The sequence below is a fragment of the Oncorhynchus masou genome, chromosome 28 (genome assembly GCF_036934945.1).
Source record: "Oncorhynchus masou masou isolate Uvic2021 chromosome 28, UVic_Omas_1.1, whole genome shotgun sequence".
Classification (NCBI taxonomy): domain Eukaryota; kingdom Metazoa; phylum Chordata; class Actinopteri; order Salmoniformes; family Salmonidae; genus Oncorhynchus; species Oncorhynchus masou.
This window is the reverse complement of record NC_088239.1, coordinates 78,905,336-78,976,249: the sequence shown is the minus strand read 5'-3', so window position 1 is coordinate 78,976,249 and position 70,914 is coordinate 78,905,336. Positions and strand designations below refer to the sequence as shown.

Sequence of the window (70,914 nt, the reverse complement as noted above, 5' to 3'; positions counted from 1 at the left end):
ATCAGATAAGACCTAAACTAATTCACTGCTACATCGTTTAGACCCATGCATTTCAGTTTCATCAGGAGAATATCATGGTCTGCAGTGTTAAAAGCTTTCTGCAAGTCTAACGAACATATCTGTATCGTTCCCCCTTCTCACTTTCCTGCTTAATGTGGTCAAAAAGGTAGACAAGGCAAGTAATCTGTTGAATGGACTGTTCTAAAGCCAGATTGGAGTTCATAAAGAAGTTTGTGCTCAAGAAGGTATCCCTCAAGTTGATTAAAAACGAATCTCTCAACAACTTTGTATAAGGTGCTTGTTACGACTTCTACCGAAGTCGTTGCCTCTCCTTGTTCGGGCGGTGCTCGGCGTTCGACGTCACCGGTCTTCTAGCCATCATTGATCCTTTTTTCATTTTCCAATGGTTTTGTCTTGTCTTCCCACACACCTGTTTTCTATCTTATTCAATACCTGTTGTGTATTTAACCCTCTGTTTCCCCTCATGTCTTTGTCAGAGATTGTTTTATTGTCAGTATAGTGTGATTGTTGTATAGGTGCACGTCGGGTCCTCGTACCCATGTTTGGTTTGTTTGTACATTTATTGTTATGGAGCATACTCTTGGAATTTTATTAAAAGACTCCATTTTACACTCAGTTTGACTCTCCTGCGCCTGACTTCCCTGCCACCTATTACACCTATGCATGACAGTGCTGAGGATCAACACAGGCCTGTAGTTTCCTACATTTGTTTTACTGCTCTTCTTGTGGAGCGGAAACACCCGGGCTGTTTTGAGATCCTTGGGAAACGTACCACTACTAATAGAAAGGTTTACAATATGCGTTATCATTTTAGAGGTGACACAAGGCACTATCCTTTATGAATCTTGCAGGAAGTTATCCAGCCCAGTTGCTTTGTTTGTGCTCATTAAGCATAGTAGTTAACTTTGTCCTCTGTTACAATGCACAGCTCAAACTAATCATTTGTGATACCTTTGCTATGGTAAAAGTTGTTAATGAAAGACTGGCCATAGTGTCCAGAGCATGTGGGTAACTTCTTAACCAAGGATGAGGTTATAGTGGTAAAAAAATGTGGTAAAATAATTAGCAACTTTTGCCTGGTCATAACATAATACATTAATTTCCAGGCCAATACTACAGGACTTTACCCTACGGGGAGTTTGAGCCAATGTCCTTTAACATTGTCCACAGTTTACGAGGCTGATGGTAAATTGTCCTTAATAGCATCTATATAATGTTGGGATTTGGCCTTATCCATTTTGTATCTTGCCTGGTTTCTACAGTTAATATAACCGTCATAATCTTGTTGTAGATGTGTCCTTCTGAAACTGGCCATGTAGCGATCCCTATTCCTTATGAGGTCTAAGATCTCGGAAGTGATCCATTTCTCCCTGAACGCTGTTTGATTCTAATTTGTTTAATCAGAGCCAGAGAGTCGAGTACAAAAACAGACATTTAAAAAGATATCAAGCTTGATCAAAATCACAGTTTAGTACATGAGACTAATCTAAACTTCCAAGGACCTCTACAAAACGTTATTTTGAGTATTGTTTCATAGACCGTACTTTCATGTATTTATTACATGGCTCTAGTAGCATTATGGATTTCTTACGGGTACAGTAGGTTACCATATGATCACTAAAAACCAATATTTAAGACTCCTGACTGACGTTCTCTTGATCTGATACTGTCAATACACACCCGGGTTGGCTCAACAATCAGTTGTTCTTATAATGATTTTCTTCTGGGGAAAGAGAGGCGGACCAAAATGCAGCGTGGTTAGTTTTGTGCATCTTTAATAAAGATGAAAGTACAACAATCTACAAACCAAGAACCGTGAAAACCCAAAACAGTCCTAGCTGGTGCCACAAACACAAAGACAGGAACAATCACCCACAAAACCCAACACAAAACAGGTTCCCAATCAGAGACAATGACTAACGCCTGCCTCTGATTGAGAACCATATCAGGCCAAACATAGAACTAGACAAACCAGACACACAACATAGAATGCCCACCCAGCTCACGTCCTGACCAACACTAAAACAAGGAAAACACACACGAACGATGGTCAGAACGTGACAGTTCTAGTCCAAATAACTGATTATAGTTATACAGGGCATTTACTAATGTATGTTTCTTGGGTGATAACTGCACATTTGCCAAGCAGAATACATCCTCTATCAGCAAATACATTGTGATCACGGCCAACTAGGCAAGTCAGTTAAGAACAAATTCTTACTTGCAATGACAGCCTAGGAACAGTGGGTTAACTGCCTGTTCAGGGGCAGAATGACAGATTTGTACCTTGTCAGCTCGGGGGTTTGAACTTGCAACCTTCCGGTTACTTGTCCAACACTCTAACCACTAGGCTACCCTGCCACCCCATGATATCAATTTGCGACGCATTCTATTCTCCTAATTGAATAACATTTGCATAATGAAAGGAGAACATGTTGAGGAGAATTCCTCGAGGTATTTTTGTTTTCACACGTCAGCCTGGAAACCAGGCGGAGCCAGGCAATCTTCCCACAGTCCTCCTTGCTGGTTCCCATGGTGACCGGCAGCACAATAACTATGAATGGAATGAAAATATGTCTCTCATGAGAGCATGGACCTCTGTTTTTTACTGAGAACAAACTCATGGGTCCTAGATTTGTCTCACACGCCTTTATACTGTGAACTTTGTTCTTCGTACAGCACATTCCCTATACTGCCTAAAGAGTATTGGCTGAGAGAAGCTTTTCAACTTGAAAAAAATAAACATTGAAAATGTATTTTCCCTTTCTTTTCACTTCTCCCGGACTCGGATATCGCTCCTTCCGATATTTCTTAAGTTCTTTCGATTTTGAGGATTTGTTCCATATTGTTTTTATATTGTTAGGTATTACTGCACCGTTGGAGCTGGAAACATAAACATTTCGCTGCAGCTGCGATAACATCTGTAAAATATGTGTGTAAGCGACTGATAACATTTTATTTTATTTGATCCCATTTTCATTCTGTCAATACCAAATGCTCTTTAAATCCAGTGAGTATCTAGTATACACAACATTATCAAAGGACACTTCCTGGTGCTTAGCGTCTGACAACTGAATAGAGGCCTTAAAATAGCCTCTCGAAGGGGGCCGTGTGGTTCAGGTGCATACTAATGCATCCTGGGTAGCTGTGTGGCTGACTTGGGAGTGTGTCGCTCAGTCTGTCAGTGGCTCCACAATGAAAACATCCTCAGTCACCACCGGCAGGCTGCATTTTGACTCTCTGTCTTGCACATGCTCAGTGAGACTCCAGTCGTGAATCTTTTCATTCATGTTGTACATCTCTCTTCCTCCATCGCCTGGCTAGGCAAGCTGCTGCTGTAGCCTCCACCTTACCTCCACTCTGCTCTGTGCTGTCTCTGACAATGGATGATTGATTTCTCCATCCCTCCCGTTTATCCCTCGCTCCTCAGTGGGGAAAAGAAACAAGAAACAGGGGGAACACAAGACTGTCTTGGGGGAATTATTCTCTCTCCTCTCTTCTTTCCTGGGATGGATGGATGAGGATTTCTATTGGTCATGTAACCCTCTTCAAGGCAGTAGAAGACGTGAGAGAAGAGGGGGAAGAGGAGGAGGAGAAGTAGATGAGCGATGTCTTGGGCTACAGTGTGAGGGAGGTTTTCAACAGAGGCATATGTGCCTCTCTAGTCTCGTGTCTCAGTGTTGATTTTGGACAGAGGATGATGTTTTAGTTTGACCATGGAGTTCAGCGCGTCATCCGTGTTTGACCAGCAGAAAGGTAAGCAAGCAGGCAACCAGTGTTGGATGTTACATATCACAATAAGGAAGAGAAACTGGAACAGGGGAGAGAGAGAGCGAGAGAGAGGGAGAGGGAGATGGGGAGTGATGTCGCTGCCGCTGTTGCCATGGAAATGCTGTGTTCTCTCTACTTGGTTTTGGCATCATGATGAGTAGATGCTGGGTTTATGGCTGTTGTGTGGGATGACTAGCTAACAAGATCTAGCGTGTAGGGATCTAGTGTGAAGGGACATTATCCATAAAGCGTGGTCTTAAATGAAAAGGTTTTATACCTCTAAGTGGAGAACCCTTTTTTAACACTCTAAGTGGATTCTACATTGAATATACCACGGTTTAGAGGAAATCTTGCAGCGAGAGGTACTGCAATCCCATTCACAATAACTAGGTACTGCATTCCCATTCACAATAACTAGGTACTGCAATCCCATTCACAATAACTAGGTGCTGCAATCCCATTCACAATAACTAGGTGCTGCAATCCCATTCACAATAACTAGGTACTGCATTCCCATTCACAATAACTAAGTACTGCAATCCCATTCACAATAACTAGGTACTGCAAACCCATTCACAATAACTAGGTGCTGCAATCCCATTCACAATAACTAGGTACTGCAATCCCATTCACAATAACTAGGTGCTGCAATCCCATTCACAATAACAAGGTGCTGCAATCCCATTCACAATAACTAGGTGCTGCAATCCCATTCACAATAACAAGGTGCTGCAATCCCATTCACAATAACAATGTGCTGCATTCCCATTCACAATAACTAGGTACTGCAATCCCATTCACAATAACTAGGTGCTGCAATCCCATTCACAATAACTAGGTGCTGCAATCCCATTCACAATAACAAGGTGCTGCAATCCCATTCACAATAACTAGGTGCTGCAATCCCATTCACAATAACTAGGTACTGCAATCCCATTCACAATAACTAGGTGCTGCAATCCCATTCACAATAACAAGGTGCTGCAATCCCATTCACAATAACTAGGTGCTGCAATCCCATTCACAATAACAAGGTGCTGCAATCCCATTCACAATAACAATGTGCTGCATTCCCATTCACAATAACTAGGTACTGCAATCCCATTCACAATAACTAGGTGCTGCAATCCCATTCACAATAACTAGGTGCTGCAATCCCATTCACAATAACAAGGTGCTGCAATCCCATTCACAATAACTAGGTGCTGCAATCCCATTCACAATAACAAGGTGCTGCAATCCCATTCACAATAACTAGGTGCTGCAATCCCATTCACAATAACAAGGTGCTGCAATCCCATTCACAATAACTAGGTGCTGCAATCCCATTCACAATAACAAGGTGCTGCAATCCCATTCACAATAACTAGGTGCTGCAATCCCATTCACAATAACAAGGTGCTGCAATCCCATTCACAATAACAAGGTGCTGCAATCCCATTCACAATAACAAGGTACTGCAATCCCATTCACAATAACTAGGTATTGCAATCCCATTCACAATAACTAGGTACTGCAATCCCATTCACAATAACTAGGTACTGCAATCCCATTCACAATAACTAGGTACTGCAATCCCATTCACAATAACTAGGTACTGCAATCCCATTCACAATAACTAGGTACTGCAATCCCATTCACAATAACTAGGTACTGCATTCCCATTCACAATAACTAGGTGCTGCAATCCCATTCACAATAACTAGGTACTGCAATCCCATTCACAATAACTAGGTGCTGCAATCCCATTCACAATAACTAGGTACTGCAATCCCATTCACAATAACTAGGTACTGCAATCACATTCACAATAACTAGGTACTGCAATCACATTCACAATAACTAGGTACTGCAATCCCATTCACAATAACTAGGTACTGCAATCCCATTCACAATAACTAGGTACTGCAATCATATTCACAATAACTAGGTACTGCAATCCCATTCACAATAACTAAGTACTGCAATCACATTCACAATAACTAGGTACTGCAATCCCATTCACAATAACTAGGTACTGCAATCCCATTCACAATAACTAGGTACTGCAATCCCATTCACAATAACTAGGTGCTGCAATCCCATTCACAATAACTAGGTACTGCAATCCCATTCACAATAACTAGGTACTGCAATCCCATTCACAATAACTAGGTGCTGCAATCCCATTCACAATAACTAGGTGCTGCAATCCCATTCACAATAACTAGGTGCTGCAATCCCATTCACAATAACTAGGTACTGCAATCCCATTCACAATAACTAGGTACTGCAATCCCATTCACAATAACTAGGTACTGCAATCCCATTCACAATAACTAGGGGCTGCAATCCCATTCACAATAACTAGGTACTGCAATCCCATTCATAATAACTAGGTACTGCAATCCCATTCACAATAACTAGGTACTGCAATCCCATTCACAATAACTAGGTACTGCAATCCCATTCCAAATAACTAGGTACTGCAATCCCATTCACAATAACTAGGTACTGCAATCCCATTCACAATAACTAGGTACTGCAATCCCATTCACAATAACTAGGTACTGCATTCCCATTCACAATAACTAGGTGCTGCAATCCCATTCACAATAACTAGGTACTGCAATCCCATTCACAATAACTAGGTACTGCAATCCCATTCACAATAACTAGGTACTGCAATCCCATTCACAATAACTAGGTACTGCATTCCCATTCACAATAACTAGGTGCTGCAATCCCATTCACAATAACTAGGTACTGCAATCCCATTCACAATAACTAGGTGCTGCAATCCCATTCACAATAACTAGGTACTGCAATCCCATTCACAATAACTAGGTGCTGCAATCCCATTCACAATAACTAGGTACTGCAATCCCATTCACAATAACTAGGTGCTGCAACCCCATTCACAATAACTAGGTACTGCAATCCCATTCACAATAACTAGGTACTGCAATCCCATTCACAATAACTAGGTGCTGCAATCCCATTCACAATAACTAGGTACTGCAATCCCATTCACAATAACTAGGTACTGCAATCCCATTCACAATAACTAGGTACTGCAATCCCATTCATAATAACTAGGTACTGCAATCCCATTCACAATAACTAGGTGCTGCAATCCCATTCACAATAACTAGGTACTGCAATCCCATTCCAAATAACTAGGTACTGCAATCCCATTCACAATAACTAGGTACTGCAATCCCATTCACAATAACTAGGTACTGCATTCCCATTCACAATAACTAGGTGCTGCAATCCCATTCACAATAACTAGGTACTGCAATCCCATTCACAATAACTAGGTACTGCAATCCCATTCACAATAACTAGGTACTGCAATCCCATTCACAATAACTAGGTGCTGCAATCCCATTCACAATAACTAGGTACTGCAATCCCATTCACAATAACTAGGTGCTGCAATCCCATTCACAATAACTAGGTACTGCAATCCCATTCACAATAACTAGGTGCTGCAATCCCATTCACAATAACTAGGTACTGCAATCCCATTCACAATAACTAGGTGCTGCAATCCCATTCACAATAACTAGGTACTGCAATCCCATTCACAATAACTAGGTACTGCAATCCCATTCACAATAACTAGGTGCTGCAATCCCATTCACAATAACTAGGTACTGCAATCCCATTCACAATAACTAGGTACTGCAATCCCATTCACAATAACTAGGTACTGCAATCCCATTCACAATAACTAGGTGCTGCAATCCCATTCACAATACCTAGGTACTGCAATCCCATTCACAATAACTAGGTGCTGCAATCCCATTCACAATAACTAGGTACTGCAATCCCATTCACAATAACTAGGTACTGCAATCCCATTCACAATAACTAGGTACTGCAATCCCATTCACAATAACTAGGTGCTGCAATCCCATTCACAATAACTAGGTACTGCAATCCCATTCACAATAACTAGGTGCTGCAATCCCATTCACAATAACTAGGTACTGCAATCCCATTCACAATAACTAGGTGCTGCAATCCCATTCACAATAACTAGGTACTGCAATCCCATTCACAATAACTAGGTGCTGCAATCCCATTCACAATAACTAGGTACTGCAATCCCATTCACAATAACTAGGTGCTGCAATCCCATTCACAATAACTAGGTACTGCAATCCCATTCACACTAACTAGGTACTGCAATCCCATTCACAATAACTAGGTGCTGCAATCCCATTCACAATAACTAGGTACTGCAATCCCATTCACAATAACTAGGTACTGCAATCCCATTCACAATAACTAGGTACTGCAATCCCATTCACAATAACTAGGTGCTGCAATCCCATTCACAATAACTAGGTACTGCAATCCCATTCACAATAACTAGGTGCTGCAATCCCATTCACAATTATAAAAAATAAAATAAAAATCACCTTTATTTAACCAGGTAGGCAAGTTGAGAACAAGTTCTCATTTACAATTGCGACATGGCCAAAATAAAGCAAAGCAGTTCGACACATACAACATTTACATTTACATTACAACGACACAGAGCTACACATGGAGTAAAACAAACATACAGTAGAAACAAGTCTTTATACAATGTGAGCAAATGAGGTGAGATAAGGGAGGTAAAGGCAAAAAAAAGGCCATGGTGGCAAAGTAAATACAATATAGCAAGTAAAATACTGGAATGGTAGATTTGAAGTGGAAGAATGTGCAAAGTAGAAATAAAAATAATGTGGTGCAAAGGAGCAAAATAAATAAATAAAATAAATAAATACAGTAGGGAAAGAGGTAGTTGTTTGGGCTAAATTATAGGTGGGCTATGTACAGGTGCAGTAATCTGTGAGCTGCTCTGACAGCTGGTGCGTAAAGCTAGTGTGGGAGATAAGTGTTTCCAGTTTCAGAGATTTTTGTAGTTCGTTCCAGTCATTGGCAGCAGAGAACTGGAAGGAGAGGTGGCCAAAGAAAGAATTGGTTTTGGGGGTGACCAGAGAGATATACCTGCTGGAGTGCGGGCTACAGGTGGGAGATGCTATGGTGACCAGCGAGCTGAGATAAGGGGGGACTTTACCTAGCAGGGTCTTATAGATGACATGGAGCCAGTGGGTTTGGGGACGAGTATGAAGCGAGGGCCAGACAACGAGAGCGTACAGGTCGCAATGGTGGGTAGTATATGGGGCTTTGGTGACAAAATGGATTGCACTGTGATAGACTGCATCCAATTTGTTGAGTAGGGTATTGGAAGCTATTTTGTAAATGACATCGCCGAAGTCGAGGATTGGTAGGATGACCAGTTTTACAAGGGTATGTTTGGCAGCATGAGTGAAAGATGCTTTGTTGCGAAATAGGAAGCCAATTCTAGATTTAACTTTGGATTGGAGATGTTTGATGTGGGTCTGGAAGGAGAGTTTACAGTCTAACCAGACACCTAGGTATTTGTAGTTGTCCACGTATTCTAAGTCAGAGCCGACCAGAGTAGTGATGTTGGACAGGCGGACAGGTGCAGGCAGCGATCGGTTGAAGAGCATGCATTTAGTTTTACTTGTATTTAAGAGCAATTGGAGGCCACGGAAGGAGAGTTGTATGGCATTGAAGCTTGCCTGGAGTGTTGTTAACACAGTGTCCAAAGAACGGCCAGAAGTATACAGAATGGTGTCGTCTGCGTAGAGGTGGATCAGAGACTCACCAGCAGCAAGAGCGACATCATTGATGTTTTCAGAGAAGAGAGTCGGTCATAGATAACTAACTAACAATAACTAGGACTGCATTCCCATTCACAATAACTGTCCAGAGTCCTAGGAAGATTATCCAGCAAGAGCTCAATTTTATCTTCCTCGTTAGATATAGTAGATCTAGGGGAACCCTCATTTGTAGGCCATTCTACTCCTTATATTTCTCTGAATCATATTTCTATGATTGGAATTCCAATTTGAAATGGACTAATGTCAATATGACACCCTGGGGCCAAGGAAAGAGTAGCACACATTGGCTGTGGAATCAGGAATGGTGTGGTTGTGTTGAAGAGGTTGTGGTTGTGGTTGTGTTGTGGAGGTTGTGGTGTGGTTGTGTTGCGGACGTTGTGGTTATGGTATGGTTGTGTTGTGGAGGTTGTGGTGTGGTTGTGTTGCGGATGTTGTGGTTGTGTTGTAGAGGTTGTGGTTGTGGCGTGGTTGTGTTGAGGTTGTGGAGCTTGTGGTTGTGGTGTAGTTGTGTTGCGGACGTCGTGGTTATGGTATGGTTGTGTTGCGGAGGTTGTGGTTGTGGTGTGGTTGTGTTGCGGACGTTGTGGGTGTGGTTGCGTTGCGGAGGTTGTGGTGTTGTTGTGTTGCGGACGTTGTGGTTGTGGTGTGGTTGCGTTGTTCCACTGGATGTCAGAAGGTGAATTCACCAATTTGTAAGTCGCTCTGGATAAGAGCGTCTGCTAAATGACTTAAATGTAAATGTAAATGTTGTGGTTGTGTTGCGGATGTTGTGGTTGTGGTTATGTTGTGGAGCACATTAGATTGGTGGCACCTTATTTGGCGTTATAGAGGTTGTGGTTGTGGTGTGGTGTGGTTGTGTTGCGGAGGTTGTGGTTGTGTTGCGGATGTTGTGGTTATGGTGTGGTTGTGTTGCGGAGGTTGTGGTTGTGTTGTGGAGCACATTAGGTTGGTGGCACCTTATTTGGGGAGGACGGGCTCATAGTAATGGCTGGAATGGAATAAATGGAATGGTATCGAACTCATCAAACACATGGTTTCCTGTGTTTCTCATTTTGTCTGTCATAGTTGAAGTGTACCTATGATGAAAATTACAGGCCTCTCTCATCTTTTTAAGTGGGAGAACTTGCACAATTGGTGGCTGACTAAATACTTTTTTTGCCCCACTGTATATGTATTGTATAACCACATTGATATATGTAACCACATTGATATATATATAACCACATTGATATATGTACTGTATAACCACATTGATATATTTACTGTATAACCAAATTGATATATGTACTGTATAACCACATTGATATATTTACTGTATAACCACATTAATATATGTACTGTATAACCACATTGATATATTTACTGTATAGCCAAATTGATATATGTACTGTATAACCACATTGATATATTTACTGTATAACCACATTAATATATGTACTGTATAACCACATTGATATATTTACTGTATAACCAAATTGATATATGTATAACCACATTGTATTTGTATCCTTGGCTCCTATAGATTCTGCTGAAGAAGTGGATCTGAACGTTGTTTACCAAGCAGCCGCCAATGGGGATGTCAACACATTAACAGCAACCATACGGGAGGATCCCTCCATTTTGGAGTACTGTGATGGTGAAGGTATGAACTGCTAGGGTTGGAAAACTCAGGTAACCAAAATCCCTGCTTTTCCAGAAATCACAGTTGGAAGATTCCTGGAATCAAGGTGGAATAAGCAGGATATCTGTGAATCCTCCAACCTCCATGTGGAAAAAGTTGTATGAAGTGCTTATGAAGCCTGTATGTAGTGCTTATGAAGCCTGTATGTAGTGCTTATGAAGCCTGTATGTAGTGCTTATGAAGCATGTATGTAATGCTTATGAAGCCTGTATGTAATGCTTATGAAGCCTGTATGTACTGTAGTACTTATGAAGCCTGTATGTAGTGCTTATGAAGCCTGTATGTAGTGCTTATGAAGCATGTATGTAATGCTTATGAAGCCTGTATGTAATGCTTATGAAGCCTGTATGTACTGTTGTACTTATGAAGCCTGTATGTAGTGCTTATGAAGCCTGTATGTAGTGCTTATGAAGCATGTATGTAATGCTTATGAAGCCTGTATGTAATGCTTATGAAGCCTGTATGTACTGTCGTACTTATGAAGCCTGTATGTAGTGCTTATGACGCTTGTATGTAGTGCTTATGAAGCCTTTATATACGTTACTGTATATTAGTTGTATTAGTTCACTTGGCTTAAGTATGTCAAAGTGTACTAGTGACAAGCTCCCAACGTCCCCTGATCATCTGTCATGCAGTAGTATGCTGACAGCTGATCTTATTAACTAAAGAAGAAGACAATGCTTCAAATGAAACAGATATCTCTCAGTCATCAGAATCAGAACTGTCTTCTTGATGTACAGTACAGCATGGCTACAGAGCCTTGTTCTGAGATCATGGTTTCAGGACAGGAGGCAAGGAGAGGAAGTTACACCTATATGTTTAATGTGCCATCCATCCCATGTTCTCTGGCTGTAGGCTCCACCCCTTTGATGCATGCGGTGTCGGGGAGGCAGGTGGACACGGTGAAACTCCTGCTGAAGATGGGTACCTCCATCAATACCCAGGATGCCTGTGGAAGGACTTCGCTCTCCCTCGCGACATATCTGGTACCGAACAATATACAACACACAACACAACACAACACACAACACCTGCTCGTACACTCGTTTTGTTTTGATCCCTATTTTTTGTTAAGTTTCTACAATTGTAAAGTTACATGTTTAATTATTATTATTATTATTATTATTATATAGATATAGCAAGTGTTTTATTTAATTCTGTGTCCAAAACTGATTATACTGACATTCCAATCTCATCTCCGGCCTCAAATACATATGGCTGTTCAGCACCTGACATATCCGTAGATAACTTTACATTGGGGCCCCATTTGAATGCTTTGAAAATGCCTCTTATTTCCTTCTTTCCTCCATCTGTCACGCCCTGACCTTAGTTCCTTTTTTATGTCTCTATTTTGGTTTGGTCGGGGCGTGAGTTGGGGTGGGCATTCTATGTTGTTTGTCTATGTTTTCTTTTCTATGTTTGGCCCGGTATGGTTCCCAATCAGAGGCAGCTGTCTATCGTTATCTCTGATTGAGAACTATACTTAGGTTGCCTTTTCCCACCTGGTGTTTGTGGGTAGTTGCTTTCTGTTTTTGTGTCAGCACCAGACAGAACTGTTTCGGTTGTTCTCTTTGTTGTTTTGCATTTTAGTGTTCAGTTTCGAATAAACAATATGAACACGTACCACGCTGCACCTTGGTCTTCACCTTCTTCCACCAACGGCCATTACACCATCAACAATCTAACATGACACAGTTGACTAGTGAAAGCAATCACATCAGCAGTCACATCAGTGATTCATTACTTAAAAGGGAAGGATGTATTTTCAAGGTATTGGAAGCGGACCCCATGTTTGCCATCCTAATAGTCAGGAGTATGATTCATTTCCTATGAGGTTAGAGTCTAAACTGTACTGAACAGCGACCATCCAAGTAGTTGACTGGAAGCTTTTACAGAGTGCATTGCAAAATTGTCAGAAACAATTGTTTTCTTTTTTAAAACTAAATCCTTTGTGCATTGTCTTTGAGTGGCACTTTCAAAAAGCCACCTATGTTTCTGTCATAAAAAAACAGTAGTGCCTTGATAACCTCCATTTTTGTTTGTTTTATGAAGGGGTGGCTCGAAGGCTGCGTGTGTTTGCTGCGAAATGGAGCCAAGCAGAACATCCCCGATAAAAATGGTCGCCTGCCTCTTCACGCAGCGACCGCTGAGATCGACCTCAAGTGAGAGCGTTCGCAAATAATTCATTTAATACATGTTTAATGTGTAGCTATTATACTGACTATAGAGTACAGATGTAGGATCTCAATTTAATCAAATTTGTTAAAGCAGGAAAATGATCCTGCAGCAACAGAAAATGGGAATGATTATGTGGATTATAATTATGGACATTTTTTGTATGGGGTAGGTACATAGGGCAAATCAAGTCAGAAATGTTAAAGTGGAAATTACAAACTTAGGAATCCTTTTAAAAACTCAAATACACTACAAGTTTGTATTTCCTACTTTGCAGGAAAATTCTCAGCAACAAAAGATCTCAGATCAAATTAAGATCCTACATCTGTAGGCATTGAAAACAATGGTATTAGAAGAAACCGTTGGAGAAATGAGTCATAGGCGTAATCACGGCATAAAAGATGCTGAACAACAAGTGCGTTAGCAAGCATCCAGTTCAGAAATCCCGCCTCTGTAAAATTACCCACAGATGGTATCAATAAGCACTCAGTCTCCATGTTACACTGAACATGTTGTATACATAAAGGAAGGCTAATGGCTCAGTGACTGCTGCAAGTTAAGTAGCTTATTTACTGGAACAGGAAAGCCTGGTTTACCAGGGTGTGTGTATGTATGTGCAGTCCCCATAGCGACCACAGACCTTTTCTTGATATGCTAAGGCAGCAGCAGCTGCTCCAGCGGTCTCTCTCTCCCTCCCTCGCTCTCTCGCTCTCTTTCGCTCACTCCCTCCCCCCACTCTCGCATTTCCCTCCCTCCCTCGCTCTCTTTCTCTCACTCCCTCCCCCCACTCTCGCTTTTCCCTCCCTCCCTCTCTCTCTCTCTCTCTCCCTCCCTTATCTCGCTCACTCTCTCTGAATGTGGGAAGACAGGGTCTGTCGATTTGGATCCAGCAGCCCAGTGCTGCATCTGGTCGACAACAACAACAGAGGCCCTTTCTCTCGTCCTGCTTCCTTTCTCTCCCAAGCCATCTGGCAAAGCTATTAGCTGCCGGACTTGATAACAGCAGAGGCGTAGCTTAGTAACTTACCCTCAACTCCACAGCCGAGACTGAACAACAAAATATAAGTCTGTAGCATTTGAACACACCTATTAGTACCATGTTTGCAATCCCTCCATGTGAGCCAGTTAGTGCAGAATAACAGCATGTTTCAGGGGATCAGTTAGTGCAGAATAACAGCATGTTTCAGGGGATCAGTTAGTGCAGAATAACAGCATGTTTCAGGGGATCAGTTAGTGCAGAATAACAGCATGTTTCAGGGGATCAGTTTGAAGGCGAGGCGCAGAATCAATATTCTTGATCAATATTCTTGAATAGTTATTTGGGTTGGTTGCTATGGTGATGTGTAGATCTGTGATTCTGTGCAGTCCGACTGCAATGTAGTCAATATCAAACCTGCACCATTACTCTTGATACACGTTGTGCAGGTTTTGGCAACACAAACTTTGATTTGATTTGCAGACTCATGGCAGTCCTGCTGCAGCAATCGACTGCGTGTGAAATCAACCACCAAGACAACGAGGTATGAAAACTGAACAGTGATACCATAGTAACCTGGGAATACACAATACCGGCATGGGACAGGATGGCGAATAATGTAAAAAGAGCCTCTCCCTGATGTAATGGCAGTCTACTAGCTCTGAGAGGGAAAGCATGATGAATGACCTAAATATGGAGAATGAATTACCATCTACGCATTTATGTACCACAAGTAGGGCCTTGAGTTTTTCTGACCACCTGACAAGGTAAAGGCCCAGGCCCTAGTTTTACGTTGATGTGTTCATGTAAAACCAATAAGGAGTGATAAACTAAGATGATGCTACATTCAGTGTTCTGGAAAGCTATGTCTAGTTTGCATTGCGACAAATTCTCATTGGTTCTCTGTAGGGCATGACTGCTCTTCATTGGGCATCTTTCCACAACCGTCCTGAGCATGTGCAGGCTCTCCTGCAGAAAGGGGCGGATCCCACACTGGTGGACAAGGACTTCAAGACAGCCCTCCATTGGGCAGTGCAGGTAGGAGACATCCCTCCATTGGGCACTGCAGGTAGAAAACAGCCTTCCATTGGGCAATGCAGGTAGAAAACAGCCTTCCATTGGGCAGTGCAGGTAGAAAACAGCCTTCCATTGGGCAGTGCAGGTAGAAAACAGCCTTCCATTGGGCAGTGCGGGTAGAAAACAGCCTTCCATTGGGCAGTGCAGGTAGGAGACAGCCCTCCATTGGGCAGTGCAGGTAGAAAACAGCCTTCCATTGGGCAGTGCAGGTAGAAAACAGCCTTCCATTGGGCAGTGCAGGTAGAAAACAGCCTTCCATTGGGCAGTGCAGGTAGGAGACAGCCCTCCATTGGGCAGTGCGGGTAGGAGACAGCCCTCCATTGGGCAGTGCAGGTAGGAGACAGCCCTCCATTGGGCAGTGCAGGTAGGAGACAGCCCTCCATTGGGCAGTGCAGGTAGGAGACAGCCCTCCATTGGGCAGTGCAAGTAGGAGACAGCCCTCCATTGGGCAGTGCAGGTAGGAGACAGCCCTCCATTGGGCAGTGCAGAAAGAGGAAAACTTACTGCCACTGTGGGATTTGAACAAGGCCTTTAAGGGGCCAGATTCCCGGACACAGATTAAGCCTTATTTCAATGGAGATTATCATTTGAGCATGCCTTACTAGCTGTTAATTGCTCTAGAAAAGGGTGTCTGCTCAATGTAGCAAGACATGCTAACCTCTCACCATTACAATAACAGGGGAGGTTAGCATTTTATATCATACCCCCAAGACATGCTAACCTCTCACCATTACAATAACAGGAGAGGTTAGCATTTTTTTTACGGGGGGGGGTATGATATTTATGGCTCTGTAACTTTTTTCTCACTCATCATTATTCAAGATTCATTCAGTACCTTCCATAATCATGGTAGCATCCACAATAATGTAGAAGTGTTAAGTGACATTCTATTCTTAATTACAGAATAATCTGAAACACAACCAAAACAAACAGCAAATGCAAGCTTGATTTAATTATTGTGTGTTAGGACTATGGAACCAAATACTACATTTGTGACTATTTTAATACACATACAAGTGAATTTGTCCCAATACTTGGTCCCCTAAAACAAAAAGTGCTGTAATTTCTAAACGGTTCACTCGATATGGATGAAAATACCCTCAAATTAAAGCTGACAGTGTGCACTTTAACCCCGTAGTCATGGTATCATTTCAAAATGACACAAAAAAGGTGTCACTGTCCTAATACTTTTGCTGGTCACTGTATTTATTTATTTGTTGACCCGTTTTAGTTTCATTACTGTCTGTTAATTATTTCTGGCTTCATTCGAGGTTTGCAATAATCTGCTATATATGAAACCACATTGGCTGAAAGCTTTTACACTACATATTGTACTTCTAAAGCTTCTACACGAGTAGATTTGAAAGCTTGCGGGTACATGTGCATTACATACATTGAAGATAAATCCCCTCCGAGACTCACACATCTGAGCAACCATGCAGTGATCATGCATTAGTTCTGTTTTATGTCATTTGTTTCCCATTGAGGTTACCAGTGTCGCCACCTGGCCAATATTGTGACATGTGAATCCCAAAATAGTCTGAAATGAAGAAGTCTGTCTGGTGGGACAGAACACTGCAACATATTCTATTATGTGGTCAGAGTTGTCTTAGTCAGCTTTGTCAATTTGCCACATAATTAGGTTGTTAATGTCACAGCAATCATTCATAGCAGTGATGGTCAGAGGCTGTATGTATCAAGTGTCTCAAAGTTGAAGTGCTGATCTAGGATGAGTTTTGCCTTTTTGATCACAATGAATAAGATTAAATGGACTGCGGGGACCTATTCCTCAGTCAGCACACATCTACTGTAACTTACCCTGCACTGTTGCATTAACAAAACCAATACATATCTTCATTACACACATAAGTCATTTGATTTTTTGTTCTGAGTGCAAATCAGGCCTTTGTATGAAACAGAGGTGGTTCAGTGAACCATGCTTGTGTTGATGAGTAACCTTGCCTGAGACCTGAAGACTTGCCTTTGCTCCCTGCAGCTAACACAGTCGTACTCAATGGATTTAAAACCCTGCTGTTCTAATCATTATTCTCTCTCTGTCTCTCTGTCTCTCTCTGTCTGTCTGTCTGTCTGTCTGTCTGTCTGTCTCTCTCTCTCTCTCTCTGGCAGAGTGGCAGCAGATTCATGTGTTCTCTTATCCTGGAGCACAGCCTTGGCTCCTCGGTCATCAACTACGACGACGAAAACGGAAAGACCTGCGTGCACATCGCTGCTGCCGCTGGATACAGTGACATCCTCTATGAGTTGGCGCACTTTGCCGAGACTAACCTGCAGGCCCTGGATGTGGACGAACGGTAACAAAAATGGCAGTACATTGTTTTCTTTGAAATTGCATGTCACCAGTCTATGTTTCCAGTCTCTGTTTGTCAAACAAAAAACATTGATTGTAAAGTTAAACAAATCATAAATCTCCATACACAATGACTACTTTTAACAATTTCCACTGAACAAATGCATTTACTTGAAGAACAGTGCAGATGCAGTGCAGATGCAAAATTTGGTTTGTGCTGTTTGTGCCATCATTCTGTTACCGTGGAATTTCCCATTACTGGTTGGTAAATTCATTGACTTATCATGAATAACTTCACTATTCATGATAGGCTGATCCAGTGGATAGAATAAGATCTGTTCATCCTCCAGGACCCCTCTTCATTGGGCGGCAGCAGCGGGGAAGGAGGACTGTGTCCAGGCCTTACTGCAACTAGGGGTGGAGACAGGGCCCAGGGACATCAACGAGAACACACCGCTCACATATGCAATGTACTGTGGCCACACTGCCTGCATCAAGCTCCTCTCAGCTGACAACAGGTTGAATAACGCTGCATTCCGTGTGTGTGTGTGTGTGTGTGTGTGTGTGTGTGTGTGTGTGTGTGTGTGTGTGTGTGTGTGTGTGTGTGTGTGTGTGTGTGTGTGTGTGTGTGTGTGTGTGTGTGTGTGTGTGTGTTTGTATGTAGTTTCCATTAATTACAAGTGGAAAGCCATGCAATAATTATGTGTGCAGTCGGACATGCCAATTATTTGCAGATTAGTAAAGCCAAAAATCTCTTGGAAAAGAAAATGCCTGCCATCCATTTTAAACCAGAGTTGTGAATAAGACTTCATGGTCTCATTGATTGGTTGCCTACAGATCCAATTCAGCCAGAAAGCTGCCTTCCCAGGGCAGTGATCCATCCCAGCTGCCTTCCCAGGGCAGTGATCCATCCCAGCTGCCTTCCCAGGGGAGTGACCCATCCCAGCTGCCTTCCCAGGGGAGTGATCCATCCCAGCTGCCTTCCCAGGGCAGTGATCCATCCCAGCTGCCTTCCCAGGGGTGTGACCCAGCCCAGCTGCCTTCCCAGGGGAGTGATCCATCACAGCTGCCTTCCCAGGGCAGTGATCCATCCCAGCTGCCTTCCCAGGGCAGTGATCCATCCCAGCTGCCTTCCCAGGGCAGTGATCCATCCCAGCTGCCTTCTCAGGGGAGTGACCCATCCCAGCTGTCTTCCCAGGGGAGTGATCCATCACAGAAGAAGGAGGGCAAGTTCCGCATGCTCAACCAGATTTTCTCTTGCAAGAGGAAGGAGCACTACACCACCCGCCAGAGAGAGCTGGGCCGTGACGGACACCTGAGGGAGGAGACCTCAGAGGTGGATGACATCATCACCATGTTCGATTGTCTGGCTGACTCCTCTTCAGCCAAGGAGCTTGAAAACGAACGCTCCAAAGTCAGGAAACGGCCTTCGATCGAAGCAGCGCAGAAACTCAATCCACTCGACATCCGGATGGCGAAGGACTACAAGGGACTGCCTCCTATACGGACGCAAAGCCTTCCGCCCATCAATCTGGGCACGTCTTTGTTGGCCATCTCCCAGAGTGCTGTGGAGCAGAGTCAAGCCACGAGGCCGATTGTCAACCACTTTGCACACCGCTCTCAGAAAAGCAAGAGTGAGCATGACTTATTTGACAACAGGCCGAAGGGACAAGCGTTGGTCAGTCATTCCTGGAAGACCGAGGCCAATCAGTCCATTTTGGCCCACAAATCCTGGATATCACCCCCACCAGAAAAGCTGTTGGACAAACTGTACCATGAGACTTATGGACCTACTGATGTCATCTGCCGACACCAAGCCACATATATACAGAAGAACGAACAAGGTAATATTACTTGAGTTTTTCACAAGGTGGGATGAGTTAAGTATTTCACAAGGTAAGATGGGTCGAGTTTTTCACAAAAAGGAGAGGCTAACAGTCTCTGGTTTAGCAGAGGGGATGTGTGACTAACTGAAGCATAAAAACTTGTGGTGCATTCTCATGAGTTATCAAGTGAGTCATCTCACTGTCCTTTCACCAGAGCTAAGCAGCAGTTAGCAAAAAAGCCACATCCTGCTAAGATAATATACTGTAGATAGCTACACTTGACTTCACTGTCTCTAACCGTTTTTCTTGCCTAAAATAGCAAGGAAGTGACGCATGAGAAAACGTTTGAACTTCTATGCAGTTGAGTTTTGATGATTCTTCTCAACAAGGGAACGTAACTTCTGCTAATAATGCTAATAACATTATGTACTTCTCTTCACCACAGCTCCAAATACACACCTGCTAACTCTGGACAGGTTAAACATGAGGGAGACTGCACTAACACGGAACTGCTTGGCCCCCATTCGTGACCACTGTACCCACCGGTGTAAGTCCTTGAAAACTTCAGAACTTCTGAATGCCTGCATGAATTTGATTCCTTTTCTGTGCTAAAACTACAAAGCTTGATGTTATATTCTGTAAGGGAAACATCCGTGGGGATGTATTGTCATGTCTTAGTATCACTGTCAGCATCGCAATCTATACAACATGTTCCACTACAATTTCAGTATAGCCAGCCTAGTGCTACTAGAAGTTACACATAGCTTTTGTGACGCTCTGGGTCAAGTCTTGAGGTAGTATTTAATTTTATTTTACCTTTATTTAACTAGGCAAGTCAGTTAAGAACAAATTCTTATTTTCAATGACGGCCTAGGAACAGTGGGTTAACTGCCCGTTCAGGGGCAGAACGACAGCTTTGTACCTTGTCAGCTCAGGGGTTTGAACTTGCAACCTTCCGGTTACTAGTCCACCGCTCTAACCACTAGGCTACCCTGCCGCCCTGTTTCCTCCAGAGTGGCAGAGTAACATTCAGTGCACAGGTAGGTATGTCCAAATGTTGAGAGGTGGAGGCGTCCTCTTAATATAGATAGCAAATTGACGGGCCTCCCGGGTGGCGCAGTGGTTAAGGGCGCTGTCCTGCAGCGTCAGCTGTGCCACCAGAGATTCTGGGTTCGCGCCCAGGCTCTGTCGTAACCGGCCGCGACTGGGAGGTCCGTGGGGCGACGCACAATTGGCCTAGCGTCGTCCGGGTTAGGGAGGGTTTGGCCGGTAGGGATATCCTTGTCTCATTGCGCAGCAGCGAGTCCTGTGGCGGGCCGGGTGCAGTACGCGCTAACCAAAAAAAAAAAAAGAAGCAAATTGAGGATGCAAAGATTATTCTAGGCCTTCTTGTAGAGATGATTGCCAACACATCACCAAACACTTTACAAGCTTTTCCCTCTGCAGTCTCCTTGCCACCAGACCAAGTCTCTAAAGGGGTGAGGAAGTCCAAGTCCCTGCCTCTCAACACCCTTTGTCGGGGACAAGGGGGTCTCCCACCGCCAGTGACCTCCAAGTCCCAGAGGCCAGGGATCCCCCAAAGCCCGTCCTTGTGCTCCTTCCTGCCCATGCTGAATGGAGACCCTCTGAGGAGCGTGCAGGTGCTCCCTGCCATCCCATCCCAGAGGAAATACAGCCCCACTGTGGGCCAAACCAAAATGGACACCCTCAGTAAACTGGACAACAGAACCTGATGCAACCGCATAGCTCATTGGAGGCTTGGGGAGATATGTGGTGGAGTGGACCTGGACTTGGCAGGGTTAGCTAACAGTAGGCTATTTTCTGTGGAATGTTGTCAGGTCTGAATGAAATTTGTCCCTAAGTGTAAAAAAATAAATAATAATTGTCCCTGAGTGTAAAAACTGACTAAACTCATCAAGAGGAACTCTACTGTATGCCACAGTAAATTGCTCAAGACTTTGCAAACATTTGTTAATAAACAGCATCCTATTTTTACACGTTTATACTGTACTTAGTGGTGGAAATTTCACAATTCAAGGCATGCACTGTGTACTGTTTGATTTTCTTGCACTTTGAAATTGAGACTTTATGTTGAGGTTGTCATGTGACTGTTTCACTAAATTAATAAAATATATGACATTTTTGTTATTTTTGGCTTGCGTTAGGATATTTTTCAGTTGTGTGAAGGAGACGAGGCACATTTGCCAATGCATGATCAACTTATTGATCCATTCCTGATCATCATACAGGAAATGTCCACGATCCTCCACTATTACTGGTCTGACTGCACCTCTTTTAATATGTTTTTAATTTATTCCCCTTTCATGTATGTTTTCTCTGTCCTGGCGCTAGGGCCGAGATCTATGTTGACCATTATCTCTACTGTAACCACTCAGGAGGTCTGAGTATGTGGGAGTGGAAGGGGATGGGGCAGGACTTGCATTTTTTTATCAAAAGAAAATCAAGCATGTTCACGGTGGTAGTGTAGTGACATACACTTACTACTGAGATCTGAAGACTCCCCCCAAGCTTATAGCCATAGGCTTCAGCTCAGTGGACTGCTACAATGTTGTTGTGGCAGGAGACCTGAGCACACAGTAGGTGGTCCCTGGTCACATTCATGGAGCTTTTAAGACAACTGGGTACTCGGAGGTCAAATCATGACATCAGTGATCTTCAGGTCGGATAGTCAACGGGGGGGGGGGGGGGACATTACAAAAAAAAGTTCATTAAAACCTGTAGTATTATTAATGAATATGATTTGTATGTGTAGGATTCCTGCCAATGTAAAACATTTGTATGTATGCTGTTTTGTATGTGACTATTCCTCTTTTGTTTGTTGACGTTTGTTGTTTGATAAGGGGAAAAAAGGAAAAAGGTTTGAAACCACTTAATGTATTAAATGTTCCATAGTATAGCTTCCTCTGTTCTCTGTTAGGATAGTAATTAAACAAAGCAACATAGAGTGCTTGTTGTGGAGCTTGTAGTGTCAGGTAGCCTATATACAGCTGCAGACAAACAAGTCAAGCTAGGCTCTGTGGGTGTTCATGTCCTGGGGTATAACTAAACAATAAGGCCTGGTATATAGCCATATATCATATATCACAAACCCCAGAGGTGCTTTACAGCTATTATAACCTGGTTACCAACCCAATTAGAGCAGTAAAAATAAACGTTTTGTCATACCCATGGTATACTGTCTGATATACCATGGCTTTCAGCCAATCAGCATTCAGGGCTCGAACCATCCAACCAATAATCCCAGATTGAACAATGAGCCACATATTTCACCTGATGTACTCCGATTTCAGAGCACTCTCGGCTGAATGTGCCATCGCGCTGAATAACTGATGAATTTACGAACGCCTGACACCCGTTGAATATGGCCGGTGTCAGTAACCTTGGCAAAAAAGCGTCATTAAATTGTTGCCAGCAGCACAGTTACAGTCACCAACGCGCTGGATAACATGAAAACAGCCTGCCCAGCTCTGCTAGGGTGAGTAAAATGGTAAGAGTGAATTGTTCTCTTACTTGTGTCTGGAAGTAGCTAGCAAGCGAGCTAACTTTAGCCAGTTATCTTGGTTTCTTGACTGCAGTCGTGAGGTCCGAACGCTCGGATCAACCCCTCATCCAGAGCGTCCAGTGTGCGCTCTGAACCAGTCGCTCTGAACGGTCCGAGAGCGAATCGCTCTGAACGGTCCGAGAGCGAATCGCTCTGAACGGTCCGAGAGCGAATCGCTCTGAACGGTCCGAGAGCGAATCGCTCTGAACGGTCCGAGAGCGAATCGCTCTGAACGGTCCGAGAGCGAATCGCTCTGAATTGATTAACTGACCATCTAACAATGCTCTGAATTTAGGAACTCTTATTTCTTGAACTGCATTGTTGGTTCAGGGCTTGTAAATAAGCATTTCAAGGTAAGGTCTAATCCTCCTATTGTATTAGACGCTTGTGACAAATAACATTTGATTAGATTTGATGAGAGGAAGCCCAGTATGAGAAAATGGCGCAAATATGGATTTTGGCCAACATTATGATACTTTTCGCATTGATGGAACATTTAATTTCAATATAGTTTCCAAAACTAAAATCTATTACGAACAGAGTGGACTACATTTGATAAATTTGACCCTGTACCAAAATACATTTAAAAAAAAGTGTTGGTTTGGAGTGCAAGGGCGAATTTAGTTATTGGACACGCGCACTCTACAGTATAGGCGTTTCCTAACTGAAATATGCAAATATATGCCAGAACGGCGCCAAATGGATATCGTTAGCTCGTGCTGTCTCTGCCACCCTCCTTGCTTTTTCTGCCCACTATGACTCACTATTTTTTCCCATTGGGTTGGTTTATACAAATCTTTGGTGTAATCATTAGCCAAACGGTTGCATATGTTGCAACTAAAGCTAGAGTTTCTATTGGACAAATTCAAGTAGATTCAGCCCCGTTTAAGAAACGTTTTGAAACAGAATTGGCGTAATGAATACGCCCCTGGCATATCGCGGCGCATTCAGTGTAAGTGGGTGGAGACTAACTGGAAAACAGTAACGTAATGTATGCGTTTTGATTGGTAAGTATTTATGAGACAGACAATTTTTCTGGCAAATCACAAGGGAAACGATTCCGCGCAGTTAGTTTGCACAGATCTCTAGACAAGTCTTTGTCAAACTGGACACATTCCTAGCTCAATGGTTATGTTTATATGTCTGTATTATTTACGCTGCTCCCCCGAAGTATTATAACTCGTGATGATTATGCAATGTACTGCTGGAAGTGGCGACAGTAAAGTAAGGTAGCCCCAGAGGAGGTATCTTATGGTTTTAGCTAAAATATGTTACATCCACATACCTTTATTTAGCGAAGTAAGATAGTATAGCGTTACAAAAACAGGAGGAACCAAACAAGAAAAGTACATAAAAGGTGAGTATTTTTGTTGTTGTCATATCTTGTCTGGGTCCTCTAGTTGGCTACGCTAACTAACGTCGTTCTGACCCTATAGGATAAACCTTTTCAATACGTCTTTGTAACGCCAAAACAACCCAATTATTTATATTTAGGTTGTAGGTATATGCTAACGCTACTTAGCTAACGTTTATGTTGCTCGATACTGTTTGCTCCCGAGTGTCGCAACGATCTAAGGCACTGCATCTCAGTCACGACAGTACCTGGTTCCAGTCACTACAGTACCTGGTTCGAATCCAGGCTGTATCACATCCGGCCGTGATATGGAGGCCCATAGGGCGGCGCACAATTGGCCCTGCGCCGTCCGGGTTTGGCCTGAGTAGGCCGTCGTTGTAAATAATAATTTGATCTTTTTAACTGACTTGCCTAGTTAAGTAAAGTTTAAAAAAAACCTAGCTACATTTGATGAAGGTGTCAAATAGAACCACGTCTAAAGCTGAGAGGTTTCTGGACATTGAGCAGCAAACACAATCAGCATTCTGGTATTTTCATAGCTAACTAGTTATCTAAAATAATCACGTTGATAACTCTTTCATATGATGAAGTTACTGTTACAAGTAACGTTAGCAGGCAGAGCAAGATAATATTGTATTTCTTTTGAAGCTGTCATATGGTTGTCTGCCAAGAGTAAGTTAGCTAGCTACTGTTTGTTCCTAATAATATTGCTCGCTACAGTACCTATCCATACTTTTGTGGTTTTAGCTATGTCTAGCTGGCTTCATTAGTTTCATTCGCTATAGACCCTAGTCAGAGGGAAGGTGTCATAAAACTGAACTGTGACTTATTGGTAAAGTACTCAATATAAAATAAGGTGCCTAACCCATGTACCAGTGATGGGATAAAATGTAAGTTAGTCTTAGTGAGTCTGTGAATTTGTGAATCTTCCCTCAGGCATCATGGACCAGTCATCATACCGTTTGCTGCAGATTCTGTCCTTGGCATGTCTGGCCTGTAGACTCACTTCTAGTAAGTGTACCACTACATTTAAAATTATATTTTTTGCAATTAAGCACTTCTCAGAAGGCGCTCTTATCCAGAGCGACTCAGTCTGATATGTTTGAATAAACCTCTACTGCACATAAACCCTTTAAAGTTGCTGTGTAGCATTGACTTGATGTGTGCTCTGGTCTTTTTCAAGGTTCTTTCAAAAACTACGGAACAATAATCCCACAATCTCCAACAGTGGAAATTGGGAAGGAATTCACCGCTACCTGTGTAGTCTATGAAGCTGCTGAAGCCACAGCGGATGACATCTACTGGACGAGTGGTGGCGTCATAGTGCCCAAAGAGCAGTACACCAAGATCAATGACTCGGCTGTTAACGTAACCATTTCTATCACCGGGGAAACTGGAACATGGTTACTTTGTAAAAAGAATGAGTCTCCCTCATCCTTAAACGAAAGTAAAACAATCCACGGGATTGAATTGACCAAAGGGTGTAAGTATGCCAAGGATTTCACTTAAATAAGGGGTTATTTCATGTATAAATTTAACATAATGTCCATGTAATGTAATTATTTGCCTGTAATTTAGGTTTGAATTTAGGTCTTCATTTGGTAAATATCTCTATTTCAATCTAATTTCTGAGTAATTCATTTGGATACAAATGCTATAATTTAGTACAGAAATAAAATCCAAATTCCCCCAAAGGAATATTTAATGTGCGATTTTCTTTCATATTCACACTGAAGGACCCTAAAGCTTGCTCTCAGTGTCAGGGTTGGGGTCAATTCCATTTCAATTGACTTCCTGAATCAAAATGAATTGATCCCAACTTGCTCAGTGCAGTAGGTCAGTGTTAGTTTTGTTTGTCTCGCATGAAATAACAGCAGCTGTTTGGTTTCTTGGTCAGATCCTCCTGAGAAGCCTGAGAATTTGTCCTGCATGGCTGTCCAGTCCGACCGACAGATTTCCTCCAATGTGACGTGCACATGGCAGCCTGGGGAAATGGACGAGAAGATAAGCACAACATTCACCTTGTTTGGAAGTGTAATGTGAGTGTCCCTATACATGTGTGTTATGTTGTTTTACCAGGTTGGTCTCATTGAGATAAACAAATCTATTTTACAACAAAGTACTACAGTTTTTGAAGACATACATTCACACATTGAGCAGACATGAAGCATTGAGGTGTGGTGCATCTAGGGTCAACACATTGACAGCCCCCCCTCCTTCATTGTCCACCATAGAGTTTACTGTGGACTCATTCAGAGACTAGCTCTTGTAATTTCATGTCCTTTTGCAGCTCGTTCCAAGTGGATGGGGCAGAGAACTGGAGTGCTTTTTCTTTGCTTTTTTTCGGCTGGTCAGTACGGGCCTTAGGCACAGTCAACAAGGTACGGTCATGTGAGAGTAGCCAATATTTGTCTGCAGGACAATGTAGGTACTCAGGTAAAATGAGAGCTGTCTCCGTGTGGTCTTGTGAATGAAAACGTACCAATGACTTAGTCTACAAAGAGCTAAAGAAAGCCAGCCAAGTCATAGAGGCTACAGTGATGGGTGAGAAAGTTAAATGGGTTTAGATACACGATTGACATCAACATTTAATTGTCAATAGCTTTCAATAATCAGTGAATGGAAAACCTGGCTCCAGTTCTGAGAACCCCATTTAAAGTGTGTGTCTTGTGTAAATTGCTGATTTTCTAATTGTGTAAAAATGTACAGCATTATTGTGATTGTCTTATTATTTTTTTTGTCTGGTTCCAAAAATGGTGTGTCAAGATTTGTTTGTGTTCTTCTGCAGTGCCGAAAACCAGAACTACAGCACAAAAGCTCAGAGAAGCAGTGGATGCATCTACTTTGGCAACTTTCCAAACTATATGGAACTGGATATATGGGTAGACGTGGAAAACAATTTGGGGAAGGTTCGATCGGACGTTCTGTTCATAATGGATCCTAATGAAATAGGTAAGTGGAGGCAAACAAACATTCCAAATGCCCTTTTAAGTTACAATGATTATCTTCTTCCAGAGTTTAATGGTGTGTGTGACCTTTTTTTGCAGTGAAAACGAATCCCCCATCAGACGTCAATATTATTTCAGAGAATAACTTTTCCAGGACCCTCTTAGTGAGCTGGAAGCACCCTATCCATGAAACTGTTGTCAAACTGAAATACAACCTCAGGTTCTGCACTGTGGGCTCTGGAGACTGGACTGAGGTAAATAGCAACAATCTCAGTGCAAGCTAAAGGGATGATTCACTGCAAATTCAGTTTAGTCAACTTCTGAAGTTTAAAAAACGTTGAACAATGTCGAGATAAGTCTACATCCATCTGTTGTGTAGTCTTATCCAAAATGAATGGAAAGGATACGTTGCCATTAACAAAACGCCCATGAGTGGTTAGTTCAGGGGTACTCCGGGCAGAGCAAAAAAGTTTGCTGCAATTCTACACATTTTGCCATTGGGTGAAGACGAATGCTTGCAGTTTTTAATATATCATCTGATGGTCAATGGGGACACCCGGTTAGTAATTCAACCATGCTTACTACAAGTTTAGATAGCTGGCTGCTAGACTAACTTACCAATCTAAAACAATTTAGCTGACATGGGCCAATTGAGTGACTATTAGTGACTGACATAACAAGAGAGAAACCCTACAATTCTAACTCTCAACAGTAATTTGAGACCCAGACTCAGTCTCCCCACTCAAATTTTATTTTGGGAAATTGATCAGCGGGCTAATAAATATATTTTCAGTAACAAAAATGTATTATTTTCAGTTGTTTGAAGCTGGTGTTCAAAACCGAAAGTAAAAAGATGGAAAAGCGGAACGCGAGGACAGGAAGAATAAAAATACCGCACATCGAACGGTCCTACTGCTTATCAGAGTTGCTTTCATGAAAATCTATAGCTCACATTTCTATGTGAATTTGGTCAGGTCGCCCACAAAGATCCATACTGGGCCTTTATTAAGTCATCTATCCTATTCTCATTCTTAGGTGTTCTCAACAGGGAATCAAACATGTTACTCTCATCTGAGTTTTGTCGGAGCTGTTTCCATACCAGTTCTGCTAGGCACAAGTTTGTTGCCCCCTCATGTCCGTCAGTTGTCATATCCATTTAATTTACTCTTTTAGGTACCCCCAAATGACACTGAAAGTAGCAAGGAGTCTTTCCGTCTCCAATACCTTAAGCCAGACATGGAGCACGTAGTGCAGGTCCGCTGTATGCATCACACGGGCTACGGCTACTGGAGTGACTGGAGCATGAACTCTACCGCCAGGACCCCAGAGGACAGTGCGTAGCCATGACAACAAGCATATGTCATACTATCATCTTTCATTTAACATTGTGGGCAACCATGTAAAGCTGTACAACTGAAGTGGTGACTGTGTGTGTGATTTTTAAGTGCAATAATATTGAGTGTGACCAAGGGAGGTAGTCTATATGGGACTGGCCACGTTTTATCATTCTGTTTGAAATTGGTTCTCTTCTTTACCCAGAGCCTACAAGTAAACCAGACCTATGGAGAGTGGTCATTCCCAGTCAAGGCAAACGTGAGCGGCGAGTGGAAGTGATATGTAAGGTAATAGAGGCCATGCTGACCCTACTATGCTGATTTTATCACTTGCTATATGGCTTGAATAATTGTTGGTGCAGGGCTCTACAGTGCAACCATTTTACTAGTATATGCACCTAAATGTTTTGCTGTACGACCTGAAATTTTAATTTTCGGAGTGCCAGTGCGCCTAGAAAAATGAAAGATTATAGCTTTAATACATCAAATATTTTGAATTATGCTCCTACATTTCTTTGTGTGCGCTGACATTTTTCATCTTGGGCGTACACGTGCTCCTTGTAACAAAGGTCAGCATAGAACCCTGTGGTGATTTGTTCGTTGCCTTCTTCCCATCATAGGATCCAGTGGAGTCCAATGGAAGGATACGAGGCTACAACATCAAGATCCAAGATGGAGCCTGGGAGGTTGTGCCGGTCAATGGCTCTGAGCTGAACTCCAGGTCGCAGGAGAGGAAAATTATCCCCCTTTACCAGATTCCACTGTCTGACAAGAGAAGAGGTTCCATTGAATTGAAGGCCTGGAATTCTGTTGGCGAGTCTCCTCGAGCTTCTTTGGGCATTCCTAAATTGGCCCACGGTGTGTGACCTTGTCCGCTATATGTTTTCTCTCATTCTTCCTTTGTAAAATGTTACCAATAATAATGAATGATATTGGGTAATATATTATATTAACGTTTTATGTTAAATACAATTCTCAAAGCAACAACTGAATGTTTGTCCAAAGAGACAATCGTGACATCATGTGTTCTGCATGTTAACTGACTGGCTTTGAGATGCTCCTATCATGATGTCATGTTGTATCTGTGTGTGCCTTGTATTTCAGAGCCCCCTCCAGTGGCATCGCTCAGTTGTTTTAACCAGGACAGGAGGCTGTGGGTGGAGTGGCAGCCGCCCAATGTGGAGGCCACAGGGGTGACTGAGTATGTCCTGGAGTGGGTTTCGGTCAGTGACGGCGCGATTGACTGGCAGAGAGAACCTAGACACAACAGGAAGGCACCCATTAAAGGTAAGACTGAGACATGCTGATGGGTAGTAACTTCTAAATGTGAAATATCCTTATTCATGTTACCATACTAGAACTGAGGTTATGGAAATCTACTGAGTGCAGGAAGAACATGTTATTGAAGGGCCACAGTTTTGGTTCCAGTTCAACAGATGAGGTAGGAAGCTGTGAATTGGGGAGGAGTGAGGAATTTGGGCCGAGGTCAGGTAAGAGGAAGTGAGAAAGAACATGCATTCCAAAAGTCTTGTCTAGCAACAGATGTATTGGCTGTCCAGATGTGTAAGGAGGAGACTCTGCATAGGAGGAAGGTATAAATACTAGTTCTGCTGTAAACATGTCTTTGTTGTTGCAGCTGTTTGACCCAGTGGGTGAATAAACTTGGTTGGAGCTTTTCCTAGTCCCTTAGTTTCTACTTTTTTTTTTTTTTTTGTTAGAACCTAACAATGCCATTTTTTTAACTGACAATTGTCTTGTAGTTTGGCTACTCTGTGGATGTCTTTCTACAGGTTTTTTATGATTATGTTGACTAGGGATGAGTTAGATTAAAATAACACGTTAAATCAAACCCATCAACTAATTGATTATGAAAACTTGTTGATCAATCAAAACTGGGATGAAATAAATCCAAGCTTTATTGTACTGTTCCCAATCAAGGTACCCTTCAGAGATTTAAGCTCTACAATATATCAGTGTATCCAATGTACTCTGGGTGGACTGGGAAACTATTAACCACTGCATGCTTTCTGGAACAAGGAGGTAAGAAATCCAAACTAGTACTGGTCACTACAGTATACACAGTGTAGTATCTATAGGAGTGGTTTCACAGATTACGAGTAATCCTGGTTTTACAGACATTAAAACTAGTCCTGGACTAAAAAGCATGCTCAATGGAGAATCTCCACTGAAATAGCTCTTCAGTCCAGGACTTGGCTTTATCTGTGTCTCTGAAACCGCCACATAAATTTCAATCATTGATACACCAGTGTTATGATATTTGCTACAGTAGCTGGTGGCAAACATGTAAATGTTGAATAATGTTAACTGCTGTTTTCCCCACCGGTTCTGGTTGCTGCAGCTCCACTGGAGGGTCCCTCTGTGAAAGTGAGGAGAACAGGGAAGAGCAACGCTGAGGTGGAATGGATGGAGATACCGCTGGACAAACGGCGAGGCTTCATCACAAACTACACAATATTCTACATCACGGGAGGCAAGGAACACTGTAAGGAAGCCCACCTTTATTACTATAGTACACTGAACAAAAATATAAATGCAACATTTCAACGATTTTACCGAGTTACATTTACATTACATTTAAGTCATTTAGCAGACGCTCTTATCCAGAGCAGTTACAGTTCATATAAGAAATTAATCAAATGAAATGCATGTATTAGGCTCTAATACAGAGATGCATCTGTTGGTCATAGATACCTTTTAAAAAGAAAAGGTTCAGTAGATCAGAAAACCAGTCCGTATCTTGTTTGACCACCATTTGCCTCATCCAGCACGACACATCTCCTTCGCATGGAGCTGATCCGGCTGTTGATTGTGGCCTGTGTGAATATTGTTTCACTGCTCTTCAATGGCTATGTGAAATTGCTGGATATTGGAGGGAACTGTAACATGCTGCCGTACACACATTTTCAGCTTCCAGGAATTGTTTACAGAACCTTGCAACATGGGGTCGTGAATTATCATGCTGAAACATGAGGTGATGTCGGTAGATGAATGGCACGACAATGGGCCTTAGGATCTCATCCCAGTATCTCTGCATTCAAATTGCCATTGATAAAATGCAATTGTGTTCGTTGTCCGCAGCTTATGCCTGCCCCTACCATAACCCTAGGCGCCACCATGGGGCACTCTGTTCACAACGTTGACATCAGCAAACCGCTCACCCACACGACGCCATCAAATCAATTTTTTTATTGGTCACATGCAGATGTTAATGCGAGTGTAGCGAAATGCTTGTACTTCTAGTTCCGACCATGCAGTAATATCTAACAATTTCACAACATCTACCTTATACACAAGTGTAAAGGAATGAATAAGAATATGTACATATAAATATGGATGAGCGATGGCCGATGCAGTAGATGGTACAGTATTTACATGATGAGTAATGTAGGGTATGTAAACATTATATAAAGTGGCATTGTTTTAAGTGACTAGTGATACATTTATTACATCAAATTTTTAATTGTTAAAGTGGCTAGAAATTTGAGTCAGTATGTTGGCAGCAGCCACTCTATGTTAGTGATGGCTGTTTAACAGTCTGATGGCCTTTAGGTAAAAGCTGTTTTTCAGTCTCTCGGTTCCTGCTTTGATGCACCTGTACTGACCTCACCTTCTGGATGATAACGGGGTGAACAGGCAGTTGCTCGGGTGGTTGTTGTCCTTGATCTTTTTGGCCTTCCTGTGACATCGGGTGGTGTAGGTATCCTGGAGGGCAGGTAGTTTGCCCTCAGTGATGCGTTGTGCAGACCTCACTACCCTCTGGAGAGCCTTGCGGTTGTGGGCAGAGCAGATGCCGTACCAGGCAGTGATACAGCCCGACAGGATGCTCTCGATTGTGCATCTGTAAAAGTTTGATTGTTTTTGGTGACAAGTCAAATTTCTTCAGCCTCCTGAGGTTGAAGAGACGCTGTTGCGCCGTCTTCACCACGCTGTGTGGGTGGACCAATTCAGTTTGTCCGTGATGTGTACGTCGAGGAACTTACCTTTCCACCTTCTCCACTACTGTCCCGTGGATGGGGGGGTGCTCCCTCTGTTGTTTCCTGAAGTCCACAATCATCTCCTTTGTTTTGTTGAGTGTGAGGTTGTTTTCCTGACACCACACTTTGAGGGCCCTCACCTCCTCCCTGTAGGCTGTCTCGTTGTTGTTTGTAATCAAGCATCCCACTGTAGTGTCTGCAAACTTGATGATTGAGTTGGTGGCGTGCATGGCCATGCAGTTTTGGGTGAACAGGGAGTACAGGAGCGGGTTGAGAAATCACCATTGTGTGGCCCCAGTGTTGAGGATTAGCGGGGTGGAGATGTTGTTTCCTACCCTCACCACCTGGGGGCGACCCATCAATGTCCATGACCCAGTTGCACAGGGTCTCGAGCTTAATGACGAGTTTGGAGGGTACCATGGTGTTAAATGCTGCCCGATACAGTTGAAACCGCGATTCTTCCGTGAAGTGCGCACTTCTCCAGCGTGCCAGTGGCCATCAAAGGTGAGCATTTGCCACTGAAGTCGGTTAGGATGCCGAACTGTAGTCAGGTCAAGACCCTGGTGAGGACGACGAGTGCGCAGATTAGCTTCCCTAAGACGGTTTCAGTTTGTGCAGAAGTTCTTAGGTTGTGCAAACCCACAGTTTCATCAGGTGGCTGGTCTCCGATGATCCCGCAGGTAAAGAAGCCGGATGTGGAGGTCCTGGGCTGGCGTGGTTCCACGTGGTCTGCGGTTGTGAGGCCGCAACTTGAGACATCTGTGGCATTTTTTGTTGTTGACACAACTGCACATTTTAGTGACCTTTTATTGTCCCCAGCACAAGGTGCACCAGTGTAATGATCATGCTGTTTAACTCAACCTGTGCATATGCCATACCTGTCAGGTGGATGGATTATCTTGGCAAAGGAGAAATGCTCATTAACAGGGATGTTAATACATTTAGAGAAATATGCTTTGTTGTGCGTATGAAACTTTTCTGGGATGTTTTTATTTCAGCTCATGAAACATGGGACCAGCACTACATGTTGCATTTTTATATTTTTGTTCAGTAAATGAATAGAAAACATAACGCTTGTAACTCCTTCCCCCTTAATAAGATAACAAATATATCCTATATTTTTGTTGGACAAGTTTGTTCACAACCAACCAGAAAATAACTTCCATCTCACAGCATGATCAATTTAAAGGAGTCCCTACTTAAAGGTGTCCCCTTCTCCAATATAAACATGGTGTTCTTAAAGGAATACCTCAGGATTTAAGCAATGAAGCCCTTTATCTACTTCCCCAGTCAGATTAACTCATTTATACCATTTTTATGTCTCTGCATGCAGTTTGAAGGAAGTTCAAGTAGTGTAGGGTAGCCTAGTGGTTAGAGCGGTGGACTAGTAACTGGAAGGTTGCAAGTTCAAACCCCCGAGCTGACAAGGTACAAATCTGTCATTCTGCCACTGAACAGGCAGTTAACCCACTGTTCCTAGGCTGTCATTGAAAATAAGAATTTGTTCTGAACTGACTTGCCTAGTTAAATAAAGGTAAAATAAATAAAAAATAAAGATGAAAGGCCTCATTGCCAAAATCCTGAAGTATCCCTTTAATCATACCTTTTTTAATGAACATGTTGTTCTGACAATGGATCCCCTTTACTGTTATTATATATACCAGAAAGTACTGATATTTGTAAGTACAGTTAGTGCTGGTATTTGTCCAACTTAAACATTTACATCTGCAATCAAGAAAAACATGAATTTGAATGAATTTCTTTGTTGTTTTTCAGCAATAGTTGTCTCCCCGGACACCTACTCTTACACAGTGGATGGCCTGGCCAGCAACAGTAAGCAGGTGGTGCGGATCATGGCCTCTACAGTACAAGGCTCGACAAATGGCTCGGACCTGTCGTTCAATACCCTGATGTATGGTGAGTGAAGCATTGTTTAACGGACACTTCATGCTATATACAGTGTATTCAGACCCCTTGAATTTTTCTACATTTTGTAGATTGAGGAAAATCCTTTTTAGAATTGTAATCCTTTTTTAAGAATAAGGCTGTAACGTACCAAAAGGGGGAATGCTTTCCGACTGATCCATTCCAGTACTGTTCAATATATTTTGTATCCCGATAATGCTTTGTCTATGTAACATCCTGACATTGACTCAATCTGCAATATGTCTAGTTAAGACCTCCAGTACTCAACACTTTAAGGTGCAAATACATTTAATAGTCACTACTTGATTCTATTCTGTGTGTCCTCCTAGCTCTTTTCCCTGAGGTAGTTGTACTAGATCTTCAATCTGTGTTGGTCCACTTTTTATTTTATTTTATTATTTTTTTTAAGGAATGTTTTCCTGACCAAGATGGTTGTCCGTTCTAGTGTCCTTTTTTAAAATGTAATTCTGTGTGTTTGTCCCTCAGCTCCTGGGCAGATGGAAGCCACCGTGGCGTCTGTGTGCATCGGCGTCCTGTTTGTCATAGTGCTAACTGTGTCCCTCTGCATGTACAGAATTGACTTGTAAGTCACAACCACACACTATTGAATTGTTTGCAATAGAATGTACTACTCTACATTTTACATTTTGAATGTGTACAATTGCTTCAGTGTGATGTTGAGTTGTAAGAGCGTTGACTCAGGGTTGTGTAACACAAATTCATTGTAAACCCCCCCCCCCCCCCGAGTCAGACATATTTTAAGAATTCTGGCTCGAATGCGCTTTTGACTTCAGGTACTCAACAAGCAATGTTTATTTAAACTTGTATGGCAGAAACTCTATAGGAAGAGAGACCGCAGATTCTTTCAAACAACTTTATTATCAGATTTGCAAAAGTGAATCGGATCAACCATCACTAAGAATAGTTCAGAGTTGAAAGCTTCACGAATCAAGTTGTCTCCTTTTATGGAAAGTACTTTTATTTTTGACAGGATGCAGATGTGCAGAAACAGGCCCTGGTAGCGTTTAAAAAGTAATTTAGCTCGTCTGTGTAGATCAAGATAGCTGATATCGCCACGATTCTCTATTCCTCCCTGCTCTTCCCACATAGCTAAATTCCTGCCGATTGTCAACACATATACTGCGGTCACACCCAAAAGGCTCATAAATCTATACGCTCAGATTTTATGACTAAGTCACACAAGTTTGTATCAGTAAAAAATACTATCATATAACAATTGGCAATTCTTTTAAGTCAAACAGCATAGTATGTCATGAATATTAATTTCCTCCACACTTGATAGCAGATCAGTTCAACCATGCTCTCTTGCTGACGCGTTACTGCTGGTACAAACGCTTCATACCACACATCAGCGGGTCTGTGTTTTAACAAGTAAACTCTCCCAAAGAAAAACATAGGACTGTGTATGGAGAGAATTTTATTCCTAGCGCCTTTGTCCATTGCTCAAGAGCCTTCACTCATGATAATACAAGTCTAGTGTGTGATACTAAATCGGCGTTCCAAATGGCACCCTATTCCCTATTTCGTGTACTACTTTAGACCAGAGCCCATAGAGAATATGGTGCCATTTGGGATGAGTCCTAAACAACATGTTCTAATGAAACTCTGTCCCTTTCTTCTGTAGGATAAAAAAGATCTGGCCACCGGTTCCAGATCCCTCCAACAGTACTATCGCTAACTGGTCGCCTGATTTCCCCACCAAAGTAAGTTGAAGTGCCTCCTGTGCTGATCTAGGAGAGAGTTCAGAACATCACACTGGCTGAGTCACTTTTTTTTGACTCACAGTACCCTCTGTAATTTTTGGGACAGGGAAGCGTTCTTCCTTTAGCTCTATACTTCAACAGTTTGGATTTGAAACCAAACAATGGCTACGAGGTTAAAGTGCAAACTGTCAGCTTTCATTTGAGGGTATTTTCATCCATATCAGGTGAACCGTTGTCATTGTATTTTCACTTTTATTGAAAATAAGAATGTATTGTTTTTTTAAAGACTTCTGCATGAATGTGGATGCTACAATGATTACGGAAAATCTTGACAACTGAAATTTACAGACTCACAAACATCATACCCCTCCAAAAACACTATCCTCCCCTGTTATTGTCATGGTGAGAGGTTAGTATGCCTCGGGGCTATGATATAAAACACTATCCTCCCCTGTTATTGTCATGGTGAGAGGTTAGTATGCCTCGGGGCTATGATATAAAACACTATCCTCCCCTGTTATTGTAATGGTGAGAGGTTAGTATGCCTCGGGGCTATGTTATAAAACGCTATCCTCCCCTGTTATTGTCATGGTGAGAGGTTAGTATGCCTCGGGGCTATGATATAAAACACTATCCTCCCCTGTTATTGTCATGGTGAGAGGTTAGTATGCCTCGGGGCTATGATATAAAACACTATCCTCCCCTGTTATTGTCATGGTGATTAGTATGCCTCCTATGATATAAAACACTATCCTCCCCTGTTATTGTCATGGTGAGAGGTTAGTATGCCTCGGGCTATGATATAAAACACTATCCTCCCCTGTTATTGTAATGGTGAGAGGTTAGTATGCCTCGGGGCTATGATATAAAACACTATCCTCCCCTGTTATTGTCATGGTGAGAGGTTAGTATGCCTCGGGGCTATGATATAAAACACTATCCTCCCCTGTTATTGTCATGGTGAGAGGTTAGTATGCCTCGGGGCTATGATATAAAACACTATCCTCCCCTGTTATTGTAATGGTGAGAGGTTAGTATGCCTCGGGGCTATGTTATAAAACGCTATCCTCCCCTGTTATTGTCATGGTGAGAGGTTAGTATGCCTCGGGGCTATGATATAAAACACTATCCTCCCCTGTTATTGTCATGGTGAGAGGTTAGTATGCCTCGGGGCTATGATATAAAACACTATCCTCCCCTGTTATTGTCATGGTGAGAGGTTAGTATGCCTCGGGGCTATGATATAAAACACTATCCTCCCCTGTTATTGTCATGGTGAGAGGTTAGTATGCCTCGGGCTATGATATAAAACACTATCCTCCCCTGTTATTGTCATGGTGAGAGGTTAGTATGCCTCGGGGCTATGATATAAAACACTATCCTCCCCTGTTATTGTCATGGTGAGAGGTTAGTATGCCTCGGGGCTATGATATAAAACACTATCCTCCCCTGTTATTGTCATGGTGAGAGGTTAGTATGCCTCGGGGCTATGATATAAAACACTATCCTCCCCTGTTATTGTCATGGTGAGAGGTTAGTATGCCTCGGGGGCTATGATATAAAACACTATCCTCCCCTGTTATTGTCATGGTGAGAGGTTAGTATGCCTCGGGGCTATGATATAAAACACTATCCTCCCCTGTTATTGTAATGGTGAGAGGTTAGTATGCCTCGGGGCTATGATATAAAACACTATCCTCCCCTGTTATTGTAATGGTGAGAGGTTAGTATGCCTCGGGGCTATGATATAAAACACTATCCTCCCCTGTTATTGTAATGGTGAGAGGTTAGTATGCCTCGGGGCTATGATATAAAACACTATCCTCCCCTGTTATTGTCATGGTGAGAGGTTAGTATGCCTCGGGGCTATGATATAAAACACTATCCTCCCCTGTTATGGTCATGGTGAGAGGTTAGTATGCCTCGGGGCTATGATATAAAACACTATCCTCCCCTGTTATTGTAATGGTGAGAGGTTAGTATGCCTCGGGGCTATGATATAAAACACTATCCTCCCCTGTTATTGTAATGGTGAGAGGTTAGTATGCCTCGGGGCTATGATATAAAACACTATCCTCCCCTGTTATTGTCATGGTGAGAGGTTAGCATGTCTTGGGGGTATGATATGTGTCTCTCTAACTTTCTCACTCATCATCATTCACGATTCTTTCAGGATTATCCATAATCATAGTAGCATCCACATTAATGTAGAAGTGTTTAGAAACATTCTATTCTTCATATTTACAATACAAGAGACTCCAAAATGACTACATTATTTACCATGCATTTCTATTGCACTTTACCCTCAGTCATTGTATCATTTCAGAGCCAAACCACCACCAACAACAACATGTGTCACTGTCCTAATAACTATGGAGGCCACTAAATTGATCTGTGATGAGCTATGAATATTTACTGGGATCCTATCTACTCTCCACTGATCGTAACGTCATTGTGGTTGTGTGAGCAGTTCGTGTGGTTCTCCTAGACGACAGGTGATAGGACCAACAGGTCAAAATAATTGTTTATTTGCACCGTTCACACAATTTGGACCCCTATAGTCACCTTAAATGTTTCTTTGCCTTTGGATTATGGTTATCAGTAGACATTTATCTACTTTACTTCCCTCACTACTTGGAGTGGCTATGGCCCTCCTCAGGCTCTCTAGCTGTGGCCCTCCTCAGGCGCTCTCGCTATGGCCCTCCTCAGGCTCTCTAGCTGTGGCCCTCCTCAGGCGCTCTAGCTGTGGCCCTCCTCAGGCGCTCTAGCTGTGGCCCTCCTCAGGCGCTCTCGCTGTGGCCCTCCTCAGGCGCTCTCGCTATGGCCCTCCTCAGGCGCTCTCGCTGTGGCCCTCCTCACGCGCGCGCTCTCGCTATGGCCCTCCTCAGGCGCTCTAGCTGTGGCCCTCCTCAGGCGCTCTAGCTGTGGCCCTCCTCAGGCGCTCTAGCTGTGGCCCTCCTCAGGCGCTCTAGCTGTGGCCCTCCTCAGGCGCTCTCGCTGTGGCCCTCCTCACGCGCGCGCTCTCGCTGTGGCCCTCCCCACGCGCGCGCTCTCTAGCTGTGGCCCTCCTCAGGCGCTCTCGCTGTGGCCCTCCCCACGCGCGCTCTCGCTGTGGCCCTCCCCACGCGCGCGCTCTCGCTGTGGCCCTCCCCACGCGCGCGCTCTCGCTGTGGCCCTCCCCACGCGCGCGCTCTCGCTGTGGCCCTCCCTCCGCGCGCGCTCTCGCTGTGGCCCTCCCCACGCGCGCGCTCTCGCTGTGGCCCTCCCCACGCGCGCGCTCTCGCTGTGGCCCTCCCCACGCGCGCGCTCTCGCTGTGGCCCTCCCCACGCGCGCTCTCGCTGTGGCCCTCCCCACGCGCGCGCTCTAAAAATGGCCCTCCCCACGCGCGCGCTCTCGCTGTGGCCCTCCCCACGCGCGCGCGCTCGCTGTGGCCCTACCCCACGCGCGCGCTCTCGCTGTGGCCCTCCCCACGCGCGCGCTCTCGCTGTGGCCCTCCCCACGCGCGCGCTCTCGCTGTGGCCCTCCCCACGCGCGCGCTCTCGCTGTGGCCCTCCCCACGCGCGCGCTCTCGCTGTGGCCCTCCCCACGCGCGCGCTCTCGCTGTGGCCCTCCCCACGCGCGCGCTCTCGCTGTGGCCTGCGTGGGGATGATATGGTATGGCGAGCTCCCTTTGCGTGGGGATGGTATGGTGAGCTCCCTCAGTGTTGGGATGATATGGTATGGCGAGCTCTCTTGCTATGTTTAAAAAAAACAAACAATAATAATAATTTTCTCCCCGATTTCATGGTTTCCAATTGGTAGTTGCAGTCTTGTCTCATCGCTGCAACTCCCGTATGGACTCGGGAGAGGCGAAGGTCGAGAGCCGTGCATCATCCGAAACACAGCCAAGCCGCACTGCTGCTTGACAAAATGCCCACTTAAACCGGAAGCAAGCCGCACCAATGTGTTGGAGGAAACACAGTGCACCTGGCGACCGTGTCAGCGTGCACTGCACCCTGCCTGCCACAAGAGTCGCTAGTGCGCGATGGGACAAGGACATTCCTGCTGGCCAAACCCTCCCCTAACCCGGACAACACTGGGCCAATTGTGCGCTGCCCCATGAGTGTCTGGGTCGCAGCCGGCCTGGACTCGAACCAGGATCTCTAGTGGCACAGTTTGCACTGCGATGCAGTGCCTTAGACCACTGCGCCACTCGGGAGGCGAGGTTCCTCAGTATGGTGATCATATCGTATTGTGATGTCCCTGGCAATTCCCAGCCCTAATTACTATGCCTTTCTATTCACTAAGCACATGTTGCTAGATACAGATCTGCATCCATTTCAGTCATTTGACCATTTTTTTTTTCTCAGTGTATAATAACATGGATGTGAAATAGACCTTACATAGAACTTGACTTAACCCTCCTTTTCAATCTCAGGCTGTCAGTCCCAAGGAGAGTGTGCTGGGTGACGTGAGTGTGGTGGAGGTGGACGTATTCGACAGGAAGTCGCTGTGCGAAGAGGATAAGGCGGGCCTGCCGCTCAAGAAGGACAAGTACCTGTCGGAGGAGCACAGCAGCGGCATTGGCGGCTCTTCTTGCATGTCGACGCCACGCCAGAGCGTCTCGGACAGCGAGGAAGGCGGTGACTCGGGCCAAACCACGACCAGCACCGTCCAGTACTCGTCGGTGGTGGCCTCCAACGGCTACAAGGGCCAGTCCCCTTGTACTCTGCCCCAGTCCCCCTGCACTCTGCTCCAGACCCCCCAGTGCGGCTCCTCACAGTCCCAGACGCCCAGCTTCGCCCGCTCTGAGTCCACCCAACCCCTGCTGGACAGCGAAGAGAGCCAGGAGGGCAGTGGGCAGTCCCACCAACGGAACCCCTACTTCAGCCGTTCACCTGTGGCTAGCGAAAGCAGAGACCCGGGGGACAGGAACCAGCTGGAGATGGAGGAGCAGGGGTTGGCTTCGCTCCGGTTCTGCCCTCTGGAGGAGGGGTCACAACAGACCACGCCCACAGATGAGGAACAGTCCCCTGACGAACAGCCAGGCCCCGTTCCTAGCTATATGCCTCAGCTGAGGGGCCACAGGCAACCGTGTTAGGAGAGGAGAACAAATGGTGACTTTAGTTCGAAGTTGTCTCACTTCATTCATTTATCCCTCCTTTGTGCCTTGGTTCATTTCAGACATTCATTTATCCAGCCTCTGTGCCTTGGTTCATTTCAGACATTCATTTATCCAGCCTCTGTGCCTTGGTTCATTTCAGACATTCATTTATCCAGCCTTTGTGCCTTGGTTCATTTCAGACATTCATTTATCCAGCCTTTGTGCCTTGGTTCATTTCAGACATTCATTTATCCCTCCTCTGTGCCTTGGTTCATTTCAGACATTCATTTATCCCTCCTTTGTGCCTTGGTTCATTTCAGACATTCATTTATCCAGCCTTTGTGCCTTGGTTCATTTCAGACATTCATTTATCCAGCCTTTGTGCCTTGGTTCATTTCAGACATTCATTTATCCAGCCTCTGTGCCTTGGTTCATTTCAGACATTCCGTTCAAGATTTCAAGTGATGAATTACGTCGGCGTATTATTTTTGCACCCATGAACTTCCTACAGACATCCGAACTGGCCTCATTAAATCTCTTTTTAAGTGGATGACAGTTTGGCTCCAAGCCTTCAGCTTGTATGTGGAGTTTTTGTTTTAACATTCCAAGAAGCAAATAGACCACTTTTTCATGTTATCATCATAGTGTAATACATGTGATTCTGAGACGCTATATCTTATAGTTAAGACTAGACGGGCAGTGTATAACCTCTTTTCTCTTAGCAACCACCATCTCAATCAGTTCACATGACAGACAGGAGTTTCTAGACACAGGTCAGGCATTACTAATCAATGATGAACATCTGATTTTCATCCTTACAACACATATGCTGTACATGAATGTAATTAACAGATCTCGTCGGTCTCAAACAGCAATGTCCCAGAGGAGCTAGGCACCAAACAGTAGAAGACAGGGAGGAGCTACATGGACCTGTCCAATAAGAAATGCTCATTTTCGCTAGTCGGTCCTAATGAAGATGACTGTGTTCCCAGGATGGTAGATTGAATGGTAAAGTGTTCCAGTGTGGCATATTTTATTTTTTCTTCATAGTAACTAGGACCATGTCTATGGGCTGAAGTAATGCCTCACAATGAAAAGTTTACTCAATTTAAAAGCCTCTTCAGTAGCTAGTGAGCTCTGTACTGTTTATCATTCGTTGTGTTAGCTTCACCTGTTGTCTGAAGAGCATAGTCTAGAAGTGGGCGCTGATCTCTACAAACTGGCCAAGTTGAATTTATAGTGCATTTGGAAAGTACTCGGACCCTTTCTGCACATTTTGCTATGAGACTGAAATTGAGTTCCGGCGCTTCCTGTTTCCTTTGATCATCCTTGATGTTTCTACAACTTGATTGGAGTCAACCTGTGGTAAATTCAATTTATTGGACATCATTTGGAAAGGCGCGCACAGACACACCTGTCTATATAATGTCCTGAAACAAAATGTGGAAAAAGTCCAGGGGTCTGAATCCTTTCCGAATGCAGTGTAGAATAGAAAAGAGGACTTAAAGGAAGCCAACATGTGACACTAACCAATACAACAGGACCCCTTGAAATATGCTACACTAGTCAGTATATGACTGGTGACATGGTGTTATTTCAGGTCGGGAATCGGTAGAAAAACTGTTTGACAAATGTATATTTGCCTTTTTACAATGCCTTAAGAATTTTTATTCAAGGTCTACTTGACATGCCGTTATGAATTCTGCTCCAAGTCATCTTTAGACTTGATCTGTTGCCAAATACCTTAATACCCAGGAATTACAAAATGTTTTTTGTTAATTTCAAAATTCTACGAATTACTATTTTTGTTTTTAAATAAAAAAAATGTATTTTAAATTGATCCGTTAATAAGGACAGTGTGACTTTTGGTTAAATTTAACGAAAGGTAAAGCAGTGCTATGCAAGTTCCCTGCCCATCTGGTTCCAGGTCACATTTAGAGATTACTGGTACAGTATTATATGTACTGAAAAGGAAGATTGTGTATTATTTCTTACAGGTATATCTTTTTTAAATGTTTTTTTTTTTATATGAATTTGTCTTGTCATGAAAAGAGTTTAAGATGTGTTTGTTTAGAATGTACAGATCTCAACTGGACCTCCAAATGAGTTTCTACAGCAAGGAGTATGCTCAGAAATTAATGTACGTTTACCTACATTTGAATGTTGCTAGTTATGAAAACAACTATTCTGACATCACTCAGTTAACACTACGTTTCCATGTATACAGAGAACAGCCTAGTATTTCACTGCATGCAACCATAACATGCACCCTTTTTGGAGCAGTATGAATAAGTATGAATAAATTAGTTTAAATGCCTGATTTTTGTCTTCATCATTTCACAAAGTCAACCGTATTAACCATGTGAAGGAATCCACAGTGTTGTGTGTTATCCATGTGAAGGAATTATTTTTTTATGCTTCTTATCAAGCAGCATACAGGTAACTGCCAAAATAAAGGAAACCCCAACATAGTGTCTTTAATAGGGCGTTGGGCCACCACGAACCAGAACTGATTCAAAGCGTCTTGGCATAGATTCTACAAGTGTCTGGAACTCTATTGGAGGGATACGACACCATTGTTATATGACAATTTTCATAATTTAGTGTTTTGTTGGTGATGGAAAACGCTGTCTCAGGCGGACCTCCAGAATCTCTCAAAGTGTTTAATTGTGTTGAAATGTGGTGACTGAGACGCACACCTTTTAACCCCCTATGGCCCTGTGAGACCCCTCTTTCAAAGCTTCAGATCTCTTCTTGCCATGGTAGCCAAAATAATGGGAAACTGGACGTTTTTATTTCATGACCCTAAGTGTGATGGGATGTTAATTGATTAATTCCGGAACCGCACCTGTGTGGAAGCACCTGCTTTATATCCCTCATTTACTGAAGTGTTTCCTTTATTTTGGCAGTTTCCTGCATCTTTAGAGGTATTTTTTTTTCAACAAATATATTAAGTCATAAATTCTGATTTTGTTATGCTCCGTCACATAAAAACATTTTGTTATGCCACAAAATGTCATCAGGCAGACCATAGACTTGGAGTGAGGGCTCCGTGAATTATCTTTTTTGTTGTAAAGAACAGTATAGCATCAAAACAAGGGTGAGCTTCATGTCTCTAATCACTGGCTACGTCCCAGAATGCACCCTAATCCTTATATAATGCACTACTTCTGACTAGAGCCCTGTACATAGAGGACAAAATATTAGGAACACCTGCTCTTTCCATGACATAGACTGATGAGGTGAAAGCTATGATCCCTTATTGATGTTACCTGTTAAATCCACTTCAATCAGTGTAAATGAAGGGGAGGAGACAGGTTAAAGAAGGATTTCTAAGCCATGGGACAATAGAGAAATGGATTGTGTATGTGTTCCATTCAGAGGGTGAATGGACAAGACAAAATATTTAAGTGCTTTTGAACAGGGTATGGTAGCAGGTGCCAGGCACACTGGTTTGTCTCAAGAACTGCAACGGTTCTGGGTTTTTCACACTCAACATGTGTATCAAGAATGGTCCACCACCCAAAGGACATCCAGCCAACTTGACAACTGTGGGAAGCATTGGAGTCAACATGGGCCAGCATCCCTGGTGAACTGAGGCTGTTCTGAGGGCACAACTCAATATTAGAAAGGTGTTCCTAATGTTTTGTACACTCAGTGTATACTGAAAAGTGCATGTATAATTTGTTAAATTGTTATGAAAAACAAATGAAATGCCTCCCTATTCTGTCTGCATCATTTTACAAAGTGAAGAGTGCTTTACATTCAGTGAGACATTCAACATTAATAGAACAGAATATCTGTCAGAGACTAAACATATGATTTTGCTTGGCTCCCATTACTAACATTTTATTTTACCTTTATTTAACCAGGCAAGTCAGTTAAGAACAAATTCTTATTTTCAATGATGGCCTGGGAACAGTGGGTTAACTGCCTGTTCAGGGACAGAACGACAGATTTGTACCTTGTCAGCTCGGGGGTTTGAACTTGCAAACTTCCGGTTATTAGTCCAACGCTCTAACCACTAGGCTACCTGCCGTCCCAAGTTATTATTCAATAAAATGTCATCAGGCAGATCATAGACTTGGAGTGATTTTGTTTTTTCTTTCCCATGACCCAGTGAATGATATTATTTTAAAGAGCAGTACAGGGTCAAATCAAGGATGGGCTTCAATGTCTCTCTAGTCACTGGGTGTGTCCCAAATTGCACCCTAATAATTATATAGAGCACTACTTGTGACCTGAGACCTACGAGCCCTAGTCAAAAGTAATGTATTTTATATGGAATAGGGTGTAATTTGGGACGCAAACATTTACATTCTACTTTTGAGTCATTTAACAGACGCTCTTATCCAGAACAACTTACAGGAGCAATTAGGGTTAAGTGCCTTGCTCAAGGGCACATTCACAGATTTTACCAAGTTGGCTCTGGGATTTGAATCAGTAAACTTTTGGTTACTTGCCCAACTTCTTAACCGCTAGGCTACCACCCAGCCAGTAACTCGGAGACATGAAGCCTTGCTTTGACCCTGTTACTGAAGTATTTCCATCTTGGCACACTTGCTTTCTGTTTTCAGGAAGTGGTGCTGCAACACCCCTCCCCCCAAACCAAACGGCATACTGGTAATGGACGGGAAGGGGAAGAGCTTAAATTGTACCAAAGCAGTCCTTCTCAACGACAAGAAACTAAAACATTTGATGAGATATAGTCTACCACATACAACAGTATAGATTGATATTTATGAGTCAAATTTAAAGAACTGATATCTATCCACCTTTACAATCTACAAATACACATACTGTACAAATTGTCACTCAAGTATAATTACAAAATGGATATTTCAAAGTACCACTAACACAAAAACACAATAGCCTATATGAGACATTAAAACTGAATGAATAAAAGGTTCTAGGAAAGACTGAGGAGTCCACTGGATTCAGGAGTGTGATCATGTCCGTTTACTGTCCCTCACCCTGTGTTCAAACATGTCCAGAGTGACGTACGCAGTGAGAGGAGCTATGCTGCTATGCTGCTGTGTGTCCAACAGGCTCCTACTCTCCTCTGTGGTGCCCGACGTCGCCTCGCCTCCCCCCAGCCCCAACCTCACAGGGCATTCCCCTGGCGTCTGCAGCCTATAGGGGTTGATGGGACAGCTCTCGGAGGCCTGGAGGTCTGATGGCTCTGATGATGAGTCCTCAGAGGTAGTTGACTCCAGCAGGTTGATTTCTCCGTCTTGTTGAGCCAGTAAAGGGAGGAGGGTTGGGGCCAGGCCCAGGTTACTGCTCTCTTCACTGGGTTGGCTGTCACAAAACGTCCTACTACCGAAGCCAGAGCTCCATCTCTCTATCTGGTCACAGACTGTCTCTTTGCCCATGTCCTGTATGTCCCCGTCTTCTGTAGAGGTTGACCCCATGATGTCGTCCATTATGGTGTTCACCTCACAGGGGTAGATCATCTCACAGAAGGTCTGGAGTTCAGACGGGTTGTTAAAGGGTTTGATCTGTGGGGTGACAAGGACATATGTCCAAAAAGGAATGGTGAAGACAGTAGGGACGATGGAAACTGTAGCCTATAGAGCCAACATGAAGACCAACATTTTATTTATTTCACCAGGTATGTTGACTGAGAACATGGGGACTAGTTACAGGGGAGAGAGGAAGGGGGTTGAATGAGCCAATCGGAACATGAACAGTTTAATCCATAAGTCATAGTCATAAAGTGAAAGATTTGCGTTGAAATGTAACAAATGAGATGTATATCAAATCCCTTTTCTTCAGACTGGTGAAATGGAAGGATATGTTCAATACAGTATCCATTGTCTATACTACAGGATAGGGCTAAATGGAATGTGTTTTGTGTTTGGGGTTTTAGGCTGTGTTTCCGTATAGCACTTTGTGACATTGGCTGATGTAAAAAGGGCTTTATAAATACATTTGATTGATTGATACAATATAAAAAGATTATCGTGTCATTATCATGTTTACCTTATGACAATCCTGTGAAGACCAGAATTCCAGGGAGCTGAGACCGGGGTTGGGCACTATCTTCCCCTTAAATCGTTTCCACCTTGGGATCAGTTAACCAGTGTTACATAGAACATCCAATCATCTGACTTGTCTGACATCATTGACTTGAAGTGAGTGATGGGCAGTGCACTAAATAGGGAGCTATTTGGAACACAACCATTTACATATACAGGGAAGAACATCTGCAGCTTTAAAAAGGTTCTGAGATCAACGGCAGAACATACTGAATGACGCAGAAGAGTCCAGTGACTAGGACGATGATGACGCCGAAACCACCGAAGACACAGGACATTATGATGAAGGTCCTGCCTGTTGGGACAGACACAGAGACGTTATGATGAAGGAATATAACAGCAAATACTGTTTTTGGACAATTGAGCAGTAGTGTATGCATGGGGCAAAATGCTTAGTTAGAATATGTCAGAAAACCACAGAATTAAAACCACTGGTACAGACGAGTGCACGCAAGATGGCCGCTGGTCCAGCCTGCACGGAAGATCGACTTGAATGTTCGTTTTAGTAACTGTAATTCTATGGTTAGAACATTTGCTACTATAACCCTGTGCTTCAAAGTGGATACATGGAATGAATATGTAGCACCATAAAGAGACTTTTAAAGTGTCAATCTGTGTTACCATGAGATACTATCAGATGGTGGGTGAAGACTACAGACATGACCTTACCGTATCTGCTCGTTGTGAAGTGAATGACGCTGCTATTGGTTGCCCCAGTAACAGCTCTGGCCATAACATGGACACTGTATCTGGTGTCTGGTTGGAGAGGCTCCAAAGTCACTCCCTGTTTCCAGCTATTTACTGTCACATCTGAGAGGGGAGGAAAAACAACAGGAAATGACACTTGGTACAGTCGACATGCCGTTATAACAAAGTTGAAACAATGTTTCAGGAGACTTACTCAGCTCTGGTTGTGTTTCAGTCTTGTAGAACACAGTGTAGTTGACGACATCACCGCTACATTGGCTCTGAGGCACAGCGGTCCAGTTGACCTGAGCACTTTTGTCTTGAACGTGTACATCGACAGAGGAGATATTCCCTGGAGCTGAGTCGATCAAGAACATATGATTTAGTAATCCATTTATTTGGGACAGATACAATTAAAACATTTAAATAATTTGAATAAATAAGAATATGAAGATACATAGCCATTACCCCAAAGGACCAATAGAAAGAGAGGAAAATGTGAACGGTACCTCTTTGTACTGAGCAGATCTGAATGACCTTTTCGAGTCCTGTCTTGTCATCGTAGAGTGGAGTTACTGTGATGTTGTATAGTTTAAAAGGCTGCAGGCCTATGAGAGGGAGGGAGAAAATGAAAACATCCCAAAGTAGATTCCTCCAATTGTTTACTGGGATAACAGGAGAAATGGTGTTCATTTAATCTGGGATGTAAACACACAATATTACCAGTTGATTTAATAATGTTTACATACTGTTTTACCCACTTTATATGTGTATAATGTATTCTAGTCATGGCTCATCATATAAAAACAAAAATATTGATAGGTGTAATACCTAATTGTAGCTAGAATTACAAGCATTTCGCTGGGCCTGCGATAACATCTGCAATTCTGTGTACTTGACCAATAAAGATTGACTACATTTTTGATCCATCTAAAAGCATTCTGTTTATCTTTCACCACATCAACGACAAGCTCAATGGATCTTCCTCTAATGCACATTCTATGAGTCTATTCAATCCCATAGAGAAACCACAGCAAAACAATTAAAATTATTCCTAATGACCACAGTAGAAAATGAAACTCAAACCTCGAGTCATGTCAAGCACTCCAATGTCAATGTAAAGTTACATAAAGTAACATAATCAGGATCCAACTATACATCCACCCATCAACCCTTCCATCCATCAACCCTTCCATCCATTGACCCATCCACCCATCAACCCTTCCATCCATCAACCCTTCCATCCATTGACCCATCCACCCATCAACCCTTCCATCCATCGACCCACCCGTCCATCGACCCACCCGTCCATCGACCCTTCCGTCCATCGACCCACCCGTCCATCGACCCACCCGTCCATCGACCCACCCGTCCATCAACCCTTCCATCCATCGACCCACCCATCCATCGACCCTTCCGTCCATCGACCCACCCGTCCATCGACCCACCCGTCCATCGACCCACCCGTCCTTCGACCCACCCGTCCTTCGGCCCACCCGTCCTTCGACCCACCCGTCCATCGACCCACCCGTCCATCGACCCACCCGTCCATCGACCCACCCGTCCATCGACCCACCCGTCCATCAACCCACCCATCCATCCATTCTTTAGAATCCCAGCTCACCAGTCAATGTGATGTGAGTGTCTTGGCTCTGTAGCCAGGTGTATGTATCTCCATCGGTGGTCCAGTCTATGATGTAGCCATGGACACGGTAGAGAGGAGGAACAACCCAGCTGACCTGGATGTCACCGTCATGAGCAGAGGCCTGGGCGCCCCTAACCTGGGGGAGACCTGACACACATAAACTCATTTAATGTGACACTGTAGTACACAGAGGCTTAAACCCACTTCTAAATAACACTTACTGTAAATAACAAATAAGGACCGGTACTTTTTCTACAGGAAAACTGTGCCTTTCTTCAACTGTCCATAAGTATTTTAATGAAAGTAGAAGAAGTTTAAAATTGTTAGAGGCTTTTGTTGAAACATTGAGTTTAGTGTAGCAGTAGTGTCTGTATTATAAAGACTAGTGAGATAGTGTGATATACCTATCTATCTGGTAGTATAAATGGATCATGATAGATATGACTCATATCTGCTAGCTAATAGCTTTGCAATGAGTCACGTGATATTAAATAGGATAACTGGCAAATCATATTGAATATGTGTCAAATATAGCAACTAACTTTGTCCCACGGCCGGTACATAGATTGACTGTGCAGAAAACGTGGTGTCACCGCGATAGGCAGCGAGAGTGACTCTGTATGCCTGCTGGTCCACAGTGATGGAAGCCTTATCCACAACGGTGTCCAAATGTCTGTCAGGCATGTGCTTTTCATCAGCCTTGTACGTCAGCCTGTATCCATCGATGGCCTTGCATGCAGGGGAGATGCTCTGTACAAAGTAGAAAAGAGGAAGTTAGAAAATACGTCACACCCAGTCAGAATCATCCCCATTTAGAAAAAAAAAATGAATATTTTGAGTAAGGTTTGAGATTTACTCATATTTCTTTGTAGGGTTACAAAGTGTGTGTGTGTGTGGGGGGGGGGGGTATTAAAGTTAAAGTATTTGATGGAATTTATCACATGTAGATAATAGGCAGAATCTACCGCAGACCCAGAGCTGTTTAGTGAATGTGCTGGAGTCAAAACTTGAGAAACAGGAAAAAGTCTCTGCACACTTCCTGTCAGATGCAAATGTATTTAATTGTAGCTGAGCTTCCAGTCAGTCGACCTTCATCAGGTTGCCTGAAAGCTCAGCTTTAAAATACATTTGCATCTGATTGAATCTTTTTCCTGTTTCTCAAGGAATTTATCACACGACATCTAGTGGTCTTTTTGGGTACTTCAGATTATCACAGCTGTCTGTAATGACCACTGGCACTTTGGTGAATACCATTGGTGTTGAATTTTTACATTTCTCTTACATTTAACTAGGCAAGTCAGTTAAGAACAAATTCTGGCCAAACCTGGACGACGCTTGGCCAATTGTGATTCATCCTAGATTCGAACCAGGGACTGTAGTGACGCCTCTTGCACTGAGATGCACCACTTGGGAGCCCAAATATGAGGGTTTCAACATGAGATATCCTTTGTTTATACTATTTACACTGTTTATTGTAAATATGAATTTGTTCTTAATTAAACTTACCTAGTTAAATAAAGGTTAAATAAATAAAATACAAAAGTAGTATGTCTTTGTTGTAAATGTTTTGGTGTCAAACTGGTGACAATTATGTAAAAAGTACATTTGGAAGAGTTGCAGAGTTAATTGAAAATAATGCTAATGTTGATGAGATGCGTTTTTCATTAATTAGGCTTTCCTCTTGAACCATATGGTCTATCCACTAGAAATCAATGGACAATATATAAAAAATGTATACTATAGATGAAAACATAATTTAAAGTATAAATTACCAAAGGTACCATACCTAGATTACCATAGATGATCTGTTAATTACCAGAATTACAACAACAAAAAATTGTTACCTTTTTGTAAATTGGCGGTAGTTTTGCAACCCTAGTTTTGAGGAAGGAAACTTTTGGTAGAGTTATACAGCTTTGAAAGGCTTTAGACCAAGGGTCTCCAATTGTGGTGCTGGGGAGATACTGGGTGAGGAGGTTGTAGTTTCAACCCACCACTAACACACCTGCTTCAAGGTTTCAAGGATATATTTATTTGTAGAATCAGATGTGTTGGTGGTGTGCTGGAACAACAGCCCGGGTACACTGTAGCTACCCAGGACCAGAGCTGGAGACCCTTGGTAGTGACTAACCAATACTGAACCAGAACAATGCCTATTTAAGCAATAAGGTCAGAGGGGCTGTGGTATATCACTAATATAACACGGCTAAGGACTGTTCTTAAGCACGATGCAACGCGGAGTGCCTGGATGCAGCCCTTAGTCGTGCTATATTGGCCGTATACCACAAACGCCAAAAGATGCCTTATTGCTATGAAACTGTTTACCAACGTAATTAGAACATCCGTGGTATACAATCTATTATAAACTGGGTGGTTCGAGCCCTGAATGCTGATTGGCTGAGAACCGTGGTATATCAGACCGTATACCACGGGTATGACAAAACATTTATTTTTACTGCTCTAATTACGTTGGTAACCAGTTTATAACAGCAATAAGGCACCTCGGGGGTTTGTGATATATGGCCAATATACCATGACTAAGGGCTGAGTCCAGGCACTCCGCCTTGTGTCGTGCCTGTGAAGAGCACTTAGCCGTGGAATATTGGCCATATACCACACCCTCTCGTGCCTTATTGCTTAAATATACCACGGCTGTCAGCCGATCAGCATTTAGGGCTCGAACCACCCAGTTTATAATGTTGATTATGTAAAGTGCCATACATAAGCTTCCTTCCATAGGCTCCCTACCTTCCACATCAGGTGCACTGTTCTAGTCCCAGTGTTGTCTGGTGCATCCATCTTCCTCCACAGGTCCAACTGCACTGTGCTCACTGTTGACATAGAAATAAGAGTTTAGACAGAGTTTAGCCTAGTTATAATAAACACGTCATTTTGTGATGTACTGTCGGAGAATGTGTAGTAACATTCAATACTAAGACTGAAACTGAAACGTAGCATTCAATATTAAGCATACTGTGGCTTACTGATGTGTTCCAGAAAACAGTGATGGGTGATTAGTTCACAATGTTTCTCACCACAATCCATTTCACAAACCCTACGCCACCAACTAGACTCAGACCACAGCACTGTTTAAAATACTTTCAAAATGCATCCTTCCTATTATTTCTCATCGAATGAGACAACTGGGTTGGTGAAATTGTTTCAGCCACATTGCTTATCTCTATCAAACCATGCCAGATTATAATGTGAGGAAGCTTACAGCAATTTTTTTTCATGATAATGTTTGACAGGGGTGCATGACAAACACACAGACCGTGCGTGCTATTCAATCAAGGTCTAACGACTCATTCTTCAAGCACAGCAAAATATGTGCATTCAAATTCATGTCTACAACAACCTCAAAATGTTAACAGTGAAAAACAAAACAGACGGCAGAGACATCAAAGTCTCTCAGAGTTGGAGAGCTGATCCAAGATCACATTTAGCCTTTTAGAGCATAATTAATAAGATTACATGGACAAGGGGGAGCTGATCCTAGATCAGTACTCTGAGACATATACCTATCATCTCAAACATGCCTTCTGAAAGGGTAGATTTAAAAATATATATATATATAAAAAACTTTTCCTGAAAACCTGTATAAGCGATTGTGATTTACTGGGGCTTTATGTTTTCTTACCGTTGAGAGAGGACAGTACTGTCACCTGCCTGCTCCATTCACTCCATGGGGCCTTGTCTAAAGCACAGCGGACAGACACTGTATGGTTGGTGCATGACTCCACTTCATCAGAAGTGACAGAGGCTGTCTTGGCCACTGTGTTCATAGATGTATCCATTACATGCTGGACATTTACACAGGGAGAAGAAACAAAGATATGAGAGGCAAAAAAAAACAACATTCATGTTAACTTCCAACTAGCCCGGGAAAATAGCACATTGCACTAAGCAACAAACAAATCACAGACAACGTAACATTGAATAAATGAGCGGTGTACCTTGGCATATTTGACTTGACAGTGTATGACCTGGCCAAGAAAGTCTGTGCCTCCTGGTCTTTCCCATTCAACCCTTAGATGAGCAGGGAGAGGAACCACCCGCACATTCTTTGGAGGGTCAATTTTCACTTGAAAAACAGGGTAAGTAAATGTCAGGTTAGGTGAGTAATGTCAGGTTGGGTGAGTAATGTCAGGTTGGGTGAGTCATGTCAGGTTGGGTGAGTCATGTCAGGTTGGGTGAGTCATGTCAGGTTGGGTGAGTAATGTCAGGTTAGGTGAGTCATGTCAGGTTGGGTGAGTAATGTCAGGTTGGGTGAGTCATGTCAGGTTGGGTGAGTCATGTCAGGTTGGGTGAGTCATGTCAGGTTGGGTGAGTAATGTCAGGTTAGGTGAGTCATGTCAGGTTGGGTGAGTAATGTCAGGTTAGGTGAGTCATGTCAGGTTGGGTGAGTCATGTCAGGTTGGGTGAGTAATGTCAGGTTAGGTGAGTCATGTCAGGTTGGGTGAGTCATGTCAGGTTGGGTGAGTCATGTCAGGTTGGGTGAGTCATGTCAGGTTGGGTGAGTAATGTCAGGTTAGGTGAGTCATGTCAGGTTGGGTGAGTAATGTCAGGTTGGGTGAGTCATGTCAGGTTGGGTGAGTAATGTCAAGTTAGGTGAGTCATGTCAGGTTGGGTGAGTCATGTCAGGTTGGGTGAGTAATGTCAGGTTAGGTGAGTCATGTCAGGTTGGGTGAGTCATGTCAGGTTGGGTGAGTCATGTCAGGTTGGGTGAGTAATGTCAGGTTAGGTGAGTCATGTCAGGTTGGGTGAGTAATGTCAGGTTGGGTGAGTCATGTCAGGTTGGGTGAGTAATGTCAGGTTAGGTGAGTCATGTCAGGTTGGGTGAGTCATGTCAGGTTGGGTGAGTAATGTCAGGTTAGGTGAGTAATGTCAGAACTCAATTACACAAACAATACAATAGATAAACAAGAAATACTGGTGTAAGGATATTGACCTTTACGATGGACAACAATCCAATTGTCCACTGGTATGACTGGTCATTTAATTTGCTTTGAATGGTGTATACACACACAACTAACTTACAGTGCCAGTCAAAGGTTTGGACACACCCAGTCATTCCATATTTGTACTATTTTCTACATTGTAGAATAATAGTGAAGACATCAAAACTATGAAATAACACATATGGAATCATGTAATAACCCAAAAAAAAGTGTCCAACAAATCAAAATAGATTTTAGATTCTTCAAAGTAGCCACCCTTTGCCTTGATGACAGCTTTGCACACTCTTGGCATTCTCTCAACCAGCTTCATGAGGTAGACACCTTAAATGCATTTCAATGAACAGGTGTGCCTTTTAAAAGTTAAGTTGTGGAATTTCTTTCCTTCTTAACGCGTTTGAGCCAAGATATACAGAAAATAGCCCTATTTGGTAATAGACCAAGTCCATATTATGATAACAACCGCTCAAATAAGCAAAGAGAAACAACAATCCATCATTACTTTAAGACATGAAGGTCAGTCAATCTGGAAAGTTTCAAGAACTTTGAAATTTTCTGCAAGTGCAGTCATAAAAACCATCAAGCGCTATGATGAAACTAGATCTCATGAGGACCGCCACAGGAAAGGAAAACCCAGAGGACAAGTTCATTGGAGTTACCAGCCTCAGAAATTGAAGCCAAAAATAAATTACTTCACAGAGTTCAAGTAATAGACACATATCAACATCATCTGTTCAGAGGAGACAGCGTGAATCAGGCCTTCATGGTCGAATTGCTGCAAAGAAACCACTACTAAAGGACACCAATAAGAAGAAGAGACTTATTGGGCCAAGAAACACCAGCAATCGACATTAGAGCGGTGGAAATCTGTCCTTTGGGCTGATGAGTCCAACTTTGAGATTTTTGGTCCAAACCTCCGTTTGTTTGTGAGATGCAGAGTAGGTGAACGGGTGATCTACGTATGTGTGGTTCCCACCATGAAGCATGGAAGAGGAGGTGTGATGGTGCTTTGCTGGTGACACAGTGTGATTTATTTAGAATTCAAGGCACACTTAACCAGCACGGCTACTACAGCATTCTGCAGCAATACGCCATCCCATCTGGTTTGCGCTTAGAGGGACTATCATTTGTTTTTCAAAAGGACAATGACCAAAAAAATCTCCAGGCTGTGTAAGGGCTATTTGACCAAGAAGGAGAGTGATGAGTGCTGCATCAGATGACCTGGCCTCCACAACCCACTGGTATGATGAGTTGGACCGCAGATTGAAGGAAAAGCAGCAACTGCTCAGCATTTGTGGGAACTCCTTCAAGACGGTTGGAAAAGCATTCCAGGTGAAGCTGGTTAAGAGAATGCTAAGAGTATGCAAAGCTGTTATCAAGGCAAAGGGCGGCTTCTTTGAATAATTTAAAAATATATTTTGATTTATTTAACACTTTTTGGTTTACTACATGATTCCATGTATTATTTCATAGTTTATTTCTTCACTATTATTCTACAATGTAGAAAATAGTAAAAAAAAACAAAAACAAAAAAAAACCTTGAATAAGTAGGTGTGTCCAAACTTTAGACTGGTACTGTATATAAAACATCCTTATTTGATTGCAAACTGCTCCAGAGAGTCAAAGCTGTGCATTCTGGCTACATACCTGTCTCCCAAGGATACAATTCCAGTGTGTCCGAGATTGTCTCCCAAACTGTGCTCTCAGCTCGCACAGTGATGTAATATAGCTTTGAAAGCATCGGCAGGCTCTTATTAAAAGTGCATGACATGCTTCCAGAACTACAATGATCACTCTCCCAAGCATCTTGTCTATTTTCCCTACACAAAAAGAGACAACAAAACAGAAACCTTGGTTACGTCCCAAAAGGAAGACATTTGGTTACATACCCTGACGAAGACAGCTTGTCTGTCGATACGTTGGTTATTAAATTATTGCATCTCAGCTGCAGGGCTCTTTTTTTACGTCCCAAATGGCACCTTATCCCCTACATAGCGCACTCCTTTTGTGCATTATTCCATATGACAAGGGAATCTTGCAGTCTACGTTGCTATACTAAGAGGAAGCTAGGTTTCGAGTCAGAACTCACCATTTCCTATAAACGGTATATGTTATTTTCGATGTGGGTTTGATCTTGTGCTCCCAGCGACATGTAAAATCTTGTTGTGAGATATACGTGACACACGATATGTTTCTGGGTTTCCCTGTCGAAAAAAATTAAAGGACATGATTTATTCTCTCGTAAAATTCATTCCCCAGATGCCATGATAACGTTGACGTATTGAAAGTAACGCACACCAACAACGTAAGTAGGTACGTACAGTATGTTTGTATGATGGTACCACCCAAGACTTGCTGAGTTAAATGGCTGTGACATTGTACTATTGCTTTTGGAAGGGATAGATTGTAGATGGTCACCGCAGCAAAGGAGGTGTTGGTTTCATAGAGGCTTTCATCTATGCTCTTGTTGTTGATCGTCCAATAGATTTTGCCGTGGCTGTCTGAGATTGTCTTGTTGCATGTCTTCTTGAACTTAATCTTAATATTGGAGCCAAATTCAATGTATGGGTCTTTTGGGATAACTTCACATCTATGTCCATAGTGTCCTGTTGATAACAAAATATGAAACGTTGTAATTAACAAACCATGGCAAAGAACTTGAGAGATGACAGTGCGGAGATGACAGTACAAAAGCCTGCACTAAGACCAACATTCAGCACAGAAAAGTAAATAGAGAATGAGCAATGACCGCCAACTGCCCAACTTCTAATCACTCAATATGCATCTCAAACAAAGTGGTAATTTCGCTGCTATTCTGGTAAACAGCTGAGGGATGGGGCTGGAGATCTGTGACCATTCAAATGCAGACAGAGCTATGGATGTAGGGACTGACGAAAAAATACAATACAATATAACATTTATAGTATTGACCATGCTTTCATGCTACACAGTGTTTGATTACAATTGCATTGTTCACAAACATTGGAGTTAAACAACCATATGTTTGGGTTCTGATATGGTATAAGAGTTTAACTAAGCTCATACACTGTACAAAACATTAGGAACATGTTCCTAATAATAAGTTGCATCCCTTTTGTCCCCAGGACAACCTCAATTCGTCAGGGCATGGAATGTGTCACAGGGATGCCGGCCCGTGTTGACTCCAATACGTCCCACAGTTAAATTGGCTGGAGGTCCTTTGGGTGGTGGACCATTCTTGATACACACAGGAAACGTTTGAACTTCAAAAATCCAGCAGTGTTGCGGTTCTTGACACAAACCACTGCGTCTGGCTGGTTCAGACACAAAATAATGCTTGCCCATTCACCCTCTGAATGGCGCCGACACACAATCCATGTCTCAAGGCTTTAAAATCCTTTAACCCATCTCCTCCCCTTCATCAACATTAATTTAAGTGACTTCAATTTCGTCAATTTGGGTTTATAGCGGTCACCTGGTCAGTCTACCACTGAAGAGGATGTTCCGTTTATATTTTTTAAATATATATTCAATAAGTATATCAAAGGTTTTTTTTAAATGAAAGTTCCAATCAGATTGTCCCTTTAATACATTACTATCACAGGAACTCACCTTCAGAAATTGCTGGGAGCAAAAGGAAGATTGACAGGACTAGCGGAGTTGCCATCCTTCTCAGACCCTTGGCAGACAAGAATGGCATGTCATGTCTTTCAAGTAATACAATTCACTCCCCAGTAAGTGGCGAAACAATATCACTACAGCTAAACTAAGTCGTTTTTATAAGCAACGGGTTTAATAGCACAAACGGTTATTAATGCCTCACCTACAACTAGGAAACATCATGACGTCTGTCGTCTAGCAAAAGGTCAGTTGGTTGACTTCAACCAGATTTATTTTCCATTCGGAGTGCGCTTTTTCTGAGTTCAGTTGTTTAAAAGCACCGAAGTTAGATTACCGAGTTGCCAAATTGTTACAAACCGCGGCTACTGGTCAAGTTTGAAACGTTAAATTCGTTACTCCATTAACCTTTATCATACCCAAATGTCCGGTGGGAAGTTGGTTGTCGTGCCTTCAATTCACAACCCCTAAGAACAAGGACTAGATGGGGGTGTTGGCCATTGCACAACAATGGCAAGTTTAACAGGAAATGAGGAAACAGGATGAATGCCTGGGGACCGAATTTAAGCGCTCAGCTAGATTTTTTACAAGTGAAACATAACGCAAAGCTTTAATCTCCAATAGCGGAAACAAAATAAACAAACCAGACAAATTATCCAAGACATTATTTATTTTGAATAAAATGGAACTTCATCCATATTTCAAATGTCTGCATGAATTAATGTAAATCAAATGTATTGACTAATTTTGCTTGGCACAAAATGCCATGAATATTTTATACAACATAAGCACTCTTGTACATCAGTTACAACAAGCGATCCAAAACGTGGGTCAACTCAGATTGGTTAACAGAACCACAGTTAGGTCTAAACGCAGAATCCTTACAGAAATGCAACGCTTTACAGGTATTATTTGGGGACAGAGACTCGTTACTCAATAGTTCAAAACACACTAGGGTGTAAATGGCACATTTTCAACGAGGAAAATAAGTTCAAGTGATGCGTCACAATTCAAACCACAAGAACCAGTAGCACTAATAATAGCTAGAACATTCATTTGTGAAGTTTCACCTCAACCACACAGATTTTAACCAGCGGTTGACATTAATGGTTTTCCTAATATCCAGGACCACGCACATTTCCAGAAATATCAAGCAGTGCAAAATTATTTTCTTTAAACAAAATAACACAAAAAGAAAAAAGTTCAATCGAACCAAAACATGACTTGAAAACAAAAACTAAAAGAAATGTAGATGTGCATCATCACTCCCATGCGTCGTCGTCTGCGCCAATGCTCAGGGCAGCAGCTAGATGACTTGCCCCATCTCTCTGGAAAGAGCCACCCTGTGGTCAAGAGATGAACCATGTGTCAATGAGAACACTAAACATGTAGCCACTAAACAGTGTTCAATGGAAAATAACAGCACTCAACCCATTCCAGATCCATACCTTCCTGCTATCAGTAGAGGCAAAGGTTCTGCCACCTGGGTTGAACCCTGTGGTGCCATGAGCACTGAAGGCAGCTTCCTCCAGCCATTTGGGAACCTCCTGCTGGGCCTGTGAAAAGTAATTGCAGTGAGAACACATTTTTATTTTAGTTCAAAGTCAGCTTTGACTAACTTGCTAGCAGGCCTTAAAGCTGGACTCCTTAATGGTGAAACTTCCCGTCCGTTTAGGATTTTACAACAAAGTAACTGCAAACACATTATCCCCTCTCGGACAACATTGCACGCACACTAGAACAGCAGAATATATATACTTCATTTTTTCTAAAACACTTTCATCCACAAAACAATAACGAAGGTGTTGGGACGGACAGTGGCGCTGATCCATCTTTAAAGGTTGCTTTTGACCAGAGAGTGTGAAATCACTTACCCCAGACAGGACTTTGACCAGGGAGCGTGCCAGGTTGCTGTCAGCCTCCGGGTCAAAGAAACACACAGCTCTCCCGGTGTTGCCACAGCGACCTGTTCTCCCGATGCGGTGGACGTACTCATCAATGTTGTTGGGGAGGTCAAAGTTGACTATGTGTTGGACATCCTTGATGTCCAGTCCGCGGGCAGCAACAGAGGTGGCCACCAGGACAGGACACCTTCCTGAGCGGAAGTCTCCGAGCGCCTGTTCACGCTCCCTCTGCTCACGGTCACTGATAACACAATAAATACCAAATAACACGTCATACAACTGGACAAAGACTAGCAAGACATAAGACAATCTGGGGCCCAACTAGCTATGACTATGGGGTAAATCACTTGAAGACAGTCCCTTACCCGTGAATACTAGTAGTATTAACCTTCTCCTGACACAGGAACGTTGCTATAAAGTCAGCCTGCCTCTTGGTTTCCACAAAGACCATTGTGCGTTCTGACCCTGTGAATGCAGAATATGCCCTTCAACATGAAAAGACAATTTGATGTACTGGAAAGTGGTTGAAGCGTTTGCATGAGAGGTGCCGACAGTCATATAACGAGGTGCTGATGGATTACCTGTAGTCTTCAGGACCTCCAGTAGTTGGTCTCTTTTGGAGAACTTGGTCACCTGAACCACAACCTGCTCCACATCACTGCAGGCTCCGCCCACCACGCCCACAGCAAGGAACAGATAGTCCTTCTTCAGGAAGTCAGCAGCCAGTCTTAACACCACAGGACAACAAGGCATCAGGGGCCCAACCATCTCATTTAAAAACACACAACTACCATTTAGAAATCATGCCATGACTGGTTTCTACTGCATTATCCTTTATATTAGCTGCACAAATATTTAAACATCAATTTTAAAAATCATTGTCTCAGTTATCTGTGGCGGAGTGTGAGAGACAGACTTTTGGATGTCCTCGGGGTAGGTAGCGCTGAACATAAGGGTCTGGCGGTCCTCTTTAGCTGGCATGCCTGGGGACCCCACCAGCTTGCGCATCGCAGGCTCAAAGCCCATGTCCAGCATCCTGTCAGCCTCGTCCAGCACCAGGTAACGCAGCTTGCTCAAGCCAATCTGGGGAAGTAGACAGAAGAGGCCGTATATCCATTTGCTAAAAAGGACTATGTTAACAAATGACTTAATCCGGCTGCCAACTACAAGGTGATAAAAAAAAAATGTGTATGTTATTGAAGCACCGATTACCTTTCCTCTTCCAATAATGTCCATCAGTCTTCCTGGAGTCCCACACAGCACATTGCAGCCCTTCAGTATCTCGCGAATGGTGTGACCGGTGCTTATGCCACCGTAAACCACCACAGGACGCACACAAGTTCTACAAAAGACAGTGGGAAAAAAGTAAACAGAATCAGTGTCCATTGGATTTTTCCCCCCTTAACAATTTACCTTATAATTTGTTCTTATTATGGCAAAAGTTAATTGCATCTAGCGCCATTTCCACTATTACTATTGAGAAGTGCAGGTGGGGTGAAAGGGGTTGAACATACTGCCTTTCGAATATGCAGTGAACAACTTCATACCCATGGGCAAACTTCCTGGCTTCCATGTAGATCTGGTTGATCAGCTCCCTGGTTGGGGCCACTATAATAACCTCTGGCTCCTGGACCTCGCTGAACTGACTAGCTGCCACGCCGTCAACCATCAGCTGCTGCAGGATGGGCAGTAGGAATGCAGCCTCGGGGACGACAACAAACGTTAAAATACTTTTTTCTACCCACAGGCTTACCAGACCTGCCAACCCTGTCCAACTTTTTAGAGTACCAGACATGCACAGAAAATTGGAGAATCAACTCGCAAATCTAGTGTAAAGGCATTTTAGAAGCATTGCCTCTATTGCTAATAACAGACATTTGTTCTTCATCGCGCAGTCTTCTAAACTCCCAACTCCATTTAACTTATTTGGGACTGGGGGCAGTATTGAGTAGCTTGGATAGAAAGGTACCCAGAGTAAACTACCTGCTACTCAGGCCCAAAAGCTGGAATATGCATATAATTAGTAGATTTGGATAAAAAATTCTGAAGTTTCTAAAATCTGTTTGAAAATGTCTGAGTATAACGGAACTCATGGCAGGCAGAAACCGGAAAAAAAAAAAAAAATCCAACCAGGAAGTGGGAAATCTGAGGTTTGTAGTTTAAGTCATTGCATATCAAATATAAGGTGTCTATGGGGTCATACTGCACTTCCCAAGGCTTCTACCATATGTCAACAGTCTTTAGAACCTTGTTTCAGACTTCGACTGAAGGGGGAGAGAAAGAGCCCCGTTTCAACCAGGTGTCTGGCAGAGGGCCATGAGCTGATCATGTGCGCTCCTGTGAGAGACCTAACAATCGTTTGTTGTGCTTTTGCCGTAAAGCCTATTTGAAATCGTACACTGTGGCTGGATTTACAAGAAGTTTCTTTAAAATGGTGTAAAATAGTTTGAGGAACTTTAATTATGGGATTTCTGTTTTGAATTTGGCGCCCTGCAATTTCACTGGCTGTTGGCGAGGTGGGACGCTACCGTCCCACATATCCCAGAGAAGTTAAGGCCAAAATGTTTACATTTAATTATACTTTGGTAATGCTTTTTGTGACATGGATCATAATTAGTTTCAGGTTGCGTGATCCTCGTAACATTAAGTGGAAAATAAAACTAAATGGGACGCCGAATTAAATGTATATCACATTCAAAAAAAATAATAAATAACTGGTTGCATTTGTGCATTTCATTTCTTTCACTAGCAAATACGAGTGAACTGCTGGCACTTTAGAGCCCACTGAATGTCCATCTTATGTTGGCTTGAAACAACTGTTTACGTTTCCACAACAGTCAAAGGGATTTGTTCACGTTTTTACAGACAGCCGACAGTCGGCAAACTCAGCATCACAACAAACAGGAGGCGCAGACACGATGCAGCTACGTCGAATAACGATGTATTCATCTCCATGTCCGCTGACAAACTCTGTACATGTCTGTTGCAGCTTGAGAGTCGGGATGTTAAAATTCCTCAGTAGTTTATTATTATTTATTTTTTATTCAGGCCCTATTATGTCTGCATAATTTTAACTCTGATCTCGTACATGGACAGAGAACTGCGTAGTTGGTACACAAAATGCGTGCATGTTGGCAGGTCTGGCTTACACATGGCGGCCAACACAAGCGCTATAGATTTATACGAGTAGGTTAACCTGGGTGACGGAGCTCTGGTCGTATGCCCTCTATTTTAACATGAGTATATGAACTACAAAAAAAAGGTGCTTAAGACTGCTCACTAAATAGGGAATTTTTCAGTTCTACAGGGGCAACTTACCGTTTTCCCAGATCCAGTCTGGGCACAGGCCATGAGGTCCCGGCCAGCAGCGATGATGGGAATGCCATGCTTCTGTACTGGGGTGGGCTTCTTATAGCCAGACTTACTGACGTTCCTGTTCAGAGATTCACACAGGGCAGCCTCTTCAAAACCCTGAGGATAATAGGTTAGTCAGTCTCAAAATCACAGCAACGTTGCCATTTACCAATACAACAACTAGTATACAACAATCCATCTGTTTATTTATGTTACAAGTGCAACTCTGGTGTGGCTGGCTTCCAATGTGGAGGAAACACCATGCACCTGGCAACCTTGGTTAGCGTGCACTGCGCCCGGCCTGCCACAGGAGTCACTGGTGCGCGATGAGACAAGGATATCCCTACCGGCCAACCCCTCCCTAACCCGGACCATGCCAATTGTGCATCGCCCCACGGACCTCTCGGTCGTGGCCGGTTACGACAGAGCCTGGGCGCGAACCCAGAGTCTCTGGTGACACAGCTGGCGCTGCAGTACAGCGCCACCCGAGGGGGCCACCTTTCCTTGTTCTTTCTAACAAAGCAACCAATATTGTGGAAGTCCATTCAGTTGTGAAGGTAAGGAGATTAATAACATAACCCATTAACACTAAGAACACAGCCACCAGTAAGGCACTCACCATGATTGCCTTTGGAGGATTGCTGCCGCTGACGTCGACCAAGATGTCATCGTACTTATCAAAGTTGATGCCCGACTCATAATGAGCAAAAATAGACGACTCCTTCTCACAGAGGGCTTCGGGCACATAGGTCACCTTTGGGGGACCTGGTGGTAGAGTGAGGTTATGAGAACGTGATAACCTTCTGAAGTATTTAATTAAAGAATCCGCTGAAAGAACATCTTGGGATGCAACTTTCTACAACTTAATGTTAATAGAAGAGCAGCAGCCTTCTTGTCGCCAATGTTGAAACAAAACCCAAGTAGTTGTAGCACCACTCAGAGGATGTTTAATTACATTAATAAGTTGCATGGAACGAAAACAATATGCTATGGTTCCCTTTAAGTATTGTTTAAACATGGAAGTTTTATTAATGTTCTGTAAGGGATACATCAGGGTTCCCCAACTGGGGGCACAGGACTGATTTTATTGTCCCCCCAGCTGAATCTAGTTGATGATCACTGGTATACATAGTCAAAACACGTGTATAACATACAAACCTGGATTGCCACCATCTCCACCACCCTCCCCATCCATGGTTGAGCCTAAATAGGCAAAAATCTCACATAAGACATTTTCAAATGTAAAAGTATTCAACATCAAGTCAAGGAAATGAATTAGTAACAAATGAAAACATGGAACCTTTGGAGAAAACTTCTTCATCTCGTCCACGATAACCTGGAATGATAAGACATGGGAGGTTTCACAATAAGGCTTGCTGTGACTCAATCTCGTAACTGCAAGGCCAATTACTATGGCTCTATAAAAATCAACGCAAAAATAACACTGATGGAATAACAGAATCCAGACCAAAACAGAACACAATAATATGAAACAAAGTAATGAACTTAATGTAATTGACTATACCCAACAAAAATAAACACAACATGTAATGTGTTGGCCCCATGTTTCATGAGCTGAAAATAAATTAAGAAATGTTCCATATACACAAAATAATTTCTCTCAAATTATGCACAAACTGGTTTACATCCCTTTGTGAGCATTTCTCCCTCTGCCAAAATATGCCACACCGGTCAGATGGATGATCAACTGGCTGATTAAACAGCATAATCATTACACAGGTGCATATTGTGCTGGAGACAATAAAATACACTAAAATGTGTTGTCACAAGTTGAGGGAGTGTGCAATTGGCATACTGACTGCAGTTATGTCCACCAGAACTGTTGACAAATAATTAAAATGTTCATTTCTCCACCATATGCCACCTCCGTCATTCTAGAGAATTTGGCAGTACGTCCAACCAGCCTCACAACCGCAGACCAAGTGTAACCATGCCAGCCCAGGACCTCCGCATCACCATGCGGACTGTGATGACCTTTCTGTAATGAAGCCCTTATTAGGTGGACAAAACTATTTCTGATTGCTGGACCTGGCGCCCCAGTGGCTTGTTCTGGGTCCCAAGTGGGGAGGCCGATGCCCTATGCGAAATCAATAGGTTAGGCCAAATTAATTTCCTTAACTAACTCTGTAAAAACATTGAAATTGTTTCATGTTACATTTATACTGAACAAAAATATTATGTATTAAAAATGTGTTTTCTAATGTTAGAGGAAATGAACAGAATGAGTCAGTGATTTGCATTTCCTGCAACTTTCTGAAGAAGCAACAAGAATTCCCCGTCTGTGTGGTGCACACATCTATCACCGTGTAGCCGTCAGCGATGATGCTAATGAATTATTATTAATGTTTTTTGTATTGATGCTAATGAAAAGTCTCCTGGTAGATGGAAAGGCTTTCTTAACTACAAAGTAGCCTATGCTTACCTGGCATATATTTTAATCAAGCCAGTGAGTTTTTATTTTGCAAACTCCATATGTGCATTACAAAAACAGTGCCTCTTGCTAGGTGCACACTGGAATTGAAGGGTAATTATACCCAAAAATAAACAAATTTGTCCTAGACATCCTGATGTGGTTTAGGCCTTTTAGACTTTGATCAAATTTAGTAGTTTTTATATTAAAAGTGATTGAGTGAGAAAACATGAAGGGGAAAACTGAGAAAACAGAATTTGGGGGAAAATATAAAATGTATAGGGCCCTAAAATTACCTCCTCCGCCAAATCCTCCTCCATCACCACCACCTGAAACAAACCATAGTTAGCAACAACTTTCCCTCAAGCATTTCAACTGATTTAAAGTATGAAGAAAATACAACCCTGAATATTTTTTGAGTGCCATGTCAGCAACACCCCCACACTGCTCAAGTCATTGGCAAATACACTTTTTGCCTAATGCTGGTAAAAGGCTGCCGCAGAAAGAATGGTAGGCAATACGGTTAACTTGGCTTCTCCTCAGTACCTAACGAGAAACAAGTTTAAATGTACAAACAAGGGATAAGGTTGTGTAGGAGGGGAATTCCAGAGTAATCTTCTTTCTCAGGAAGTTGAAGCAGTTTTTCCCTCCCTGCAGCTGCCATTTCCTGAAACCGAGTCTACAATAATATCAAACAATGCAGCCAACAAATAAATCTGGTTTGATCCTAAATTAAATTGTGGGCAAAATCCTACAATGTACCAACTAGAAGCCCATTATATGGCTGTTTTTCACACCATACTTGCACCTCAAATATGATTTATTTGCATTGCCATCAACTAGGCATCTTTGAATGATACTCACTGGTAAAAGACTGAGGATAGATTTCAAATCATATAAGGAATATTTTAGAATTTCTGTAAGTGAGGTGCTGATTTACCTGATCGGAAGCCTCCCCTGCCTCTGCCACCCTGGCTACCTCCAAACCCTGAAAAGTGAAGGATTTGAGCAAAAAAAGAGCCATAAAAACAAACCGCATGATACATTTCATTAGCGTACCACCATTTCAATAATGAGAACTAGAACTTAGTCTAGACTACCATCCACAAAAATGTTAACATTCCATATTTTAGCACACACGTAATTCAGAGCAATTAGGTTTAAGTGCCTTGCTCAAGTTTTTTTTTTTTTTTACCTGGTTGGCTCTGGGATTTGAACCAGCAACCTTTAATTGGCCCAACGCTCCTAACTGATAATCTACCTGACCTTTTTAAAATCAGTAATATCGGACAAGAGCATGTTCAATTTATTTGAATGCAAGAAGACATGCAGAAACACTTGGGAGGACAACGAGAGCGTTCAAACTGAGCCAACCATCTAGAATAATCTTGCATTTAGAGAATATGAAAACCAACATACCGCCATCATTGCCATCATCCCCTGTCAAAAAGTAGATTTCACAAAACCCATGTGTAAAACATTACATCCAATAGCTAGACGTATAAGACAATATTCAAGAAACACTTCAAAATCAGTGGCATAATGTTTATTAAGACTCTGCTCATCAAGAAAAATTACAATGTGGGGCATGAGAACTAGAGGATAAGAATAGCTCTTACCATTTCGGATGCCTCCTCCCCTTGATCCTCTGCCGCCCCCTGTTGAGACAACAATTTGAAGCATTTAGGGAGACCAAAATCACAATTAAGTCATGCAATTACCAATCGTTCCAGAAAAGTTAATTGTCCAGATATAATTTTTTTCTAATTTGTTTATTTCAGAAGGAACCACAAGTCTCACCTCTGCCTCTTCCCCTGAAGCCTCCATCACTGTTCCAGAAGCTGTCTTTCTCTGTACAGAACAGTTCCAATTCAAAGAACATCAATGTTAATACAATTCGAGGTAGGATTTAATAAAGTCATGCCGAAGACATTTGAAGACCCTCAAAATGCCAGCGGCACCAGCATAATACATTTTGGAACTCTGAAATGTATCAAATACCTTGGAACAGTATTATGCCTCTATTCTATTTTAGTACCATCCCCATGAATTGATCACAGTGTGACAATTTGCTCAACTGCAGTCTTGAGCTGCAATACAAGTTAAGTCAGTCACTTACCGTCATTCCCATTCTCACCAGCTCCTGTTGACAAAGGGCAATATACTTAAAATAATTATTATTTGTAAAATAATTTCCAAGACGCCACATCTTGAGTAAATACTCAATTTTACACAGCAATAATTACATCAAATATAAAGTATTTTAAATAATTCTGAGACTATGCACCTGAAGAGAAACTCTTGAAGTCTCCACCACCTCCCCTGGACCCTCGGCCTGTAAGTAAAAATTGCAAGAATTTCAAGTCAGTAGGGTAATAACTCAAGAGCAGTGATATTTCCCCCCCCCCCCAACAAGAACCAAGATGCATTTATTTTAAATAACTTGCCTCTGCCGCCACCAAAGCCACCACCTCCACTGTTCCAGGAGCAGACTTTATCTAAAGAGATCACAAATCTTAACATTGTTTCAATTCTTGAAAGTTACCTAATGGATATAAAGGCACAATCCTACCAGTCGGTCTCCCAAAACTGGAACTTTGGCCACCACTGGTCCACGAGCTCAATCCACTATCTACAAAAACACATTCAAGCTCAGCCATTAATAGTTTGTTACATCCTGTGATTATTTTGTTTAAAGGCTTTCCCAACACCCATGAAAAATCAAGTTGCATCCAAGTGACAGGATGCACTCTGGCTATTACAGAAACATGCCCATTTTGCCAAGGGAATCCAGCTCGTCCACATACAAATTACATGAACCTACCATTACTTGTGGTAACCTGCAAAGTAAAATAAAAATAAAAAATGTTTAAAAAAAAAATATGAAAATGTTGCATTCACATATGCTGATTTAAGCCAATATTACAAATATATTGTCACTACTTGGTGTGAAATGTAAGCTTTGGTTCACAAATGACTCCACTAATATGTAAAGCATAACAGCTCAAATTACTGGTTTAGAGTAATTTACCTCATTCCAGTTGTCCATGATCTACAAATGTGGTTCTGAAATCAAGAAAAGCCAAGTCAATTAACTGCACCAGGTTATCTATTACCTGGCTTGCTACATTTTAGAATGCGTTGGTAAATTAAATTTCACAGAACTCCCGAGTGTGCATAATAACGAATGAATTCACAACACCTGTTAAATATAACCGTGTGGCTATCAGCAACGTTCTGGATGAAATTAAAACAGCCTGCCCAGCTCTGCTAGGGCGTGTAAAAATGGTCAGAGTGAAGTGTTCTCTCAATTGTGTCTGGAAGTAGCTAGCTAACTTTAGCCAGTTAACTTAGTTTCTTGACTGCAGTCGTGAGGTCCGAACGCTCAGATCAACCCCTCATCCAGAGCGTCGTGTGCGCTCGGAACCAGTCGCTCTTAACGCCAAACCTCTGAACCGTCGCTCTGAACTCTCCGGGAGCCAAACCTCTGAATGTACAGACGCCCAGAGCGCACTCACACTCAATGTATAATTTAAACGCATCTTTAGTAGTCTTGTTTCAGAACGCGTCTAGGAGGTTCTCTAGTTAACTAGCGCTACTAGAGTATTTTAAATTAAAACAAGTGTGACCACTGACTAAAGTTGGTGTACTTTGTAGTGAAAGTAGAAGCAAAGCACAGAATGACATTGCGAGAAATAAGCGAGCTAGGTTGTTACACAGCCACCAGAACGTACTTAAATTTTTTCCAATAATGTACAATGACAAATGAGCCTCGGAAGATGAATAGTCAAGTGATATCAGTGCCAATCTAGGCCGCACTAACGCTAGTTACCTACTTTTCAGGCCATTTGTCTGCGGTCATTAACTCACCAAGTTCGCCCAACACGTGCAGCCATTGATTTCGAAATGTAAAGACAACATTAACTAGATAAGCATGTCTAACAAAGTTCAGTAATGTTAAGAGAGCTAGATAACATTTAAAGTTAGTTATCCAAATAACTTAATATTTAGTTATTTAATTTTTTTTGCCAGTCATGTACAATATGTAGCTAGTTGGCAAGCTAATGTTACCCTAGTTAACTGGCTGAACAAGCAAATTAGTCTCATGCTCGCCATGTTGACTAGGTAATTTTAGCTAGATAGCACTATGTAGATTTATAAATAATCTGTAAAATGTCCGAAATGGCACCAAAAATAACAATATGAATGGTTATATGTAACAAGTTGTGATAACTGAAAAGTTTAGTTAACACCAAAGTGGCTTCCTATGGCGCTAATTACCTAGCCAACACGAACCTAGCGGTCTTCTAGCTAACCCATAAAGATTACTAGTTAAACAGCTAATCAATTTAAAGATACGTTTTCCCTGCAATCATTACAAACATAAAAGCATTTTGATGCACTGAGGAAAAAGTACTATTTAAACCTCCGTACATTGTCGAAACGCTTTCCCGCAGCGTCTTGATGTTCTTCCACGTGGCAGAAGGTTGTGGATCGTCAAAAAGAGAGCGCGCTTGTTGGGGACGCGATAAAAACCCAGCTGGACAGAGAGAGACAAGGATGAAAGGGGGTGTTACTTTTTATTAAAACATTTTATAAAACCACTGCTCGGGATTTATTTACTTATCATTGAAAGGTCATATAAAATGAAATGTTGATTTACAAATATATATTTTTAAATATAAAGGTTTCTATGGCAGAGTAAGTGAGGAGTTACTATTTAATGTGACCTCCCATCTTTCTCATTTACATGTGGCTCATCCATATTAGTAATTATTTCTCCCTGGTATTTTTTTATTGAAACGGAGGGACTGTGAAAATATCTTTGTTTCAACAACTCAGACAAAA

The 70,914-nt window shown here is 42.7% G+C and overlaps 4 protein-coding genes across 8 annotated transcripts; 2 read left to right on the top strand and 2 right to left on the bottom strand.

The window, feature by feature from the left end:
• Positions 1-3,232: 3,232 nt before the first annotated feature.
• Positions 3,233-21,670, top strand: ankrd55 (ankyrin repeat domain 55). 2 transcript variants are annotated; one of them, XM_064943496.1, is made up of 11 exons: positions 3,233-3,777; positions 11,002-11,121; positions 12,016-12,146; positions 13,213-13,322; positions 14,795-14,855; positions 15,221-15,349; positions 17,516-17,700; positions 18,047-18,214; positions 18,534-19,540; positions 19,968-20,069; positions 20,969-21,670. In XM_064943496.1, the coding sequence occupies exons 1-11, from the start codon at positions 3,738-3,740 to the stop codon at positions 21,253-21,255; spliced, it is 2,340 nt and encodes a 779-aa protein (XP_064799568.1). In that variant the 5' UTR covers positions 3,233-3,737; the 3' UTR covers positions 21,256-21,670. The 2 variants fall into 2 exon arrangements, with proteins under 2 accessions (XP_064799568.1, XP_064799567.1); XM_064943495.1 differs by lacking the exons at positions 3,233-3,777; positions 11,002-11,121 and having other exon boundaries at positions 11,161-12,146.
• Positions 21,671-24,190: 2,520 nt separating this feature from the next.
• Positions 24,191-43,766, top strand: LOC135518359 (interleukin-6 receptor subunit beta-like). Its single transcript, XM_064943490.1, has 16 exons — positions 24,191-24,441; positions 25,375-25,449; positions 25,622-25,921; positions 26,336-26,477; positions 27,227-27,390; positions 27,486-27,640; positions 28,560-28,719; positions 28,926-29,008; positions 29,341-29,578; positions 29,825-30,007; positions 30,659-30,760; positions 31,080-31,223; positions 34,492-34,632; positions 35,128-35,224; positions 36,287-36,365; positions 40,784-43,766. The coding sequence occupies exons 2-16, from the start codon at positions 25,380-25,382 to the stop codon at positions 41,444-41,446; spliced, it is 2,721 nt and encodes a 906-aa protein (XP_064799562.1). The 5' UTR covers positions 24,191-24,441; positions 25,375-25,379; the 3' UTR covers positions 41,447-43,766.
• A 1,525-nt stretch (positions 43,767-45,291) lies between these two features.
• Positions 45,292-58,875, bottom strand: LOC135518362 (interleukin-31 receptor subunit alpha-like). 4 transcript variants are annotated; one of them, XM_064943492.1, is made up of 16 exons: positions 58,583-58,875; positions 58,372-58,438; positions 57,102-57,386; positions 56,870-56,984; positions 56,428-56,600; positions 53,779-53,906; positions 53,463-53,625; positions 52,571-52,653; positions 50,365-50,572; positions 49,802-49,969; positions 48,687-48,785; positions 48,392-48,535; positions 48,160-48,300; positions 47,701-47,785; positions 47,435-47,516; positions 45,292-46,950 (listed from the first exon to the last, which is right to left on the bottom strand). In XM_064943492.1, exons 2-16 carry the CDS (start codon positions 58,424-58,426, stop codon positions 46,399-46,401), a joined length of 2,481 nt encoding a protein of 826 aa, XP_064799564.1. In that variant the 5' UTR covers positions 58,427-58,438; positions 58,583-58,875; the 3' UTR covers positions 45,292-46,398. The 4 variants fall into 4 exon arrangements, with proteins under 4 accessions (XP_064799564.1, XP_064799565.1, XP_064799566.1 ...); XM_064943493.1 differs by having other exon boundaries at positions 58,587-58,875; XM_064943494.1 differs by having other exon boundaries at positions 58,797-58,838.
• A 165-nt stretch (positions 58,876-59,040) lies between these two features.
• On the bottom strand, positions 59,041-70,560 carry ddx4 (DEAD (Asp-Glu-Ala-Asp) box polypeptide 4). Its single transcript, XM_064943489.1, has 24 exons — positions 70,501-70,560; positions 69,098-69,132; positions 68,891-68,906; positions 68,639-68,698; positions 68,514-68,564; positions 68,354-68,401; positions 68,186-68,209; positions 67,867-67,917; positions 67,686-67,724; positions 67,486-67,506; positions 67,007-67,054; positions 66,363-66,395; positions 64,936-64,971; positions 64,794-64,838; positions 64,255-64,400; positions 63,600-63,752; positions 61,829-61,983; positions 61,494-61,623; positions 61,198-61,364; positions 60,863-61,008; positions 60,647-60,746; positions 60,252-60,522; positions 59,826-59,933; positions 59,041-59,720 (listed from the first exon to the last, which is right to left on the bottom strand). The coding sequence occupies exons 2-24, from the start codon at positions 69,113-69,115 to the stop codon at positions 59,640-59,642; spliced, it is 1,947 nt and encodes a 648-aa protein (XP_064799561.1). The 5' UTR covers positions 69,116-69,132; positions 70,501-70,560; the 3' UTR covers positions 59,041-59,639.
• Between the last annotated feature and the right edge of the window lie 354 nt (positions 70,561-70,914).

Bases quoted from the DNA above. Each gene is read 5' to 3' on its own strand.
- LOC135518359 (XM_064943490.1), top strand. From the start codon at position 25,380: ATGGACCAGTCATCATACCGTTTGCTGCAGATTCTGTCCTTGGCATGT. The intron at 25,922-26,335 runs GTAAGTATGCCA...TTTCTTGGTCAG, and splicing joins GATTGAATTGACCAAAGGGT to ATCCTCCTGAGAAGCCTGAG. The intron at 29,579-29,824 runs GTGTGTGACCTT...CTTGTATTTCAG, and splicing joins CATTCCTAAATTGGCCCACG to AGCCCCCTCCAGTGGCATCG.
- LOC135518362 (XM_064943491.1), bottom strand. From the start codon at position 58,459: ATGCCATTCTTGTCTGCCAAGGGTCTGAGAAGGATGGCAACTCCGCTA. The intron at 57,387-58,371 runs GTGAGTTCCTGT...TGTTATCAACAG, and splicing joins GCTCCCAGCAATTTCTGAAG to GACACTATGGACATAGATGT. The intron at 56,601-56,869 runs GTGAGTTCTGAC...CTTTTTGTGTAG, and splicing joins TATACCGTTTATAGGAAATG to GGAAAATAGACAAGATGCTT.
- ddx4 (XM_064943489.1), bottom strand. The intron at 64,401-64,793 runs GTTTGTATGTTA...CTCTACCACCAG, and splicing joins TGGAGATGGTGGCAATCCAG to GTCCCCCAAAGGTGACCTAT. The intron at 60,747-60,862 runs GTAATCCATCAG...CTGCATTCACAG, and splicing joins GGAGGTCCTGAAGACTACAG to GGTCAGAACGCACAATGGTC.
- ankrd55 (XM_064943495.1), top strand. From the start codon at position 11,838: ATGCTTCAAATGAAACAGATATCTCTCAGTCATCAGAATCAGAACTGT. The intron at 14,856-15,220 runs GTATGAAAACTG...GGTTCTCTGTAG, and splicing joins TCAACCACCAAGACAACGAG to GGCATGACTGCTCTTCATTG. The intron at 20,070-20,968 runs GTAAGTCCTTGA...TTCCCTCTGCAG, and splicing joins TGACCACTGTACCCACCGGT to TCTCCTTGCCACCAGACCAA.